Raw genomic sequence first — 72,089 nt, forward strand, 5'->3', positions numbered from 1 at the left:
GTTGTGAATACATACTGTGGCAAAAAGCTTCAAGAATGCAAAACATAAAAAAAAAAGCTTCATGAATGTAAAAGAACATCAAGAATGCAAAAGAACACCAAGAATCTAAAAGGGGTCAAAATAATCATGAATGCGGAAGTAGCAAATATAGTCATGAATACAAAAAGTATGACAAAATAATCTTGGATTCATGATATCATAATGACAACTTACTAATAATAAGTAATATTAAAACTTGAGACATCTAGAGATGTATAAATTATCACCAACTAATGGAAGTTTGTATATCCAAAGACTACCTAAGTGTAGTTCGACTTTGAAGCCAAAATAAAAACTAAATAAAATAAAAACCGTACTTTCTGAACCCTTCTTAAAGATAGGTTCAAGTAACCAGAAACAAAGACCTAATGGAAAATATCGTAGGCAATGAATGTTTTCTGAATCCCAAATTATTGTCCAAATAATTGGTAACATATAAACTACAAACTTTAATTATTAACTCCCTGTACACAGAATATGATCTATCTCGATTGTCATCATTTGTAAAAGACAATACTTGAGCCAACAAAAGCCCCGGCCCTGATGGTCTACCAGCTGAACTATTCAAGGAGGGGGCTACTTACTCCATCAACATCTCCACAACCTTATTCTCTCTATTTGGAACATGGAAGAAGTCCCCCATGAGTGGCTTGTCTCAGACATTGTCACCATCTACAAACGTAAAGGGGACGTTCCCTCTGTGACAATAGCAGAGGCATCATCTTGCTCAGCATTGCAAGTAAAATCCTGGCAAGAATAATGCTTGCAAGACTTTGCAAACACATTTCAGAAAATGTACTACCAGAGACGCAACGTCGCTTTCGTAAAGAACGCAGTACTTGTGACATGATATTCGTGGCCCGACAACTACAAGAGAAATGCCATGAGCAAAACCGTGATCTTCACATAGCCTTTATCGATCTAACAAAAGGCCTTCGACACGGTGAACAGAGACCTTTTATGGACTGCTCTCTCTAAATTTGGAGTACCTCCGTAATTCCTCAACATTCTAAGGAACTTACACAATGATATGCAAGCCTGTGTAAGTATGGGTGGTAGTAAATCACAACTTTTCAGGGTAGAAACTGGAGTAAAACAAGGATGTGTCCTGGCTCCAGTGATATTCAACATCTACCTCACTGCAGTCACCCTCCTGAGCTACCAACAAGTCAACGAAGAAGATCAATTGAAAGTGCAGTTTCGACTAGAAAAACTTATTCAACCTTAGGCGCCTCCAGTCTGTGACAAAAACAACAATGACACACCTAATGGAACTCCAATATGCAGATGATTGCGCTCTAGTGGCTCACTCACCAGATGCCCTCCAACGCAGCCTTACCATTGTCTCATCAATTTACCGAGTCATGGTGCTCAAAGTTAACATCAACAAAACTGAAATCCTATCCCAGCAAATAATTGCAGGAGATCCCCCAGTATTTCATCTGAATGAGGAAGCCATCAAACAAGCTGATAGCTTCATCTACCTTGGAAGCATCTTCACTAAAAAACACAATATTGATGAGGAAATAGTTGCCCGGATAAATCATGCCTCCGCATCTTACAGCCGACTCAGGTCCAGAGTCTTCCTAAATCACCACCTCAAGACAGAAACTAAAGTAGCTGTGTACAGAGCTGTCTGCATGTCCACCTTGCTATATGGAGCAGAATCCTGAACGGCTTACCGTCGACATGTAAAACAACTTGAGGCATTCCATGTTCGCTGTCTTCAGCGTATATTAGGCTCACATGGCAAGACAAAGTACCTCATTCTGAAATTCTCCACTGTTCAAACCTGCTGAGTATGGAATCCACATTGGCAGAAAAACAACTCAGGTGGATCGGCCACGTCATCCGTATGCCAGAAAATTGCCTTCCTCGCCAGGTCCTCTACAGTCAGCTCCCTGAAGCTCGGCGTAATCCAGGGGGTCAGAAAAAGAGGTACAAGGACAACATCAAAGCTACGCTCAAGAAGTGCAACATACAACCTGAGCAACTAGAAATGAACGCCTCTGACAGACCACTATGGCGCTCACTCTGTTAAGCTGGAGTCAATCAACTTGAAGACACCCGGAACCAGGCAAGACAACAGCGCAGGGAGAGAAGACAAAACCGTCGAGATCGGATACCCCCGGTCAACCCAGACCTGACTTGCCAGTTGTGTGGCAGTGTGTGGATCCAGAATTGGTCTTCACAGCCATGCAAGATGGCACCAACGACAACAGGGTCTAACTTCATCCCATCACAGCGAAGCAGAAGTCGTCTTCGATTCAAAGGACAGCAATAACGTAACATAACTTGAGCCAAAATTACAATTAACAAAAACAAACCAAGTCCCAAACCCTGTATCACAGACTAAACTCCAAGGTTATAAACTAATACTCAATCAATGTCCTCTTTCATGCAAATTAACTTTTAACATCCAAACTTCACCACAACATAATTGATGTTTGGAAACTAAATCTGCTGTCACCATCTAACATCTGACAATCAAATGCGATGTCATCAAACAACAACATAACTAGCAATGTTGTCTTGCATGGAGACTTCCATGCTCGTGCTAGGAAAAACCAGGTACAGGTAATCTTCTCAGCCTACTCTCTCTATGAACTGAACATGATCTTGTCCATACAAACACAATATTCCTGAACAAGGGCACGCTAAAAAACACAGGAATGCATCCAAAATCCAAACATTGGCACATTCTAAACTATATCATAACCAAGAAGAGACATACCAGGCTAATTAGTAAGAGTAATTCCAATCATGTGTGGTGTGCAGTGTTAAGAAAGTCAGAATAGTTAGATCCCTCTTTAAATTCAGGCCAAGTTTAAGAGATTGATGTGTGCTGGGCTGAAAAAGCAGAAGACGATATCCTTTTCTCACTCAAATTGCAGAGGGCCTCTCTGGAATACCCCAAAATTTTGTTAACAAAGATCTGCAAGGTGATACCAGGTACTTCAGAAGTAACAATTGGTTTCACTAAACCACTCCCACACAAATGCTTTAATGAGGACTCTGATACCATACACTAATTACTTGACCATTGGAAAACACACATTGCATATCTTGCGAACCTCCACTCATCTGCATTGTTTCGAAGACAGTGGCAGAAAAACTTAATAAATGCTAAAGTGGCAAAAAAAAAAAATAAAGACAGTGGCAGAAAAACTTAATAAATGCTAAAGTGGCAAAAAAAAAAAATAATCAGTTGAAAACATGGCAAAATCATTCAAGGATGGCATAATGCATTTTACATGCCAGTGGCAAAATGCTTTTTAAATGCAAGAATAGCAAAAATTCATTATTGTCCAAGTATGACAAAAAGCTGCAAGACCAATAAAGTGTTCAATAATAACTTTACGAATAAAAAAAGTGGCAAAAACCTTCAAGAGAGCATGTGTGGTAAAAAATTCAAGAATGCAAAACTGTAGTCAAAGATTTCATGAATTAAAGTCTGGCAAACATGATATTTTTTTCAAGTGTATTACAACAAATACTTGCAAAATATCAAAAACTTTAAAGACAGCCAGAAATGTAGTTCACACAAACAACCAGAATTTTGTAAATCCAAAGACTGACAGAGGCTAGCTCGACTTGCCAAAGCCAAAACCAAAAACCATACAGAACAAGTACTTTCTGAATCAATCTTAAAGAAAGGGTCGTGTCCTGGGAAAAAGACCCAATGGAAAACCAAATTCTTGAGCAAATAATGTTTGCTAAACCTTTAACTTCTTCCAAATATCAGGTAACACATCATAATCTACAAACTATATTTCATGAATCGTATTATAATGAAAATTACTTATCTCCATTTTCTCATCATTTACAGACAAGACATCAACAGAACCAGGATTATATTCAACTAAAAAAAAGTAGTCTAAACGTCAATATCACAAAATATTGATTTATTATCCACTTTTTTTAATCCGATATTATAGATCAAAGTCTATTAACACACTATTTCTGACGACCAAACTTCACTGTCGCATATGGATGATTAAACATCAAATAAACTGTCACCAACTACATCTGAATATAAAATAGAAAACCAAACAAAATTTGAATATAAACTATCACAAAAAGGAAAAGAATAGAACAGACAAGGTTGTCTTGCATTGGAATTCTAATATCCATGTTAGAAAAAACCAGACACATTCATTAGACTGCTGATAGCTTCTCACTACTGCCTCTATTAGATTAACACAATTTTGACATCACAAGCACAATATTCCTGCTAGAGTAAAAGCTCAAAACACATGAATGATTTAGATATTCAAGCACTGGTACATGTTAGATTACACCATAACCACATAGAAACACACTAATGATGTAAGCATAAACCAAATCACATGGGGAGTGGGGTGTTAGACAGACAGGTAGTTGACTAATGGGACTCCTCTTCAAACTCCAAATTTAACCTCAAATCTGCAAGAAGGCCGAGTTGAAGAATTTGAAATGTGCTGCACTAAAAACAAGAATCCTTTCTCATACAACCATTCTTCATGAACAAACGTTCCTGACGAAAACCCTGACACTATCTACAAAATGTTCTGCAAACTGATACTGATGCGGCATTATAAAAAAAAAATGGCTTCACTAAGTGATTTCATGCAAACTGATTTGAAGAGAACTTTGTACCCGTACAGCAGTTGTTCCGGCAATTGCTTGAACAACGGAAAGTAAATTACTCGTATAATGTATACCTCCACTACTATGTACTGGCCCAAATTGGATAAGGGGACCTGAGGACGAAGCGTATTTCAAATACGTATGCTACAGAACTGCAGTACAGTAGAAATGGCTAAGGAAATTCAAGCCTTTGCTAACCTTACTACTGTACTTATAAGCTTTATACTGTATACAGTAATATCACCACATCTATTCATCATTATCATTACTTGCTAAGCTATAACCCAAGTTGGAAAAGCAAGATGCTTTAAGCCCAGGAGCAACAGGGAAAATAGCCAAGTGAGGAAAGAAAACCAAGAAAAAAGGGATTTTGACGAAGGAAAAATCTATTTCTGGGAAGAGGCCTGTGACGCCCGGTGAGAAAGGTCCTTCCTTATACCTTTCCTAATATAAATCTTCCAAATATACTAGAGAAAGATAAAAGCATGGAATGCAGAGGTTACAACCCTCGCGCGAACACCTTGTAGGTGTCGTGTATTAAACAAAGGCGTGTGTAAACCACTATTCACAGGTTGTCTTCCATTTAGATAATCCCTTCATCAATGGGGAGGGCCGTGACAGGCCCTAGATAACATGGTTGAACTCCCCAACGACACCTACCACGCGCGCCCTCTAGGACATCCTTCTTTAATTGGACTTCAAGCAAGCATAGTTTTTTTGGGCACAGTGTTTTTTCGAAGAATTTCTCGTTATTTTAACATGACTGACATTGTTACTTCACCCTTACCAATGTTAAGTACCATAGTTTGTTTTGGCAGTTTTTGACAGTACCGGGCATTTGTTCTATTTCCATTATGGTGGTTTTTAGTTTTGGAAGCGATTGTCCTGCCGAGATATCGGCAGCCATTTTGGGTATATAAACTATAAAAACTTAACAAAACAGGAAGAGAAAAAAGATAGAATAGTGTGCCAAGTGTACCCTCAAGCAAGAGAATTCTAATACAAGAAAGTGGAAGACCATGGTACAGAGGCTATGGCGCTACCCAAGACAATGGTTTGCTTTTGGAGTGTCCTTCTCCTAGAAGCTGCTGCTTACTATAGCTAAAGTCTCTCTTCTACTCTTACCAAGAGGAAAATAAGCACTAAACAATTACAATGCAGTCATTAATTCCTTGGGTGAAGAAGAATTGTTTGGTAATCTCAGTGTTGTCAGGTGCTTGACGACAGATGAGAATTTGTAAAGAATAGGCCAGACTATTCAGTGTATGTGTTGGCAAAGGGAAAGTGAACTGTAACTAGAGAGAAGGATCCAATGTAGTACTGCCTAGCAAGTCAAAGGACCCCATAACTCTTAGCGCTAGAGAGAAGGATCCAATGTAGTACTGCCTAGCAAGTCAAAGGACCCCATATCTCTCTAGCGGTAGTATCTTAACGGGTGGCTGGTGTTCTACACAACCTAAGAAACACACAATTACTATAGTAACCAACAACTGATGGCATAACAAAGAACTGGGCTGAGAATTTTAACACTATACTGAACCATCTTTAGCACTGTCAGTGAGTGTGGTTTTGATACTATGCCCAACCTATCTCTCATTCATGACCTTAAAAAGCTACCAGATTTGCACAAGGGTCCGAGTGCAATAAAAAATATTAAAGATGGCAAAAAATGTGGTCATGACAGAATTTCAGGTTAAGTTTTCAAGGAGGGCTACATTCTTAAAACAACAGCTGTACAAGATTATTTGTACCCTTTAGAGGAGAGGAAATAGTTAAATCCTAGAAAGGCAACATTCTTATACATAAGAATAAAGCAGATAAGCTCCTGCAACAACAGCAAAGGTATTTTCCTTCTATCTGCAGCTGATAAAATACTAGCTAGTTCTTGTGTTTTGCTAAACATATATTTGAATCTCTGCTACCAAAGACAAAGTGTTGGTATAGGAAACAAAGAGGAACCATCGACATTATTCTCACAGACTCAAATAAAGGAGAATTGTCGATAGAAAAATACAGATTGATGCCTTGCCCTGGTTGACCTTAACAGGGACTTTGATAAAGTGCCCGTAAGTTCCCATGGAAGATACTTGCAAAACATGCAGTTTCTAACAAATGTTTCGAAACACACTAGCTATTTCATTCCAGCATGGAAACCAAAGTCTGTATTGACAGCTTGAAATTCTTATTGTTCCTTGGAAATAGGACTAAAACAGGGTGATGTTCTGGCCCGTCCAATTTAATCTGTTTATTGAATTTACTACAGGAAAAAAAAGATGGCACCCAAATAAAAACAGGTAATTCCACAGCCATAGAGAAACCTTTAACACTATAACCGCTAACTGATTGACCAACAATGTGCTGATGCTGCCTCCAATTAGGCACACATTCCACAGGAAATCAAACACCACATAGAGACAAATACACCAGGCACTTGACAGAAGTCTTAGTACAATGAATTGAAATAGATTATTTACTATTCTTCACTATTAATGATACAAAACTGTATAAGGTGCAATTTGCCAAATACCTTGGGGGTTATTATTTCATATACTACAGAGACTAATGATGATGTTCTGGAGACTATAAACAGGTCTTTAATAGGTCTACAACAAGTATATATGACTGACCACTAAAATACATATGTGTAAAGCAGTATGTATTCATATTCTCCTCTATGGTGCAGAGACCTGGACTAAATTGATGCCATCCGAAGCAAATGGTACATTTACATTTCCTGTTTGATAAAAATAAAATTACAAGCCTCACATGGACGGATCAGATACCACACACAAGAAATTCTGGAATGCAGAGAATGCACAATCATAGAAGCGATGCTTACCAAAAGCTAAATACACTGTTTTTGGTAACGTGATCAGTATGGCTAAAAATGATGCCAGAAAAAAATCTTAAATGGAATATTGAAAAAAGAAAAATTCCACCAAATAACCTGGAACTCTTGATATGGAGAATCGATATTAACAACAGATTCACTGCCCTGGTGCAGAGCTGTGTAGCACATCTTACTTTTAACGATCAGCAGCACCACGCACACCCATTAAACCAAAATCCTCTTGTAAGTGTTCAAAACATGGCAAGGTATGCAACAAGCTAAGGACTGGCCTGGTGAGCCGTAGCAATGAGCACTGACTGCGGGACCAATACTGTACCACCATGTCTGAGAACTCGTCATACTGTGTTCAGACTCTACCTGTAGGTCTTCGTTCATACTCTACTAACTAACATAGAATGTCGACATTAGTTACAATGCACTGTTATAGATTCGATTAGACAAGAAAACACTATCATGATCTGTTATTTCAGAAATCTATAGTCTACCGTCATGAGCAAGATTTTTTACGATCCAAAACTAGACCACCAAAAACAAATCATTTAAAAATTCAGTACCAACAGAAACCAATGCTTCTTGAAAAATCATTAGAATTTACCTTTCATCACAAGCTACACATTATCAAGATTTCCTGAGCACCAAAATTTACTAATACTTTGCAAGAACAATAAAATCACAAATTTTTTATCATTCACTCGTACGAAGGACTAATCTATTATCCTTAAAGTTTTAGAAATATTAACCAGAGTCTATCTATCAACAATGAAGACTTTTCCATATTACTTCAACCTTTAGAAAAGTAACATGAAATCAGGTTAGCTTCCAGACATCCAATTAAGCCTTTGTATTCGGAGGATAACATTACAAAGCCATTAAGACCCAGACTAAGACTTATTACAAGGTATTTTGTAATGGAATGACTTCCTAAAGTCTATAAAATGCTAATAGACAATTCTTTGCAAGACTTGGATGATTTGTTTCTATCAACAACAAACCCGTTTTTGTCTAATTTCTGACGAAGTTATGAATTTCGTAGGTTTCTCACACAGACCTCTAAAAGTGCCCATCAGGATATTTATCCCATTTTATGTCAATTACAATTGAATGATGCACAGTCTCAGACGAAAAGCTATTTAAGCCTCAAGCTGGTACCACCTTTTGAAAAAAACAGCATGTGTTCAACATGTATTTAGAAGTATTGCTTAATCTTAGACCAAAGGAATAACTTTTGACTTTTTATCTAACGTTACTTATTTCTACATTTTCAAGACATCTGGAAGGACATGAAAATATATAAACACTTGAACACAATAATTTTGTAAAATACAGTCATGTAAACTGCAGTAAAAATCAGCATGTGATACAGTCAATCAAATTCATAAAAAAATTTAAAGTTCTGATCTAGAAAAAATCGTTTTTAACATTAAATAACACTAAGACGAAAAATATTTAACGAAATGATAACTTTTCTCAAAAATCAATAGAAAAATCCGAATATTCTATGAGGTTTTTGTAAACAACAATAATTTCCTTAACAAGACAACCTGTATAAAATCCTAAGAAAAAGTGAAAGTAGAATGTCGAGAGAAGTTTGAACCCAGCAGAGTTCCTCCTGATTTACTCATAGAGGAATTTTACTTGGAAATTTAAATGACAATTACTCTTCAATGTTGCTACAAATATCAATCGAAATAAACTCTATAAATTTTTACGGAATGTTTCAAAAAACAATTACATGTAGACAAATATTGGCCAACATACATAACATCACATTATTGAGAGAAAGTAAGCAGATGGCTCGTCTCAGAAATAACCTTACCATCCCCCTTGAACTTCTGTTCATAGCAGTTTTCTCTTACATTTGAAAGGGACTAAACAGTCCTCAACAGTCACAGAAAAAATGGGTATACACCTGGAAGAGCACAAGGGAAGAGAGGAACTTTTCCCATCTCAGGAATCAGCTGTCAGCTTAGAAAACGGGTCTTTGAATCTGCTTCGAAGCTGATAACTGGCTGGTTACTCCCTGCCGAGAACACTCCCTTGGGTCATTGCAATGCTGACTCCAAGGAGCTCTCTTTATTTGTAAGTCTTTCGGAGTTTTTCTAACTACTACAATCTTTCGGAGTTTTTCTAACTACACATTTTATATATGTGAACTTCTGAGCTTCAACTTTGATCCGGAAGTAAAGGTCAATAATATATAGTGCTTTCAATGACATAGTCATAGTTTTTAAGGAAATTAATTGCTCAAGTTCTCAGTTTGTCCCAACTCACCAAGCAAGCTCCTTGAAAATAACAAAAGATAAAAGTACTCTTAAACGAAATACCAACATAAAACTTAAAACTAATCAAAATATAAAAATAAAAATAAAATTTCCTTACTCTTTTGAAAAAAAGGTGTAATAACACCATATGTTCTTCAAAGTTAAGATCAGAATGTTGGGAGTATGAAAGCTCTAAAAGCCTCAAATCTAAGGATCAAATGTGTGATGCTACTTAGGAGCATGTATAGTCTAAAGAGACTCTTTCTATGAAAAATTATGCCTATGAATAGCATGTAAAGACTTGCACAGGAGTAAAAGAAAATCTATTTAATACTGAATATCTAGAATAGTCTCTCATTTGTTCTATAGCTAGCAAGAGAGAACAAGATCATTACAATCTACTTCAAATATCTCATACCTTGATTGTAGGGTCCCACTTTATGACATACCTATGGAAACACTAAATATAATCCCCTTATGGAAACACTATAAATAATCCCATTATGGAAACACTAGACAGAATCCCATTATGGAAACACTAGACATAATCCCATTATGGAAACACTAGACATAATCCCATTATGGAAACACTAGACATAAACCCATTATAGAAACACTAGATTTAATCCCATTATGGAAACACTAGATATAATCCCATTATGGAAACACTAGATATAATCCCATTATGGAAACACTAGATATAGTCCCATTATGGATATACTAGACATAATCCCAATATAGAAACACTAGACATGATCCCACTATGGAAACACTCGACATAACTAATCCCACTATGAAAGCACTAGACATATTCCCACTATGGAAACATTAGACATATTCCCACTATGGAAACATTAGACATATTCCCACTATGGAAACATTAGACATATTCCCACTATGGAAACGCTAGATACAATCCCACTAGATCTGGAGATTTGATGAGAACTGAGCAGAACAAACTCAAAAGCTTATAAAATTATCTGATGAGAACTTGAGTTGAAATTCAGAAGTCCTTGTACAAAAAAATCAATATATGGTATTACAAAATATTCCCATAATTTGAATTAAAAAGTTTTTAACTCAATAAAAAGAAACTTGATTAGGTTTGATGGGAATTGTGTGAAGCACAACATTCACAGAAAAATATGTATATATATACCTTAACCTAAAATAAAACCTCCATATATCAAGACACTGTGGCGTTGGAAACTAGAATTTACGCTCCCTATAAATGAGAAATAACAAAAGGTAATTTCTCAAGCCGTTAAAACCTAACACCAAAACACTGCCTGAGATGATTTTATTCCTAAAATGAAATGCATCATATTTGGTATTACTTCGGATAGATACTTGAAATATCACTACTGGTAGCCTATCAAAAATATCCCTGCCTGACAATCTATTGGACTGGGGTTCCAGACCAGCTTAAGCTTGATAGTCTCTTGTAGTGTTTGCAAGATCACCATCCTTGTGAGCTAAGGAAGGGTATTTGAGGGAGCATATAGATCTACCTGCCGAGTCATCAGCAGCCATAGCCTGGCCTTCCTATTCCTAGCTTGGGTGGAGACGGGTATTGGGCGCTGATCACTCACTCACTCACTCACTCACTCACTCACTCTCTCTCTCTCTCTCTCTCTCTCTCTCTCTCTCTCTCTCTCTCTCTCTCTCTCTCTCTCTCTCTCTCACACACACACACAGTCCCCTGCCATTCAAATGGCTACTTAGATTACCTACTCCATAAGATATTGAAGATCATTAAAAAGCAATTACTTAATTAGTTTGGCAGCCTATAAGGTATAAGTAATGAGTTTTACTTTTAAAACAAAAGCCTGTAAAATATATAATACTTTTGCACAAAAAAAAAAAAAAAAATATAATAAGCTTCTAAGATTTTTAAAAAGCAAAATGTATCAATGTAATATTAACTAGAACATACTTATCTATCTTTGTAGATATCTAAGATATACTCATCTACTTTTGAAATTCCTTAAACTTGCTGATTTTGAATTTAGTTGCTAACCTGAGTAGTTAAAACTATCGTCAAAAATGAATTACACTAAAATAAGCATTTTAAGTCTAAGTTTGCTTATTAATTCATTTGTGATATCCTCTACAATTTAAGGCATCTATCTAATACCAACTTCAATTAAACAGTGGTCAAATACCGCTATTATGCAGCAGCACTCTCAATTTGTGCCTAAGTAATTCACATACTGTACTGAAACTCAATTGTAAGGGTAAAATCTTTGAGTTTTCACTATGATTATCAACATACCAAACACCCTTTAAATATGCGCTATTAGGAGGATTTCCTAATTTATACCCTGCTTACCAAACATGCCTTTGTCAGTAGACCATTTCAGTCAAGGTTGCTGCTCAAGGGTTCGTACCTTTTATAACCAAATTTACCAAACTTACTTAAAGAAACATTTTCAGTCTGGAACATACATCCACACGCCCACAGTGTCTTGAAATATGACGAGAAGCCACGATAATAATGCTCTTTATACTATTCTGAACAGTACACAAAGTTTAAGCAAGATGCAAAATTTTCATGGCAAACTTAAAACTAACCTACGTAAACTATCTTATGCTTGAAAATTATGGCAAATTTATCCACTAGTCCCTAAAATCTCTTGAATGTTTCCCATCAGGGATTGTAACTAAGATTTTCAGTCTGATGTGTCGCTTGTTTTAACTGAATTTTGACAAGCACAAATACATATGAAGTAGCTCAAAATTATTCGGGGCTTTGCCATAACTGATTATTTGCCGTGAATGCCCTAACTAAAAATACCTATCATTTCAAATCTAGTTCAACTATATGAAAACGTAAAACTATTTGCAATTATCATTCATTTTGCCAAAACTTAGCTAGGCAACTTAACTTTGGCCTGACTGGTTCTATGTCACACTATTATCCCTAACCTTCGCAAAGAAATGTTTGCAAAAAATTAAACCTAATCTCCATAACTATCACAAAACATATTATTATGTACGTAAACTGCAGGAAAACTACTGTCAATTATGTAAGTTATGTTACTGGTCTAAATAATTTGCTAGTGATAATTGCATATACATTGAATCTACATCAGATAGCTTTTGATTTTTGACAGCTTAAAACTAACACTGAATGAACTATATTACCTAATTCCACATATCACTTTCAAATGGTTATGTATCTTCAAATGGCCAATATACCTGACATCTAGCAGACTAATTTGGATAAAAGTACCTTGATACAGTTCTTAAGACTGGCTGATACTAGATCTTATGTTTATCAAGTCTATTGAAGCTTAATGAACTATTTTATCCCATAAGTTTATGGCTCTAATAAACTAATACTAGAAAGCTGCTTAAATCTTAATTCTATAGTAATCCTGCAAGCAATAACACAGGAGGATTCCGTATTATAGCCTAAAATGCACATTTGGACAGACATTTTAGAAAAAAAAAATTTGCTAGAGACAATGTTCGATTTTTATCTTGATGCAATCTTCTATTATGCGGAATCTTCCGAATTTTCTTGGGATCTTGAGATATAAATTGTAATTTTCTTGGGATCTTGAGATATAAGTTGTAATTTTCTTATCACCACTTTTTCCACTGCAGTTTTTTTCCTCAAACGATTCTCTGTGGAGTAAAGAAACAAGTTAATTGTGTCATGTATTACCAGATATTATGACAAAGATAAGTAGCCATAACCACTAACCAGACCTCAAGCACATGATTAGGATCCTCGTATAAAGAGGTAAAAGGTTTTGATTTTTTCATGTCTGTAGTGATTAATAAAGAATGATTTTCTTAAGTTATTTATATATAGTTTTTAATGTTATAAAAAATGTTGAACTGGAGAATGATGTAAAATTTGCCAATCGAAGGTTAGTTTCTTTAGTATTACATTATCATAAAAACATGATATACTAGTCTCTATGATCAAGTTATTATTATTATCATTATTATTATTATTATTATTATTATTGCATGAATCTGGTTATGAACTTTATCGGAATATTTAAAAATTTCTCACATTTAGTAAAATATTATCCCAGACCTAAATTACAGTTCTCTTGCTTGAGTGTACACTCAGCATGCTACACACTATTCCACCTTGTTTCTCTTCTTGTTTTTATGAAGTTTTTATAGTTTACATATGATGGATCTAATTTAATGTTGTTAATGATCTTAAAATATTTTATTTTAATTGTTATTTCTTCTCATGTAGTTTATTTCCTTAGTTTCCTTTCCTCACTGAGCTATTTTTTCCAGTTGGAGCCATTGGGCTTATAGCATCATGCTTTTCCAACTAGGGTTGTAGCGTAGCTAGTAATAATGATGATAATACTCCCCAACTTAGGTATCATTTTCAGATAACAAGCTGCTTACTTCCCTCACTTACTTTATCTCAGACTTTATATAATACATTAATTAACCCAGACTTATTGGTAAAATATCATAAGGACAGTCTTGCAAAGACTAAGGATTTCCCATTTCCTGGTTATTATATTTATCTCTACTTCAATATTATCATACATACATATACCAAGGCCCTTCCCCCAATTTTGGGGGGTAGCCGACATCAAACAAATGAAACAAAAAAGGGGACCTCTCCTCTCTACGTTCCTCCCAGACTGACAAGGGACTCAACCGAGTTCGGCTGGTACTGCTAAGGGGGCCACAGCCCACTCTCCACCGTTATCCACGACAGATGAAGCTTCATAAAGCTGAATCCCCTACTGCTGCTACCTCCGCGGTCTTCCAAGGCACTGGAGGAAGCAGCAGAGCCTACCGGAACTGCATCACAATCGCTCGCCATTCATTCCTATTTCTAGCACGCTCTCTTGCCTCTCTCACATCTATCCTCCTATCACCCAGAGCTTCCTTCACTCCATCCATCCACCCAAACCTTGGCCTTCCTCTTGTACTTCTCCTATCAACTCTTGCATTCATCACCTTCTTTAGCAGACAGCAATTTTCCATCCTCTCAACATGGCCAAACCACCTCAACACATTCATATCCACTCTAGCTGCTAACTCATTTCTTACACCCGTTCTCACCCTCACTACTTCGTTCCTAACCCTATCTACTCGAGATACACCAGCCATACTTCTTAGACATTTCATCTCAAACACATTCAATTTCTGTCTCTCCGTCACTTTCATTCCCCGATCCATACATCACAGTTGGTACAATCACTTTCTTATACAGAACTCTCTCTACATTCATGCCCAATCCTCTATTTTTTACTACTCCCTTAACTGGCCCCAACACTTTGCACCCTTCATTCACTCTCTGACATACATCTGCTTCCACTCCACCATTTGCTGCAACAACAGACCCCAAGTACTTAAACTCATCCACCTCCTCAAGTAACTCTCCATCCAACATGACATTCAACCTCCCACCACCCTCCCTTCTCGTACATCTCATAACCTTACTCTTACCCACATTAACTCTCAGCTTCCCTCTCTCACACACCCTTCCAAACTCTGTCACTAATCGGCCAAGCTTCTCTTCGGCGTCTGCAACCAGTACAGTATCATCCGCTAACAACAACTGATTTACCTCCCATTCATGGTCACTCTATTCTACCAATTTCAATCCTCGTCCAAGTACTCGAGCATTCACCTCTCTCACCACTCCAACATACAAGTTAAACAACCACGGCGACATCACACATCCCTGTCTCAGCCCCACTTTAACCGGAAACCAATCGCTCACTTCATTTCCTATCCTAACACATGCTTTACTACCAGATTCATAAATGCAACATACACCTCCTTACCTTTTGCTAAATATTTCTCGCATATCTGCCTAACTGTAAAAATCTGATTCATACAACCCCTACATCTTCTAAAACCACCCTGTACTTCTAAGATTGCATTCTCTGTTTTATCATTAATCCTATTAATCAGTATTCTACCATACACTTTTCCCACCACACTCAACAAACTAATACCCCTTGAATTACAACACTCATGCACATACACATCAATGTTATGAATATTAATAAATTCTACTTCCTTAAGTCATTCTATTCGTGCAATTACGAGTTACTCTACACACATGAATACAGAAATTTCTAGAATATTTGACAAACTACTGGCAATAATAACTGATAATAACTGACAACCTTACATTTCACATTGAATTTCAAGACCTCATTAATATACAATATTTCATTTCTATACCTGTACTTATGACTCCTTTTAAAGGGATTTTGACGAAGGAAAAATCTATTTCTGGGGAGAGACCTGTGACGGCCGGTGAAAAGGGTCCTTCTTTACACTTTTCTAATATAAATATGTTATTTTTATTAATAAAATAAATTTTTGAATATACTTACCCGATAATCATGTAGCTGTCAACTCCGTTGCCCGACAGAATTCTATGGAGGGATACGCCAGCTATCACAATACTAGAAGGGGGTGTATTTACCAGCGCCACCTGTGGCCAGGTACTCAAGTACTTCTTGTTGACACCTCCTCAATTATTCCTCGGTCCACTGGTTCTCTATGGGGAGGAAGGGAGGGTCGATTAAATCATGATTATCGGGTAAGTATATTCAAAAATTTATTTTATTAATAAAAATAACATTTTTCAATATTAAACTTACCCGATAATCATGTAGCTGATTCACACCCAGGGGGGTGGGTGAAAAACCAGTGTACAAGACTAAAGGATAGCTAAGTATCCCGTATTTCATATAATCAGTTATCCACAATAACAATGAAATAATAAGTACCTGGTAAGGAAGTCGACTTGAACCGTTACTCTGCCTTTAATAAGATCGTCTTCCTTACTGAGCGCAGCGTTCCTCTTGGGAGGCTGAATCAACTCAAAGGTGCTAAAGTATACAGGGCTGCAACCCATACTAAAGGACCTCATCACAACCTTTAACCTTGGCGCTTCTCAAGAAAGAATTGACCACCCGCCAAATCAACAAGGATGTGGAAGGCTTCTTAGCCGACCGTACAACCCATAAAAAGTATTCAAGAGAAAGGTTAAAAAGTTATGGGATTATGGGAATGTAGTGGCTGAGCCCTCGCCTACTACTGCATTCGTTGCTACGAATGGACCCAGGGTGTAGCAGTACTCGTAAAGAGACTGGACATCTTTGAGATAGAATGATGCGAACACTGACTTGCTTCTCCAATAGGTTGCATCCATAACACTCTGCAGAGAACGGTTCTGTTTGAAGGCCACTGAAGTAGCCACAGCTCTCACTTCATGTGTCCTTACCTTCAGCAAAGCAAGGTCTTCTTCCTTCAGATGAGAATTTGCTTCTCTAATCAGAAGCCTGATGTAGTAAGAAACTGAGTTCTTAGACATTGGTAGAGAAGGCTTCTTGATAGCACACCATAAGGCTTCTGATTGTCCTCGTAATGGTTTTGACCTTCTTAGATAGTACTTAAGAGCTCTAACTGGGCAAAGTACTCTCTCCAGTTTGTTCCCCACCATGTTGGACAGGCTTGGGATCTCGAACGACTTAGGCCAAGGACGGGAAGGAAGCTCGTTTTTAGCCAAAAAACCGAGCTGCAAGGAACATGTAGCCGTTTCAGATGTGAAACCTATGTTCCTGCTGAAGGCGTGGATCTCACTTACTCTTTTACCTGTTGCTAAGCACACGAGGAAAAGAGTTTTTAATGTGAGGTCCTTAAAAGAGGCTGATTGGAGCGGTTCAAATCCTGATGACATTAGGAACCTTAGGACCACGTCTAGATTCCAGCCTGGAGTGGACAACCGACGTTCCTTTGAGGTCTCAAAAGACCTAAGGAGGTCCTGTAGATCTTTGTTGGAGGAAAGATCCAAGCCTCTGTGGCGGAAAACCGCTGCCAACATACTTCTGTAACCCTTGATCGTAGGAGCTGATAGGGATCTTACGTTCCTTAGATGTAACAGGAAGTCAGCAATCTGGGTTACAGTGGTACTGGTTGAGGAAACTGCATTGGCCTTGCACCAGCTTCGGAAGACTTCCCATTAAGACTGATAGACTCTGAGAGTGGATGTCGTCCTTGCTCTGGCAATCGCTCTGGCTGCCTCCTTCGAAAAGCCCCTAGCTCTTGAGAGTCTTTCGATAGTCTGAAGGCAGTCAGACGAAGAGCGTGGAGGTTTGGGTGTACCTTCTTTACGTGAGGTTGACGCAGAAGGTCCACTCTAGGAGGAAGAGTCCTGGGAACGTCGACCAGCCATTGCAGTACCTCGGTGAACCATTCTCTCGCGGGCCAGAGGGGAGCAACCAACGTCAGCCGTGTCCCTTTGTGAGAGGCGAACTTCTGAAGTACCCTGTTGACAATCTTGAACGGCGGGAATGCATACAGGTCGAGATGGGACCAATCCAGCAGAAAGGCATCCACGTGAACTGCTGCTGGGTCTGGAATCGGAGAACAATACAAGAGAAGCCTCTTGGTCATCGAGGTAGCGAATAGATCTATGGTTGGCTGACCCCACAGGGCCCAAAGTCTGCTGCAAACATTCTTGTGAAGGGTCCACTCTGTGGGGAAGACCTGACCCTTCCGGCTGAGGCGATCTGCCATGACATTCATATCGCCCTGAATGAGCCTCGTTACCAGCGTGAGCTTTCGATCTTTTGACCAAATGAGGAGGTCCCTTGCGATCTCGAACAACTTCCTCGAATGAGTCCCTCCCTGCTTGGAGATGTAAGCCAAGGCTGTGGTGTAGTCGGAGTTCACCTCCACCACCTTGTTAAGCTGGAGGGACTTGAAGTTTATCAAGGCCAGATGAACTGCCAACAACTCCTTGCAATAGATGTGAAGTGTCCTTTGCTCCTGATTCCATGTTCCCGAGCATTCCTGTCCGTCCAGTGTCGCACCCCAGCCCGTGTCCTATGCGTCCGAGAAGAGACGGTGGTCGGGGGTCTGAACAGCCAATGGTAGACCTTCCTTGAGAAGAATGCTGTTCTTCCACCACGTTAGAGTAGACCTCATCTCTTCGGAAACAGGAAATGAGCCCGTCTCTAGCGTCATGTCCTTTATCCAGTGAGCAGCTAGATGATACTGAAGGGGGCGGAGGTGGAGTCTCCCTAACTCGATGAACAGGGCCAGCGATGAAAGTGTCCCTGTTAGACTCATCCACTGCCTGACTAAGCATCGGTTCCTTCTCAGCATGCTCTGGATGCATTCTAGGGCTTGGAAGATCCTTGGGGCCGACGGACAAGTCCGAAAAGCTCGACTCTGAAGATCCATACCCAAGGAGACAATGGTCTGGGATGGAACGAGCTGAGACTCCTCAAAATTGACCAGGAGGCCCAGTTCCTTGGTCAGATCCATAGTCCATTTGAAAATCTCCAGACAGCGACGACTTGTGGGAGCTCTTAAAAGCCAGTCGTCTGACGGAGCCGGACACAAGATCATGATACTGCTGCACAGTCTGTAAACTGTCAATCATGGGCAAGCGGGGAAGTACAGTGACAACCCGAATCTGTCTAGACTGTCTGGGTCGTACAGACAACTCCTTAACGGGTTGCTGAGGTTGCCGCACTGCGTCACAACAAGTCCCTTCTGTTGGTTGTTGAACGTCTTCCCCGTGACACATTGACTCCGTAAACAAAAAATCCTCTAACAAGGACTAAGCTTGGACTGCATGTCATGCAACACAGCTCAAGGTCTATGGGAGCAGGTGTGGTAACAGACGGGATTAGCGGCTGAAGTGGAACCATTACCTTCCCTGTAAGCATGTTATGCTTAAATAAAAGTCCATAAGAGGTTATGCAGCTAAAGGCTCCCTCCAAATGACAGAGTCCTCAAGGGAATATCAGAAGGAGGGAGAAAAGAACTTTCTCATCTACAGGGACCTTATCCTAGAAAAGCTAAGTTCTCTGAGTGAGGGTTCACTGGTGCAAAAGCAGCAGACTAGAAGGCAACGTTATGAAACTGCTTGACCGTCTAGTGAGTTGGCAACAACCCAAGATGTGTTGAGAAGCATGCGGTAAGGTATGCAGAGCATGATGTATGCAGAGTATGCTGTATGCAGAGCATGCTGTATGTAGAGCATGTTGTATGCAGAGCATGCTGAATGCAGAGCATGCTGTATGCAGAGCATGTTGTATGCAGAGCATGCTGAATGCAGAGCATGCTGTATGCTGAGCATGTAGTAAGCAGAGCCTGCTGTAAGGAAAGCAGAGCGTGTGCATGGCGTTTAACATTTCTCAGAAATTCCATGACCAGTGCTAGAGTGCTTTATGCATGCTTGCATGGGGTTTAAACCATGGTATGAAAATGGAGGTAAGGTATGCTGAACAGCAGAGTCAGAACGAGCTGGAACAACAATAGTTGCGGTTTCCTCTTCAAGACTCCGATGAGGGAACACCTGAGGCTCAGTCTGCAAAGGCTGAATAAAAGACAAGCAGAAGGAAGGCGCATGGGTGGAGGAGGCTGACTCCTAGCATGAGTGGTTGAACCCAAGGGTTGCGCTTGCTGAGCGGTTGGCGGAAGCGGAGTAGCAAGTTCCAGTTCCTGTGGTGTGAGCGGAGCGCGATGAGGAAGAGGCTGCGCAGAACAAGGTAAATGTCTCGCAAGCTGAGGCTCCTGAGGCGCAAGGCTAAGGTGTTGTGGTGCTTGCCTTGTGGAGGGTTGAGCTCGCTGCAGCGAGAGCTGAGGAGACTGACTCATGGATGGGAGAGGTTGTTGTACCTCAACCGAGTGTTGCATCACTGGTGGAGCAGCAAGTGGAGGCGGAGGAAGAGAGGTATAATCCTCCTGATCCCAATGTAAAGGTTGCCTTAAGGAAGGCGGAGGCTGAACACCACAGGGAACAGCAAACTCAGCACGTGGCTCAACATCGTACGCCTGGCAGGTGGAACTGTTGGCAGGTGGTACTGCGATCAGGCGGAGCGAGTGTAGGTGGAGGGAGTGTAGGCGGAGGCGGAGGAGCAACACTCTCAGCCCGACACTCACGCATCAAGTCCGAAAGCTGTGCTTGCATGGACTGTAGTAGAGTCCACAACATCGTACGCCTGGCAGATGGTACTGCGATCCGGCGGAGCGAGTGTAGGTGGAGGGAGTGTAGGCGGAGGCGGAGGAGCAACACTCTCAGCCCGACACTCACGCATCAAGTCCGAAAGCTGTGCTTGCATGGACTGTAGTAGAGTTCACAATATCGTACGCCTGGCAGGTGGTACTGTGATCAGGCGGAGCGATCATAGGCGGGGGGGGAGTGTAGGCGGAGGCGGAGGCGCAACACTCTCAGCCCGACACTCACGCATCAAGACCGAAAGTTGTGACTGTATGGACTGCAGTAGAGTTAACTTGGGGTCGGCAGACACTAAGTTCTGCTGAGGTAAAGCCTTAACAGCAGAGATCTGTTGTGGCAGAACCTTACTCCTCTTAGGCGGAGTGTAATCAACTGATGACTGAGGAGAGTCAGAGCTAACCCAATGACTGCATTCGGGTTGTGAACTTTAACTTCGTACGTCTGGCATAGGTCTGGACTTAACGTTTAAGAGGTCTTGAGACCTGAGACCAGCGTTACTCTGCCTTTATTTTCTCCCCTAATCTCTTCTGCAGACGAGCAAAATAAGGGCTCAATCGTCTGCGGGTGGGAGTGACGGTCTCGGTAAGACACGCCCACAACCACCGAGAATACTTCTGTGCGCCGATCAAGGCCTGCTGAACCCTTATGCCCTTCGACATTGCTTCTCCCCTGGGCTTGGGAGCTTGCAAGAGGTCCCGGACTGGGAGGACGACTGGCGCGCACAAAAGTACCCTCACGCACTAATCACTTATCACTTTGATTTCTGTTTGCACTTATTTCACTGAACTCGAAACTTTAAGTGGTTTGTACCTGAAATACGCAATTCTATCCTTTCTCAAAGTTAGTAATTGCGAAAACAGAATTACAATGTAACAGAAAAATCTAATGAAAGATAATTCAGTGGTTGGAAAGAGACTAAACACTAGATCACTCTAGAAACGTTTAGTTTCTTCCCCTAAAGAGACTAGGGAGAAGAGCAAAAACGATAACGACGTTACTCGTACGCCTGGCAGGCTTGAATGAAACGTTTATCCTCTTTCTCCCTCCGTCTCTATCTCTCTCTCTCTCTCTCTCTCTTGACTTAGAACCTGAGAGAAGAGCCCAATCATATATATCGTTAAAACATATTATTGTTAAAGGAAAAAAACTGAAAAGTTCCTTTATTAGGATCAAAACCATTAAGTTAAGAAAGAATGAACAAAACGCTAGACACGGTTACTCTTACTGCAACGTGAAACCGTGAACATTCTTTCTCTATCGTAACGATAGAGTGCAAGTTGAACGTTCTGAACGTCAACAACTGCAGAGACAAAACAAAACGTTAGTTCAACTTTGAAAACAGTACGAGACTGTCAAAGAAAATCTTTCAAACTCTGTGGCGGAAATAGCATAATATGTTAACAGGTAAAACCGAAATGACGGGCTCAAAGTTTATTAACTTCGGTAAAAGACCGCCTACTATTAGGAAGGTCGAATATAAACAAATATAAAAATTAATTTTAATGAGTTTATAATAAAAGGAAGTTAATCGAAGAGGCCTATAAGAGGCGGAGAGATATAAAATAAATCTATAACTTTTGTTAAGCAAAATTAAGAAAGAGAGTCTATACTCTCTTAGACACCAACACTTCCGTCTAAGGGAAGGGTCGGCCATTGAAAGGTGAACGAGAGTTCATACTCTCTCGTCACCATAATTAATCAAATTAATTCCAAAAGCTAACTAAGCTAATATAGAAGTTTCCAGTAAAGCGACAGCCGAAATCAAAGAGAAATACTTCACCAAAGTCGTGAAAATACTCCAAGAACATAAGCGTATCCCAGAACGTCTTGCCGGAAGCACGACAGAGGAATAATTGAGGAGGTGTCAACAAGAAGTACTTGAGTACCTGGCCACAGGTGGCGCTGGTAAATACACCCCCTTCTAGTATTGTGATAGCTGGCGTATCCCTCCATAGAATTCTGTCGGGCAACGGAGTTGACAGCTACATGATTATCGGGTAAGTTTAATATTGAAAACTTCCAAATATACTAGAGAAAGATAAAAGCATGGAATGCAGAGGTTACTACCCTCGCGCGATCACCTTGTGGATGTCGTGTATACAACAAGGGCGTGTGAAAACCACTATTCACAGGCTGTCTTCCATTTAGATAATCCCTTCATCAAAGGGGAGGGCCGTGACAGGCCATAGAGAACACAGTTGGACTACCCCACCGACACCTACTACTCTCGCCCTCCAGGTCATCCTTCTGTTTTGGACTTGCCCGCTAAGTCGTTATTGTTTTGTTCAGTGTGAAATGTAATTACCCTACTAAAACACTTTCCTTAAAGAATAATCTTTAACAGTTATTAATGAAAACTTACCTTATCAGTGCTGAGCATGGATCATCTCCTTAAGAATTCACAAAGCATCTTCCTTAGGAACTTTCATCACATTAGAACTTCAACATTTGTCTTGGAAAAAAAAGGCAATAATTTTCTGGAATGAAAAAGAAATTTAAGTCATTATAATCTAATATCCATCGGCTTAAAGAGATTCTAAAATCAGAACAATGGGGTTCACCAGGCTTCAAACATCTAAAATCTTAGCTCCTATTACTGTATTACAAGGCTCACAAGATAGGACAGACGATCTTAGTATTATTTTGTGATCAATGGCATTTCAATGTAGGTATAGTTGGATATAGGAATTTTCTTGGCACACCACACTCTGAGAAAGTGCACCGTGTCATTCCCTTACTGTAGTCAAGTAACAAACGAATAGTGTAGGGATTGGTGACATGAGTGGTTGGCGGGGCTACACACACACACACACACACACACACACACACACTCTCCTCTCAGTAATGTTGAGAAAACGGCCACCTCCTCAGAGCGAGGTTTACCAGGAATGCTAACTGTAACTAACTCAAATTGCAACCCTCCTCTTTTGCAGAAACTTAATATAATCATAAAATTGGGATTACAAGGCAGATACAGGTCCTTAACTTACAAACATTGGGATATAAGAAGACAAATCTAACTGAAATTCAGATATTGAGTCAAAAATTTATAATAAAGTACTGAAATAAAACAATATATAATTTATTGCAGTAAGAAAGACGGTATTTGCAATATGAAACAGGACCTTGTTGACTTTCCCGCAGAAAATTACTGTATAGGCATGTGAAATAGGTGAAGTCTACCCCAGGCCAAAATTTTACAAAATTCAATTTACATATAATTCAACTTACAAAAAGGCTTGGATCCTACTAAGCTTGTATGTTGAGGACTTTCTGTACTATTATAATTACTTTCAAATTTGTCATTTCTTTATTATTAAAAAGTAAGAAATAATTGACAACTCTGCAAGTAATTTGTATTTTTTTCTAACTGTACAAACCTGAGTCCTTTATATTAGAGAGATAACCAAGAAGCTGTAGTACATGGTTGTTAAAATTCATAACAAGGTGTAAAGAACTGATCAGTAGTTACCAGTTGGCAGCTGGGAAGCACTGCCCCCCCCCCCCAACTCCCGCTAAGTCTAATGTTGATGAACCTTACATAATCATAATCTCGTTCGCTACCTGAGGATGCAAAGACCACTTGGATCAAACTATTTGCATCCTCTTGATCAACTTGTCTGCTAGAATGTTCATTTTGCTTGGAATGAAGTGGGCCGACAAGGTGATAGCTATGTCCCCAGCCCATTCCAAAATTTCCACTGCTAACTGGCAGAGCTGCAATGAAACAGTACCTCCTCATTTGTTTCTGTAAGCCACCACTGTGGTGTTATCACTCATCAACACCATAAAGTCACCAGTCATGAAAGGTTAAAAGTCTCGCGAGACCAACAGGGCTGCCTTGAGCTGTAACATGATGTGGCACCAACAATCTTTGTCTCACTACTGTCCTAACAACAGATGTTGCAAGAGGAATGCTCTCCACCTTTCCTTTAATGCATCATGAACAGTCAAGTTCTGGAGAGGGTGAGAGAAGAGCTGAATCCATTAGGAGATTGGTCTTGCCTAACCACGACTCCACGTTTCTTTGCTCTTCCCCTATCGGAACCTGTTTCCCGGGAGAGTAACTGCCTTGAGACTGGTAGTTCTTCAGTTGCCACTGAATGGAACAAATCCGGAGATATCCTTTCGTGATGAGGCACTTCAAGGATGCAAGGAGGCTCTGCCACCGATGTGCCAGCAGCCGAGGTTGTTGAAGGAGAGAGAGGGGCACCTTCCTCAGGAAAGTCAGACGATCTTGTGATGAGATAACTCTCCTGAGGATCATGTTTATTTCCCTTCCTAGATATATCAGTCTTTGTCTGGGCAAGAGAACTGACTTCTCTTGATTTACAGAGTCAATCTTTATTTCCCTTCCTATATACATCAGTCTTTGTCTGGGAAAGACAACTGACTTCTCTCAATTTACAGAGTCAATCTTTATTACCCTCCCTATATATATCAGTCTTTGTCTGGGAAAGAGAACTGACTTCTCTCAATTTACAGAGTCAATCTTTATTACCCTCCCTATATAAGTCTTTGTCTGGGCAAGAGAACCAATCGTTTAGATAACGTAATAGACCGATTCTGTTGGCATGAGCCAAGGCCAATACCAGAGTGAACAGTCAGGTGAAAACTTGTGGTGCCACTCAAAGAACAAAACATGGCACCCTGAACTGATACACCTTGTTCGCTATGACGAACCAGAGGTACTTCCTTGAGGTGGGCTGTTCTAGGATCTGGAAGAACACATCCTTCAGGTCTATTGTCACCATAAAGTTTAATGATCTGATTACCTGTCTGACCATGACTGCTGTCCCCATTTTGAACAGAGTTTACACAACAAACTCATTTAACTCTCAAGAGGTCTTCAGCCTCCAGATGCCTTTATGACACGAAAGAGTCGACTGAAGAAGCCTGGGGACCCGTTGATGACTTCCTGGAAAGCGCCCTTATTTACTATGGTCTGAACTTCCACCGAAGGGGGAGGTCCTTCGTTGACCCCTGATGAAAGGAAAATAACATCGTCAATGGAGGAATCAGAGTAGGGGGAGAGCTGATGAACGGTACAAGTTATCTGAAGCGCGGTACATCCACCGCCCGTCATTCAGCTCCATGATGTAACCACCTCCAACTTCTGAGCTGTAGGCATTACCTCACCTGTGCTGCTGTGGGAGGATTGGCCACGCCCAGGTACCTGCGTCATCCTCACCTTTTTCCTCTTCGCTGACCGTTCCCTCGGCACTGTCTATTTGAAATGGGCACCTGCTGCTGTGTTCCCTGTCTGGAGGTGGACTGTACAGAGCGAGAATCGTCTTTCGACATCCCCTTATACGCTTGTTTTGCTATAGGTGACAGTTTTTGTTGGCCGGAGATGGGCAAGACCTGTGGCTACCTAAAAGATACAGCAAGGTGGAGAAAGGAGTCCCCTCAACTTTTCGGCCACTGTCTAAACAAATTCTGTTGGGAACATGGAGTGACCTTTGATGGAAATGTTTCTTAGTTGTAACACTCCATGCATACAATCTGTCTCTGGAATTTGGAGGCCACACCATCAAATCTCTTTAGGAGCCAGTTAGTTACTGGTTGGCACCTTGATGAGCGAGGAACTCCAATGCCATATCTCCGATGAGGACTATGTTCTTTAAAGTATCATGCTTGTTAGGGTGTGTGAGCTCTTCTGTGTTGGCGAGGAAACCAACAGTGCCCGACCAGTGGTCCATCCACCCAGGAAACTGCCTCAAAGGTCGCCATAGCCACGCACTTCACATTCTAAGCGTCAGAGACTGCAAAGACAATAGATTGGGAGGACAATTAATTTGCTGGTACACCATGTGCTAGAGCAGACACCACAGGGTCAAGTGGCAAGGGGGTGGGGATGGCTTCTTGGACTTTATAGTATTTCCTTTGATATGTATACGCCGGAGATATGATCTTCACGGACATCCCAGCCCTCAGCAAGTTTCTTCGTGCTGACACCTGGGCATCTAATTCGTCTAGAACTTACTCCCGAATCTAATGGAAAAGTAGGATGACATAAGCAAAGAATTCCAACTGGGAAAACACCTCAGTGAGGAAAGGAAATAAGTAAACAAATAGAAGTGTATGGCCAAGTGTACCCTCAAACATGAGAACTCTAAACCAAAACAGTGAAAGACCATGGTACAGAGACTATGACACTACCCAAGATTAGAGAATAATGGTTTGATTTTGGAGTGACCTCCTCCTAAATGAGCTACTTACCATAGCTAAAGTGTCTCTTTTATCCTTAACAAGAGGGCAGTAGCCATTGAACAATTATGGTGCATTAGTTAACCCATTGAGTGAAGAATTTTTTGTTTACCTTAACATTGTCAGGTGTATGACTAAAGAGGAGAATTTATAAAGAATAGGCCAGACTATTCGGTGTATATGTATAAGGCAAAATGGGGCCAGAACCAAAGAGGGATTCAATGTAATACTATCTGGCCAGTCCCTGTTCGAGCGTCATTAAACCTTCAGGCAACCTTTCAGAATTCTGATTACTCTCTTTATCTTCCATCCTCTCATGCATCCTCGACATCGGATCTGCTATCACATTTTCATTTCGCAGTACATATTCTAACCTAAAATCAAATTCACTCGAGGCCTCTATTGTCCTACCAACCCTTGCATTCACACACTCTTTCCTAATCATATACACTAGGGGCTGATGGTCAGTATGCACAATGAATTTTACACCATACAATAATAGTTTCAATGCTTTCACACAAAATCGCATTGCAGCCAATTCCGTCAATCGTCGAATACTTCCGCTCAGCTTTATTAGATGCTTTACTAACATACGCTATTACTCTCAATTCCTCTTCTCCATTTACTCTGCATTTGAACCAAACAACCACCCATACTAACCCCACTCACATTCGTACACAACTCAAGCATATTCGCATTTTCACTATAGTCTGGAAATGCCAAAGTGACGTCTTTTGTGGCCTCTTCCTTCAACCTTTTAAATGCTTCTATCATCTGATCATCCCATTTTAACTTCGTACTATTCCTTTTACCCGCCCATTCATTCAAAGGCTTCCCTATACCTGAACAATCTTTAACAAACTTGCAACCAAACTCAACCAAACCAAGAAAACCTTGCAACTCACGCACAGTCTGGGGACGTGGAAATTCTCGCACCTTATTCACAAACTTGTCACTCTTCCTTATACCAGATTCACCCACTAAATGGCCAAGAAATTTCACCTCCCTGGCCAACCACGTACACATCTCAAGCTTAATTTTCACACCAACTTCAATTAACCACCTCAACACTGCCTCAAGCAACTGCATATGTTCCTCAACAGTCTCGCTCACAATCAGAATATCATCTATAAAAACAGTCACCTTCTGTCGATCGAACCCAGCCAAAACAACATTCATCGCCCTTTGGAAGGCAGCAGGCGCATTAACAAGGCAAAAACTTAATCTTCTAAACTGATGGTGACAATTACTACTCAAAAATGCTGTAATGGGCCTGCTCCCCTCTGCCAGAGGCATCTGGTATTAGCCCTGCACCAAATCTAATTTAGTAAAAACTTTCATTCCATGCATCTTATAAACACAATCAGACACCACATTCATTGGAAAACGTTCTTTAACAGTCACTTCATTCACCTTCCTATACTGTAATCAATACACATGCGTAAACTTCCACCAGGCTTTCGTACAGGGACAATAGGGCTATTCCAGGCACTCTCACTCCTTTCTATTATACCCATGCACTCTAATTCCTGACACTGCTCCTCTATCTCCTTGGCAATAGGCGGAGAAAAATGCCTGGGACGCTGATATATGGGGGTATCATCACTGAGAACTATTTTAAATTCTGGCAGGTCTGAACCCCCACAATCATCGTCACCGAGACTCATAACTCTCCGCTTATCCCATAACATCTTAAGCAATCGTTCCCTTTCGACCTTGCTTACACTCTCATCTAACTTGATTCTTTCTTTCAACCTATCGTAATCCCAATCGTCATCGTTCTTTACCTTACCAGCCATTACCTGTCTCGCCTTAACATATCTTTCATCCTCTACATCGATCAGTGTTTACATACATCCCATGCAATCGCCCTCACGTATACCACGTACTCTCTTCCTCCTATCACTCGACAACAAACTTACATACCCTGAGGTTCCTGCATATTCATAACACCATCATATATATACGCACTTGTTTTCACCAAATTACCTGCTTCCATACCTTCCACTACAAATTCATATTTGTCACTATTGGAAATTCCCAGACTTCTCGGCCAGGCAACTTTTACACTAATAACCTCACCTTTCTTACCCGATAACTACACTTTCCTTTGCTATCAACGGCACTCCCCTCCACACCTTCGTACTCACTCTGACGTCTTCTTTTAAATAAAATTCCTCACAAATATTACCCTTACCCTTTATTTCTATCATATTCACACTTGGATGTAAAATCATACCACATTTTTTCAGAAATTTATACCCAAGCAGTACGTCATATTTCTCATTCGCTCCCTCGACCACGTAAAAATCATTATCCTCCATCATCAGCCCCCAATCATAACATTTTCCCGCAACTTGCCTTGCACAGGCATATGCAAATTACCAATGCATTTTACTTCACCCTTATATCCCTTAAATTCACAAACCTCTTTTACCTTATCATATACATTCCTAAACATTAAACTGACACCACACCCAGTATCAATCAAACCAACCAACTCTACACCATTAAAAATCATTTTCCCACTCATGCAATCATGTGCTCATTCCCCCATCACATCTTCATGCAATAAACGCTCACAAACATGCATCACATTCACTCCCCATACACACGAGGACTAACCCAGCTGAACCCTCTGATTAATTAGTTTCCCGAACATCCTGGCTGACTTAATCCCTTCTTCCTACAAACCCTTGCTACATGCCCATTCACCTAGCACGATGCTCCTGGCACATCCTCGCATAATGACCATCTCCTTACCACAATTACCGAAAATCACATTTGTACGATTACTCCTACATCCACTTGCTACATCCCCAGTCGTACCACACCGATAACACTTAACCACTTTCTCTTTCTTACAGTCGCTAATACGATGCCCTGTCTCTCCACACCCGAAACATGTCCTAATGCCGATCTACACTCGTTCTTTTTATGTCCTACCTTCCCACACCTATAACACTTCTCTTCACGGATACCACTACCTAACCTAACTTGCTGCGGACTAGCACTTCTATCTCTCCAAACTTGATTTTCCTGTCTAAACCCTTCATTTCTCGGCATGGATATTCCTACATTACTCGCCCTAACATTTCTATCTACTACACTCTCAGCTACCCTCATTGGCCCTCTCATAACAGCATCTCTAAAACTACCAAATTCTGGCACACTTTCCTCCAATCCAGTTCTTACACACAGTTTTACTTTCTTTCATACACCTATCCAACTCGTAATCCGCTACTATCTCTAAAATATCATCCCAAGTCAGTCTCTCTTTAGTCCACCTCATTTTCTCCTTGTTTCAAATTAATAAACTCACACACACACTCTAGTACTGTACCCAAAAACTTCTTCATTAGTTCCTTATTTTCATTTATTCCTTCATCCCCATACTTCTCTCTAGCTAGTTTCAAACCGACATACATACATCGAGATTGATTCACCCATTCATTCGTACTTCATCAAAATAATTTTTACGCTTATACCTAACACTACCCTTCATATGTTTTACCTGTTCAATTATTCTCTTTTTTACACTTTCATACTCAGCATCTCCTACACTCATTATCCCCCATACATCGTCAACAAATATCCTGACAAAAATTCTCCCGACTCCCTAGCCCAAACTCTCTTACTATCCCCATACTTAGCCTGACAAAACCTTTCATATTCCCTAAATAAGTCATAGACATCCCTACTGCTATGTTCATTAAACCTTTCACACCTAGGTACCTCTCTCTCATAAACAGTCTTACAAACTTCCTCTACTTCATTCTCACTAATATCTTCACTGGCTACTCCCTTCTTGTTGCCTTCTTCCTCATTTGAATACAATAAATCTAATTCTACACTCAAAGTCCTATCTTTAACAATTCCCTTCTTACCCTTTTTCTTACTTACTACCTTCACCCATTCATGATCATCCTCACTCACACCCTGACCTTTCTTCACATTATCTTTACCTTTCTTCTCATTCTTCCTATCAACCTTCGGTCCAATCTTACTATGGCTAGACCCTTTACTTTCAATATCACTATCATTACCTTCCCCATTATCACTTACCCTATCGTTCTCTTCCACCATTAACCCGTTACCCAAAGCAGAAGCCACTCCTCCGACTGCACCTTCATCCACGACAGTTTTCATCATCGCTATTACTTGCCCCATCATAGTTTCCATTCGCTTCTCCATTCGTTCCTCATTTTCTCGCATCCTCACCTCAACAATTCCCTGAAGTTCCCTTAGTTTCCTTTGCATCTCCTCATTCTCACAACTTAACTTAACCTCACATTCTCCAGTAACAACCTCACATTCTCCAGCAACAACCTCTCATTTTGCTCATTAAACAACCGCAATTCCTCCTTTAAAACCTGTAACTGTTCTTCCATTTCCTCCACTTCGATACCAATATTATTTCAAGTCTAATTACTAAACCTATTTTACCCTTGTCCAAGTCCAGTTTCAATCCCACCTCGACAGTCCCTGTTCGGGCGCCAAATTTATGTGGCAGGATTTTGTCAAAAACAAACCCCCACACCTTTGATCACTCTGACAGACAAATTATCCCACAACACAAACTTTCCCCTTACTTTTACGTCAACTGGACTATTGCACGAAGGGAACAGTAAAACAAAACACCCTTAAAACTATATTACTTACTTATTAAACAAAAACAAAAAGATCACACATCATAAATCTGACACAGACAAAAATACCAACAAAAAAATATACTGTATATATCGGTGCATGAGGGTATCGAGAACTCGCCAATAATCGGAAAACAATTTCCTCCTAATATAACCAACACCGACAGTCCACACACAGTACCAAAAGCACAATTAAGACTAAAATAAATTACTTCAACACTGAAACACCAATCATATTCAGTAACCCAGCAAAAAAAGGTAAAACAATGCCAAAACAAGAGAAAACTCTTAATTCACACTGGCAACAGTCCTTGTAGCCTAATGCCACTGGCCAACAATATCAGTCAATTCGACTACGCAATCTTATGCGGTGGTCGTCATCATCATCAGCATCATCAAGGGAAAAATCTATTTACAGCCGGGTCATCAACGCTCAAAATTCTATATACAGGATCCGCAGTCTAATCCTACATTCATTGTACGGTCCGGTTCGTCATCAGCAAGGTATTCATATCTATACGGCTAGCAAGCCACACCTTCAAGGCCAAAATTAAACTCCAAGGAGTCTAAAGGAGTAGTCTTAATATAATATATTACAGACCAGGTCAGTAACTATCAATCCACAAAAAAAATATCTCCAAAGGAGGAATTACGGCCTGCAATAAAAAAGAAAAACGCTTACGAACACTCCTAGCTAACTAAACTATCGCACTATAATCAAAGATGAATAATAAACTTTCTATCATTCATGATCGCGCCTAAAAAATATAAATGAAAACATTACTTACGCTAATACAAAAAAATGACTTCCAAACCGGCAGGTCGATGAACAAAAAACATACAACCAACTCTTGCTACAGTTAAATAGAAAATGCTTTCGCCCAAGACATTCATTACCGCCCTAACCTAGCTAAAAGTGTAAACAAACAACCTCAATTATACCAACAGTCTTTCCCACTACAAACAATCATTACACCAACTACCACTTGTTCGGCGGGGCACACCGCGGACAAAACACACATACATACCTGCACCCGCTCGGTATATATATCTCTCTCTTTCTCTCTATTTGGCAAAACTAAAGCAAATAAGATAAAATTAATCCTCCACAAAAGGACTCCAGCTTTGGGGATTCCTTTGAAAGCTTTAATCCCCTTGTTGCATTGGGGAGTAATTTATGTACATGAGAGTGATTTACCTTCATTGTACACTCCACTCATCACTTTGAAGATGGGATACAGTGAGGATTAATGTATTCTAAGTCGTTATTTAGGATCGTAATGAATATTTAATCTATTAATGTTTGTTTTTAAATAAAGGGCAATTACCGTGTATTTCCGCGTATAAGGCGACCTTCACATAAGACGAGGTACAAAATTTGAGCAAATTTTTATGAATTTATCTTATATCGGTAGTATAAGACGACTGCTCAATCATAAAACCATGATCTGTGTATAGCCTAGGCTAGCCTTTGCAACACCAGATATTTTATGAAATATTTTATGAAATATATTACTTACTGTATCCTTATAAATTAAAAATAAATGAAATAACAAAACAAATTCTTTATTGTTTTCCTAGAACACACGTCACCTAGCCTGCATATTTTTGTTTACACTCATCAGCTGCTCACGTACGAAATGCCCGTTCCTCCTCTTTCTTCTTCTTCTTTTATGTTCTTTGATGTTCTTTGCGAGTTTGTCATAAAAGCAGATAATAATGTCAAGGTGGAAAGTGTCATAAAATAATTTTAAAAATACGGGATCTCAAATGCCATGGATGGCAGTGAAGACGATTTATTGTACGAATGCGACGACGAAGCCAAAGTTGACTCACCGGAACCGGACTGGAATCATTACGATGATGGCGTATATGATAAATCTCGTGATATGTTCAAACAGCTTTTCGAAACAGACAGTGATAACTGTAAGGAGTTTTAGTGGTGTCGCAGGTTTGATGTTTAATATTGATTGGAAATAAAGTTTTACAAGTTTTAAATGCAATACTGTAATGTACCGTAATTTTCTTTGAGAAATAAAGATTGTACCGTTTGTAATCCAAATTTGTTATTTACAGCTAAAAATAATAATTTTCAAACAAATAAATAATATGATATCCTATATGTTATTGTAATTAACACTAGCATTAAAATTACTGAAAGGTTAGCGAGAGAAAAAGTTGCTAACAACGCAACCAATACTCGATGTTTACATTTTCTCAGCTGTGCTCGTATGGTTAAAAGGAATTATTCCTTGAATTTATTATTTATGCCCTTTTTGTAGATATGCCAATAATATATACGGTAAAAATTGTTTCATTACTTTCATTATACATCTATATATTAATGTAAATCATTTCAAGTGTGACGGTGGTTATCGCACCTCAACCTAGGCTAGCCTACTGATAAACCAGACATAGAATTCAAGGTGTAATTTTTATAACGGTAGTATAAGACGACCCCCCACTTTTAATGGTTTAATTTTGAAATATAGGGTCGTCTTATACGCGGAAATATACGGTATTTGTACACTTTGTTGCTGGTGTCCTGATTGTTAAGTTTTCACTACAAATTGAATCAATATGTTAACTTTCATTTCTATCTCTCGTTCATGAATAGCCGAGGCAAGGGACTGGAAAATATCATAGAGAATGACTATATACACATATGATCAGCAACTAAAGCCATGACCACCGTTAGAGCCCTTTCCGTCCAAGCTAGGACCAGGGATGCCCAGCCATGGTTGATGATGATTCAACTGGTAGACCTATAGGCTCCCTGCAAGCCTACATATCTATCTCACATGTATAGCGCCGGTAAGGTTGTACACTACCAGAAATTACTGAGTTTGAGCGGATCTCAAACGCCAGTCCAACAGGCTGACAGGCAGGAAAGTTTCCAATAAGCTACCACAACAATAATGATTGTGCACTTTCGTTCATTAGACTTGTTAATAAAATTACAATTCTCTGGATATTTTCTTACATCTCTACAACTTTGTGCATATGTAAGGGAATATATCTAAATGATTTGATTTGTAGAGAAAACAAATATGACTTCTTGTATGCTGTGGTCTCTGAAGAACATTCTCTAAAACCCTAAATAAAAAAAATTAAAAAATAGTGATTGACAAATCAAGAAACTTAAAAAAAAGGAGCAAATGGATATCGTGAACTTAAAAAGCTTAGATCAGGTTTCTGGAATACAAGAGAAAAGGCTTTATCAAGTCTATAAGAGGAACAGAAGATTTAACAGGGCTTTGCCAGGCACAGGAAAATACAAAAGTGATTTTGATGTTAAAACCATGATGCATCTTCTGCAAGTTAGTCCAACGTTCGTGGAAATTTGCCATTTGAAAAGTGAGCGGGTTTAACACTAATAAGTCCAGAGTTCATAGGTAAAGGATCATTGTATTTTGTACCCTTCATATTAATACCAAAACCAAAATGCTAGGAAAAAATTTCTTATTTGTGTAATGGCCAGAACACTAAACCCCAAAAATGTATTTTGAACACCACACCTAAATTAATTGTCAATCGTACAATAAATGACTTTTATGAATAGAAATATTTTCTTTTAGAATTTCAGGACTTGTGCTCTACATTGAATTTGGGTTGCAATTCATTATTTCAATGCTAACATTAAGGATTTGCATATTCAATGAATGAACACCACACATTGTTTGTCCAATCTGAAAATAATCTCCCAAGGAGCTGATATTAGATTAAGAATTTGTAATATTAGGACACTCACCATTGATAGATTTTGATGGCATCCACGATAAATTTTGCGGGTCGTAATATCGGTCCACATGTACTGTAGGTCCATTTGCCAAACTCTCCCTTGTGGCATCAAGTCTGCTCAGGTTGAGTCCCTCGTCAGGCTGGGAGGAACTTGGAGAGGAAGTTCCCTTTTCATCATTTGTTTGATGTTGGCTACCCCACAAAATTGAGGGAAGTGTCTTCGTATATGTATGATGTAAATTGTGATCAAACTTCCTACTATCAAAAAGTGTTTTTGTAGGTCTAAGTATTTTCTGTTCTTAGCTGCGATGTAACATAACATTTGTTTTAGATCTTCACTTGCTTGATGTTTTAAATTATCTCTGAGAGAACACAGACTCCAGCATATTTTTTTCCTTCTGGTAGGCCTACAGGCTGTTTCAAGAGTACAATCTACGCTTTTCTTAAGACACTTACGTGTTTTGATGTTAGAGGAAGATTATCAGTCCAGGTTTCCATATCTAGGCCCGAATGACTAAGACTCCACACAGTACTGTAATGTTTGAGTTTTGTTACACTATTTTCACTTGATGTAGCTTCCACAAACATTCTTCGGTGCTCCTTTTCCTGTTGTGGAATCCTTGACACAAGAATAGTTAGATGGTTTCAAATTATCGGAACATAGATATATGTCTACTGTAGGCTCCAGACTTTTAAATATACGGTCTCGAGACTACACGATAAGTTCCCACTAGACATTCGAAAGACTGAAGATGTTAAGGTTTCAACTGGCGACATTCTTGTTCTCTAAGTGCTTTGATAGTGTGGATTTGACAATAAACGAGCAATATGCAGTGTGAAATGTTGAATGCTTTCGAACGGACATGATAAAATGACTGTGAAGGGGTCTTGTAGAGCAGGGTTCCCCTGCTGTATAGGAACAGAGAAGAAGCCCTTAAAGTAAAGTAAGATCTTTGACTTTTCCTGGAGTATACCATTTTCTAGGTTCAATCAAATTACATTTTCAGTAGACACCATAAGGTAGTTTTCACTAGTCTGTGGCCTTTCAATTACTGTCTAAATTACTGTTAATGGTTAGCAGTTACTTTACTTATTTTCTTAACCTGCTTTATCAACAAGTTATAAAAATTTTGCACTGGAGAGGTGAAAATTCCTTGTCTAATATCAAATGCACTACTGTATTATTAACAGTCACATGGATCCAGTTTTATCAACTGCTTAGAATCACTATTTTAGATATACAGTATACAGTAATTGATATAATTCCAACGGATTATTAAAATCCAACGTAAACTTCACCGTTCCCATGTTAATCATTTTTTGGAGAACACTAAATTAATTAGCACTTGTCCGAGAAACACTGTAAATTACAACGAACAAAAATTGTTCTCCAATCTTAAGACCTGAATTAAGACAGGAATTTATTGAAAACTCGTCATCTAAGTTCGTTCCATTCTAACATGAGGACACTGCTCTAGAGACTTCTATCAACTCAATCTCTGATTTACATAGTTTTTCTCGATTTAACATTTACAGAGTCGAATTTCAAGACATCATGATATATATCCACGACTAGGATATTTTACTCTATCTTTCCATCCATTATTTTGAAATGCCTCAAATTGAATGTGTACTCTGAATCTCTTGTCTTCTGTTTACTTAGTAGAGGCCTTCGGCAATCATTTCCGGATAACACAATTCTCCTATACATCAGGCGGTTTTCATACATCCATCGTTTTCGAGGATTTATCACCTCACAACAGATCATAAGTTTTCAGCCATTTCCCTCCTGAAGACATCCTTTCAACTGACAGTGAGAATAAGTCACTTATGCCCAATGTACCCCAAGCAAGTAACTTTTTCATATTACCAATAGATTCCATATTTCAGTGTCGCATGGGGTGGAAAGTATGCAAATATCATGACTGCTCTTTTCCGAATTTCAAACGTTTCCTTCCGTGGTAACGATCCTGCAAATAAAAGTTATATATAGAAAGCCAATCTTAAATAGTGGATTATCAAACTTGAAACTCTTCTGAGCAGTAAAAAGAAAATGGGGAATAACAAATAAAACTATCAAGTAAAAGCAATGTAGAAAATGCTAGACTAATTGCTGTTGAGTAAATGCGAGCAGAGTAGCAGGGAATGTCATTTGTTAGGACTCGGTTCAGTTTCAAATTGAGTGAACACCAAATCGACTAACAATAGTTTTTTCTTTTTAATGAAAAACTAGTTTTTAAATATAGTGTTAAAACTAATATCAAATTTAACATTAAAACTTATATCAAATATAGTGTTGAAACTTGTATCAGTTATCTAGTTTTAACCAACTGTTCTTAATAAAATTATAACACTGTGTTCCATCATGCATACCACATTAAATTTCTTTAACAAAAGTTAATAAATAACTTGAAATAGAACCAAAATTCCAGGGAATATAGCAAACATGAATACACCGTTTATTAGCTTAATACTGTTTGATTTGATACTTTTAAGAAAACTATGGAAATTGAACTTTTATATAAAAAATACAAAAAAATTTGCTCGGTACATTAAACAATGGTCTGAAATTCATCATACTAAATTATTTAGCACTAAGAAGGAATTTGCATATTCAATTAATTAAATCACATTATCTTATATGAATATAATCTAGGGGGTTGCGATACAATTCAAATTTTCTTAAGATTACAACACTCACCATTGAATTTTGGATTGAATTATCGGAAGAATGGTCACATCGGCCCAACAGAAGTTCCTTTTGTCAAACTCGTACGGCCTGATCTTATTGAATGGCCAGGCAGTTTGTGGTCAAAATTCCTTCTACCAGAAGTTTTTATGTTCTAAAGATTTGAGATTCTTAATTGTGGTGTAGCAAAGCACTAGTTTCTTGAATTTTCACTTGCTTCATGTTTTCGATTTTCTGAGAACAAATACTCAACCATGAGTTTCTTCCTATCTATAGTGCAGGCTAAATTCCAAAGTATTCGGTAGAAGTTTACTAATTTATTAAATATGCTCTTCAAAACTTGTTCACGTTTGTGTTAGTTAGATTATCAGGTCAAATATCAACAGCAATTCTCGCAGTTCTTGAAACCTGCATGAGCCTACACCGGTTTCTCTTTCGACTCTCACAAACTGTTTTCCTGGTCCTGTCATACATGGAAACCGTGTGTCCTGGAGGACCTATAAGATTTGTTTGTCAGATATATTCTAAAGTATTTAGAATACCACACAATACATTCAGTTAATTGTCAAATCCACACTATCAAAGCACTTAGAAAACAAGTTTTCACTTGGTGTAGCTTCTTCAAAGATTCACGGATGGTCTGTCACCTGTCACACGTGGTACTTTATAGAGCTCACTCTATGTCACAGACATCATCTGTACTATTCTATGATTATGCTAGAACTTCTGGTTTGAAATAAATTGCATTTTCAGCAGTGCCGTGACTATCTGACGAATCTCTCCCTTTTTCATTTTAAATTGCCAGTAATGATCAGCCGTGACCTATTACGATCTCAATCTAATTTTTCAACAACAATTATTGAGATGTTTATAATCTTCCACAGGAAATGAAAATCTTTCACCGTTCTCATGTTAACAATTTCTTGGCGCAGATTTCTGAACATCAACACCTGTCCAAGGAAGTATTTAAGCTATACAATGAACTTAAGAAATTCTCTGATCTTAGTCCCAGAATTACACCGTAACGCATCAAAAACTCGTCACCCGAGTTCTCTTGGTTATAAGAGAAATGCTGCTATTGGGCCAAAAAGCCACACACTTTAGATGTAGGGGTGGAGAGGGATAGTCGTAGTAGGAGGCAGCAGAAGGGTGTAGGACAGCACCTCGTTGTTCCAGGGGATGTTGATGAAGGAGAGGTCTAATTGGTGAGGGACCTATGGTCGTGGTTCAATCACGCCCCAGTATTCAACTGTATACCGACACTCAAAGAGTGAGCGAGCTAGGTTTATTCCTGGCATTCCATGCATCTCTTTTCCACTGGTATATTCAGCAATAACTATGCCTTAGAAATGGTGCTAGAGGAGCATTTCACTGGGCGACACAGGTTCCTCGCCCAGAAAATAGATTTTTCCTTCGTCAAAATCCCTTATTTATGACCAGGTTTTTACAATCTTTATACCAACAGTTTTGCAATCTCTTGAACCAATTACGACTGGTTTCGTGAATGCCAGCTCACACCTTTTATACATCATTGATTGATAGTCTTTCTTTTCTGAATTTGGGAGTTTCATACTGCAGTTTTGAAATCTGCAAATAAAAAGATATATATATAAAAATCTTAACTAAACATGGGAAGATCTAATCTGACAAAATATTCAAGTAAAACTAACCGAGTAAAAGTTATGTAAAATATGCTAAACCTTTATTAAATGCTAGTAAAGCAGCATAGTATATTATTTGCGAAGTCTCAGTGCAAAGTTTTAAATTCTCTTACAACTAAGTAGACTAGCAGTTCGGTAATCTATGCAAAAGCCTTCTAGAATATAGTACTGTATTAAATATAAAATTTACTCTAGGATGATCTTGTTACAATTACTGTACACCTTGGCTAAATTTTATTCGAGTTGATACTTCTAACTCACAAAATATTTAGAGAAAACTGACTAAAATAAAAATAATGTAAAATAAAATGGCCAGACAAATAAAATGATATCATTAAAGTTTGAAGATCTTTTGCCTCTGATTAGCCTTCATTACTGATCTGGGAAATCTAAAGAAAAAACTGCATTTAAAAAAATGAAAAATAAAATGGGCAAACAAATAGTGACTTCATTAAAGCTTTGAATGTACTCGGCCACAAATTAGCCAACACTACCTTAAGCATTTAATAAGCTTTACGACAGCCACTTTCTTTAAAATCCGTATTTTTGTTTCGTATTTCCCAAATAACACGAGTAAGCTAATTTTAACTATATATCTTTCTCTATTTACAGATGAACATGCATATACACCGTATGTATCTGTAAATTTCATGATTGTACAAAAATGAGTGGAAAACACCACTTTACCATTCATTCAATATGACAAATTCCAATGATCAGGAAGAAATTGTAACTTCTGGGTAGGGTGAGATGGCTATGGAGTATTTGACCTCTTTGTCAATGGAGTATTTGACCTCTTTGTCACTGCCACAGACCTGAGAAAGAATAGGTTATTTTAATACTAAGGTAGATGAACCTAATCCTACTCCTTATAGAATAGATCAGACATAAAATAACAAATTTTGATGATAATTTGTATTTTTCCTAGCATACAAGCCAAGAGCTATTTATAGTAATACCCATGCTGCTTCCTCCGGTGCCTTGGATGACCGCGGAGGTAGCAGCAGTAGGGGAATCAGCGTTATGAAGCTTCATCTGTGGTGGATAATGGGGAAGGGTGAGCTGTGGCACCCTAGCAGTACCAGCCAAACTCGGTTGAGTCCCCTGTCAGGCTGGGAGGAACGTAGAGAAGAGAGGTCCCCTTTTTTGTTTTTTTGTTTGATATCGGCTACCCCCCAAAATTGGGGGAAATGCCTTGGTATATGTATGTATGTACCCCTATAAATAGAGAATGGTTTGTATTTGCGCCGGAAAATAATAATATTTGGAGGCAAATAATATCGACAACCCGTACCATGAATTTTCAGTGAAAGGATATAAAGTCAGTGCTGTTAGGAAAACATAGGAACACCACTATGCTTGATACGGCATCTCCTTGAATTGGCCTGTCTTGTATCTACAGTCTTAAGATCTAAGTCAATATATCTACAGTCTGAAGACCTAAGAGTCTATATATCTACCGCATTAAAGCCTGAGAGTCAATCGATCTACAGTCTTAAGACTAAGAGTCAATGCTACTAATAAAACATCAAACACAATTATGCTTAATACTGCATCTCCTAGAATTGATCTGTGTTGTATCTACAGTCTTAAAATGCAAGTCAGTGTATCTGCAGTCTTAAGACCTAAGAGTCAATGCTATTAGTAAAACATAAAACAATTATGCTTAATACTGCATCTCCTTGAATTATTCCAGGAATTATATGAATTTAATTACACTCTCATTAGGAAATTTAAGGATAATCTTTTTAAGTGTATTTTTGGGCATAGACTCCAAAATTTGAGTGCTTACCTTGGACATTTTTTAACTATTCGCAATTTTTGGATTTTTGGGTTCTCCCATTTTTTTTTGCTAAGCTAAAACCCTAGTTGGAAAAGCAGGATGATATAGGCCCAGGGGTCCCAACAGGGAAAATAGCCCAGTAAGGAAAGGAAAAGAGGAAAAATAAAATATTTCCTATATAAACCGTAAAAACTTTAACAAAACAAAAGAAAGAGGAATTAGATAGAATAGTGTGCCTAAGTGTACCCTCAAGCAAGAGAACTCTTGCTTGTATTGTCCGTGGCCATAGAAAGACAGAATCTATCAAATGTTTTTTATAGTGCAGATACTTGTTACAGCTTATAAGTATTGTTACCACAGCTGATATTTTTATTTTTGTCAATTACACATAATTTGTGAAATCATTATGGTTAAAAATAGAAAATTTTTCCACCTTAAAGCATCAGAGGTAAATTAAGTTAGTTCTCTTGGTGGTTCAGAAATGATAGACTTGACATGAGAACCGAATAAATATTTCCTTTAGTTATTTACCATAAAAAGTCAACACTTATTTATTAAATCATCCATTTATTTGATGCAGTTGAATGATGGACTTGCGCATTCAATTTTGCGAATGTACGGCGTATCGATTTTAGGGATATGATCAATGTATTCTTCAACTTGCTCTTGGAAAGAGAGAGAGAGAGATGGTAATATACATCATTTTACCAAAGAAAAGTGGTCCCATGTTAAAAATGCTTTTGAAAACAAGTGAAGTTCATCAAAGTATGTCATTCTCAGTGATATCAACCTAGTGACGATCATCATGGTGACGGCTATCACTCAGCCTGTTACAGCAACTTTCTAGCAATCAAATCAGGAGCCAAGATTGATAATTATAGTACAGCAGTTGCCCTACAAGCTGTTCTTAAAAGATCACCGGTATTGATTTTAGTTGCAATTGCTATTTCACTCTTTCTTTCTAATATCTATTATTTAAGATTAGACATATTGAGCGGTTAAACAATTGTGTCCCCTCTCTTCATACGTTGCAGTTTCTGTTGGGACCAAATCAACTACTGACTATCTTGGAGAGATGTATCTTCTGCAACAAGAAAGGAAGAATCAAAGTAAGACGGAGACTTAGTGCTCAATTCGAACACTTGATAACAGTTGTTACTAAATCATTTCAAAGAATGGTGAAGCGATATGTAGAGATATCCAATGACTCGGACTTCATGAGGAATTAAGTATCAGTAGACTTAATTGTCAGCGATCCAAACTATCATAAATCTTGCCATACATTTCTACAAAATGACCTTGAAATTCGAGCAGGGTCAGTGTTACGTGAAGAGGCCTTGCATTCACTAGGCTTGTGCACTTCATGAAGATAGAAGTTTTTAAGAAGGGCAAGAGTTAGACACTCACAAACCTAATAAAAAAGTATCTTATATTGCTTCAAAGAAGGAATCAAATATACAAGCTCAAAGGAACAATTCCTGTGTGAAAAACTGAAAAGGCACTTGGGGTCTAATAAAAGCCAAAAAGGGATAGTTATTTCTGCTAACAAAGACTACTCAAAATAAAACATCAAAGCTGCTGTCCTGATTCTAAGAAACAACATAAAATAAACTCAGATTAACCAGCCACTACAACAGTCGAGGTGTTGAATGAGGGTGAAATGCAACCACTGGAAGAATTAGTGTAGTGGGCAAAAAATAATAACATGAATGAACGCTGCGAAAGGCTTGATGCATTGTCATCTGCTGAAGACGATGTATACAAGGGAGGTTCGACCATGAATCCATTTCAAAAGGTTGAGTAAAGCAATTGTTATCTGATCAACTTATCTTCTGGAAAACCAGCATCAGAACCAGAAAGGTTTTGAATGACAAAAGGAGTTCCTTGATGAAGTGATAAAAGATCCAGCACGATTTGAGAAGCCCATAAAGAGAGGGAAATTTAGAAACTTTGCTAGAAATGTAGCAAAGTCTTCTGTCAACAAATGATAAGAAAGTGGTAAAGCTGAAATGTTCATGAGACATGTTTCACAGTCTTCTTTACTTATCCTGCCAAAAAACCTTGACTTAAGAAAAGTCCTCTCATATCCACTCTCTGTAGTTCCCCTTAGTCACTTCAATGTAGATGGAACAATGATTAAAACCAGCAAGTCCAAATTGGCTAAACATCTTGAGTCATTGGCAACAACAGATATTGAACCGTTGAATATGGCAAGTGATTTGAATATTCTTGATCAGAATGATTCAAAACTTTCCTTCTACTTACAGTGGAATTGCCAAAGCTCTCGTAGCTATGATTTGTAAAGCTACAAGCAACGAAGTGCACTTTGTGTAATGACTATACTCAAAGGCAAAATAAAAAATCCAGCGCATCAAATTTGGGGAGACACTGACACAGTTATCAGCATCACTAGTACTAGCCAAAAAAGTCTAAATCTTTTACAAAGTGCCTATCCTCACCACAGTTCAGAGATACTTTCCTTCCTTTCTTGTTCAATGAGTGGCAGTTAGATGATTATGCCGATGTACTAGGGACCAAGAAAGTAATTGTAGCTTATAGAAGTAAATGCAATGAATTTTCTGTAGACAGTAATAACTGTTTGACACGATAGGACTGTCTTTTATATGACTGAGATCACAGTGAAGCTGACACAAGGATGGTGTTTCACATCTTTCAGCTTTATGAGAGTTGTGACGCCTTTGCGAGTGAAAATGCGCTGTGATGATACAGATGTAATGATCACTCTCATTCATTATTACAGCAATGTGGACTTAATAACAGAAAATTTTTCCTAGAAATGAGACATGCTCACAGCAATAATTGAAGCTTTGTTAACATCAGAAGCAGGGTCGAGGAGCTTCGTGAAATAAATGGCACATTCTGCATTGCTTTGCTAGGGTAACGTTGCCATCACAAGATGTGATTACAATTACTGTTTATTAGGCAAACTGCTTTGAAACCCATTCAATCCCTTCCGGCACTAGCAGAGTTAGAAAGTTCCAAAGCTTCACTGGAACAATTTGTATGTGTAATTTATGGAAAAGGCAATTACATGTCAAAAAAGCCACCCCCCCCCAAAAAAAAAATAATTAAAACAATGTTAATGCCCAGAGATGATGTGCGGCTTCTGGGAAAAGTAAAATGTTTGGGACTACACCAGCACCCTCTTGCAAAGCAGCTCCTATCTGACAAAAGGAGTTCCTTGATGAAATGATAGAAGATCCAGACAATTTGAGAAGCCCATCAAGAGAAGGAAATTCAGAAACTTCACTAGCAATGCCGCAAAGTCTTCTGTCCACAAATGATAAAAAAGTGATAAGAGCTGATATGTTCACGAGACATGTTTCACAGTCTTCTTTACTTATCCTGCCAAAAAAACCTTGACTTAAGAAAGTCCTCTCATATCTACTGTCAGTAGTTCCCCTTATTCACTACAATGTAGACGGAACAATGATTAAAACCAAGGGAGTCCAAATTGGCTAAACATTTTGAGTCATTGGCAACAACAGATATTGAACCATTGAATACGGCAAGTGATTTGAGTACTCTTGATGGCATGTTCCTGATCAGAATGATTCAAAGCTTTCCTTCTACTTACAGTGGAATTTCCAAAGGTTTCGTAGCTATGATTTGTAAAGCCACAAGCAACGAAGTGCACTTTGTGTGTGATGACTATACAGGGTACTCAAAGAAAATCAAAGATCCAGCGCATCAAATTTGGGGAGACACTGACACAGTTATAAGTATCACTGGTACTTGCCAAAAAAGTCTAAATCTTTTACAAAGTGCCTACCCTCATCACAGTTCAGAGATACTTTCCTTCTTTTCTTGTTCAATGAGTGGCAGTTAGATGATTATGCCGATGTACTAGGGACAAAGAAAGTAATTGTAGCTTATAGAAGTAAATGCTATGAATTTTCTGTAGACAGTAATAACAGTTTGACAAGACAGGACTGTCTTTTATATGACTGAGATCACAGTGAAGCTGACACAAGGATGGTGTTTCACATCTTGGAGCTTTATGAGAGTTGTGATGCCTTTGCGAGTGAAAATGCACTGTGATGATACAGATGTAATGATCACTCTCATTCATTACTACAGCAATGTGGACCTGCAAACAGAAAAATTTTCCTAGAAATGAGACATGCTCACAGCAATAATTGATGCTTTGTTAACATCAGAAGCAGGGTCAAGGAGCTTAGTGAAATAAATGGCACATTCTACATTGCTTTTCCAGGATAACATTGCCATCACAGGATGTGATTAAAATTCCTGTTTCTTCAGCAAAGGGAAAACTAGACGACTGTCAATTGCTTTGATATAACTTCAATCCCTTCCGGCACTAGCAGAGTTAGAATGTTCTGCTAGCGCTCCAAAGCTCTACTCGAACAATTTGTATGTGTAATTTATGGAAAAGGCAATTACATGTCAAAAAAGCCACCCCCCCAAAAAAAAAAAATTAAAACAATGTTAATGCCCAGAGATGATGTGCGGCTTCTGGGAAAAGTAAAATGTTTGGGACTACACCAGCACCCTCTTGCAAAGCAGCTCCTATCTGACAAAAGGAGTTCCTTGATGAAATGATAGAAGATCCAGACAATTTGAGAAGCCCATCAAGAGAAGGAAATTCAGAAACTTCACTAGCAATGCCGCAAAGTCTTCTGTCCACAAATGATAAAAAAGTGATAAGAGCTGATATGTTCACGAGACATGTTTCACAGTCTTCTTTACTTATCCTGCCAAAAAAACCTTGACTTAAGAAAGTCCTCTCATATCTACTGTCAGTAGTTCCCCTTATTCACTACAATGTAGACGGAACAATGATTAAAACCAAGGGAGTCCAAATTGGCTAAACATTTTGAGTCATTGGCAACAACAGATATTGAACCATTGAATACGGCAAGTGATTTGAGTACTCTTGATGGCATGTTCCTGATCAGAATGATTCAAAGCTTTCCTTCTACTTACAGTGGAATTTCCAAAGGTTTCGTAGCTATGATTTGTAAAGCCACAAGCAACGAAGTGCACTTTGTGTGTGATGACTATACAGGGTACTCAAAGAAAATCAAAGATCCAGCGCATCAAATTTGGGGAGACACTGACACAGTTATCAGCATCACTGCTACAAGCCAAAAATGTCTAAATCTTTTACAAAGTGCCTATCCTCATCACAGTTCAAAGATACTTTCCTTCCTTTCTTGTTCAATGAGTGGCAGTCAGATGATTATGCCAACATAATTAGGAACAAGAAAGTAATTGTAGCTTATAAAAGAAAATGCTATGAAATTTCTGTAGACAGTAATAACAGTTTGACACGACAGGACTGTCTTTTATACGACTGAGATCACAGTGAAGCTGACACAAGGATGGTGTTTCACATCTTTCAGATATATGAGAGTTGTGTCGCCTTTGCGAGTGAAAATGCGCTGTGGTGATAGAGATGTAATGATCACTCTCATTCATTATTACAGCAATGTGGACTTACTAACAGAAATTTTTTTCTAGAAATGAGACATGCTCACAGCAATAATTGACACTTTGTTAACATCAGAAGCAGGGTCGAGGAGCTTAGTGAAATAAATGACACATTCTGCATTGCTTTGCCAGGATACCATTGCCATCACAGGATGTGATTAAAATTCCTCTTTCTTCGGCAAAGGGAAAACTAGACCACTCTCAATTGCTTTGATATAACTTCAATCCTCGGCACTAGCAGAGTTAGAAAGTTCCAAAGCTTCACTGGAACAATTTGTATGTGTAATTTATGGAAAAGGAAATTACTGTAAATGTCAAAAAAAAAGTCTCCCCCCCCAAATAATTAAAACAAAATTAATGCCCAGAGATGATGTGCGGCCTCTGGGAAAAGTAAAATGTTTGGGACTAAACCAACACCTCCTTGCAAAGCAGCTCCTATCTGACACATTGAACAAGTCAAGTTATTTGCAAAGATGTGGAAAATGGAAAATAAATTTAACCTTGTCAAGTCATCACCCTTAAACCATGGATGGAAAAAGCTCAGTGGTAAGACAGTGCCAAATTGGTTTGAAGGATCTCTACTAACAGATTCTCTGGACTGATTGATTACGAGTTATCTGGCATCCTGACCTGGATTCTCTGGAAGTAGACCAATACGACAATGACAATGGCAATGAGGAATCAGACAAGATTCAGATAACAGTGATAATGACTATGATTACTTCAACTTCATCCAATCTCTTATCGTTAATTTACTCATAAACTTTCCAAGAGGAAAATGTAACTATTGCATTTACTCAAAAACCATCAAGGATATCATATTTTTCTTTGCATGTTTGGAATTATTGTACCTTTTTACTCTTAAAAAGTATTTAGTTTTATGATTAATGAATAAAGGAAAATAATTACTATAAAAGTTTGAAGGACGAAAACACCAAAAATTGTAAATATCTCAAAATTATCCAATTTTTTACTTGTAAGCCCTCAATTTATGGACTACACCCAAACCTAAGGCTAAAAAACTGTCCTTAAATTTCCTAATGCGAGTGTAATTAAATTCATATATCCTGTCTTATATCTACAGTCTTCAGACCCAAGAGTCACTTGCCAAAATATCTATCTTTGCGTTAACTCTTAACTCGTTTTAGGCGTAGGCTAACCAGGACGTCTGATATATAGAAATGCCTAGCAAGTATTACATAATTCCTTATGAGAAGTTTCATATTCCAAAAATATATGCTTCGCAGACTTTGCAATGCTCAGTAACTGATCAATCGTTACCACAAGGTGATCAAAACATTTCAGAGTGGTGAGTGCAGTATTCTTGCATGGACACTAAAGGCAAGGGAAGAATTTACACGTAAACCTGGCTTCTTGTGGGAGTGACAAATTGTATTTGCGACAAGTATTCCTTCTATTCATCAATACTTTACAGCCTCTTGGTGCTCACAGACAACAGCCAGAAAATAATAAAAAAGAGAGAGAGATAGCTCTACCACACACATCGATTCCAAAGCATATTACTCTCAATATACCAAGACCAAAACATATAAATCTGTTTCAGTTGTAGCTAATCTTAGCCACCACCACATAATACTGTACCAGAAATTACTTAATAGTGTTTTAAACCAAAGACTTCTAAATTCTAACTGTGCAATGTGTCAATAATATTCACCTCCAAATACTAGTCGAGATCTTATAAGCCAAATGTATGATGAGACTTATTGTAAATAAAATATCAATTATCTCATTAGAATATTTTATGTTATTAGCCCTTTTACCCCCAGGCTATTTGGAAATTTCCAACCCTTAACCCCCAGGGGTTAATTTTTTTCAAGCACATTTTGCAGTATATATTTTTTAAATTGCTCTAACAGCCTTAATTTTTGTCATAGAGTGGTCAGGTTGGTCTCATTCTCTTGGAAAATGCCTGAAGTTTCTCAAAAAAAATTATCAAAAATATGCAAAAAAAAAAAAAAATTAAAAAAGCATTTTTTTGCAAGAACGTAACGGTACGTCCATGGGGGTAAGGGGATGAGTTTTGTGAAACGTACCAGTACGTCCTTTGGGGGTAAAAGGGTTAAAGGAAAATATTTTTTCATAAAATCAGCAGAGCATGATATGGCTATGATTTTCACAACATACATACATACACATTTCTTTTATCTATTTATACTTAATGTATCTATCTATCTATCTATATATATATATATATATATATATATATATATATATATATATATATATATATATATATATATATATAAAATGCACATGCAGCTATGGGGTAAGTAGACACTGCTTAGAACTTTTATGAATGACCACATACAACGCAAGGTGCAGTAATAGCAAGAACACTTACGGGACGGGACATATTGTATTATCTGACTTACCATAGAATTTCTGATGGATTCATCATTACAAGATGTTTGGTTTTAATATTCCAAACCCTTTCTGCCCTGGATAAATGCCGAGGTGTTGATTGCAGTAAGATTAAAAAGGCAGAGGATATCACCACACACCTGAAAGTTTTCAATACTTGATTATCTGTTACAGATCTGTTTTGTTAACAAATAAGATTCGGCACGAATGGGTATGTAGAATATATTACTCAGTGAGGCGAACTTAAAAAATCATAATACAATGGAAGGAGAAATTGATTTATAAGATCTGTATGAAGTTTCTTTCAGAGGAATTTTTATCATTTTATCATATAATTATACAGTATATATAAACATATTAATCCTAATACTATCTCAAGTTTCTTCTTATTATTATTATTATCATTATTATTATTATTATTATTATCATCATCATCATTATTATAACTAGCTAAGCTACAACCCTACTTGGAAAAGCAGGATACCATTAGCCCTAGGGCTCTAACAGTGAAAAATAGCCAAGTGAAGAAAGGAAATAAGGAAATAAATATACTACTGCTATATGAAAAGTAATAAACAATTAAAATAAAATATTTCAAAAACAGTAACATCATTAAAACAACTTTTATATAAAAAATATAAAATGAGACATATGTCAGCTTGTTCAACATAAAAAAAATTTGCTGCAAGTTTGAACTTTTGAAGTTTTACTGATTCAACTATTCAATTAGGAAGATCATTCCACAACATTGTCACAAGTGGAATAAAACTTCTAGAATACTGTGTAGTATTGAGCCTCATGGTGGAGAAGGCCTGGATATTAGAATTACCATATAATGTCAATAAATATGCTCTATGTTAAGTAAACCCTTCAGTTAGTGATACCTTTGAAGTGTCCTCATAATTACCTAAAAACTGATGCTCAAAATTCACAAACTTACCAAGCCATCAATTTGGTATAGAATGTGGAGTCCTCTTGTACATCCTGACTCCGATGTATCGAAGCATTCGTAACTGATCCAGCGTCCACAAGGCTCGCGGAGTCTTCTTGTAAATCCTGGCTCCAATGTATCGAAGCATTCGTAACTGATCCAGCGTCCACAAGACTCGCGGGGTCTTCTTGTAAATCCTGACTCCGATGTATCGAAGCATTCGTAGCTGATCCGGCGTCCACAAGACTCGCGGGGTCTTCTTGTAAATCCTGCCTCTGATGTATCGAAGCATTCGTAACTGATCCGGCGTCCACAAGACTCGCGGAGTCTTCTTGTAAATCCTGGCTCCGATGTATCGAAGCATTCGTAACTGATCCGGCGTCCACAAGGCTCGCGGAGTCTTCTTGTAAATCCTGGCTCCGATGTATCGAAGCATTCGTAACTGATCCGGCGTCCACAAGGCTCGCGGAGTCTTCTTGTAAATCCTGGCTCCGATGTATCGAAGCATTCGTAACTGACCCGGCGTCCACAAGACTGGCGGAGTCTTCTTGTAAATCCTGGCTCCGATGTATCAAAGCATTCGTAGCTGATCCAGCGTCCACAAGACTCGTCCACAAGACTGGCGGAGTCTTCTTGTAAATCCTGGCTCCGATGTATCGAAGCATTCGTAGCTGATCCAGCGTCCACAAGACTCGTGGAGTCTTCTTGTAATCCTGACTCCGATGTATCGAAGCATTCGTAGCTGATCCAGCGTCCACAAGACTCGCGGGGTCTTCTTGTAATCCTGACTCCGATGTATCGAAGCATTCGTAACTGATCCAGCGTCCACAAGACTCGCGGGGTCTTCTTGTAAATCCTGACTCCGATGTATCGAAGCATTCGTAACTGATCCAGCGTCCACAAGACTCGCGGGGTCTTCTTGTAAATCCTGACTCCGATGTATCGAAGCATTCGTAACTGATCCAGCGTCCACAAGGCTTGTGGGGTCTTTTTGTAAATCCTGGCTATGTATTGAAGCATCTTTAACTGATTCAGCGTCCTGGTTGGCAATTTAGTGTGCAGCAAATCTCTTTAGTCATTCCAATACAAAATTGATTCGATACAACCCAAGTTGCTAAGTAACGTTTTGATTATTATAACTGGATTCGTTGAACTTAAGAGAGATTTTTCAATATATTTACGATATAATGATGAGGCTATATTTGAATACATGAAAAATTTACTTTCTGGAAAAAGCAAATAGCAGTGTGCTTTGAGGTATCTTGTACTTTACAACTTGATTTACTCAGTAATCTTACTATTCCATTACCATGATCACTATACTTGATCATCTCTGGTTTCAGATATGAAGCAGAGTTTTTCTTCAGGGAGAATTAATATTTCAAAAGGTAGTTAACGTTATTTTGTAACAGCATTTTAATTGAAAAAAAAAAAAATAAACCAACTTTAAAGGGATTTGATATCTCGAGAGGTAGTTAACTTTACTTTTTAACTACCATTGGGTTCTTCTGTAACTACTGCTTTGCTTTTAGCTCATCTTTGAAATAGAGTTGGTTTAGTTAACTGTTGCTGTGTAATTTATTTTACAAAAAAGTTGCTTTTTAAATATGAAAAATTTAGAGATAATTTGTATTTTTCCAAACAAATAACAGAAGCTTTGATGGTATGCGAACAAACTAAGTTTATTGGCCCGAATACCGTATCTGAATTTAGCGGTCTGAAAGAGATTGTAATAGGCAACATTATCAATTTTAAGGTTCTATCGACCTAACTTTACTTCACTTTTTCTAGAATTAACTTGAGTTGTATTGAATCAACTTCAATAATGTACTGAAATGACTGATAACGTCCGTATTAGGTCTTGAAGTGATGCCTCGTCTGTAGAGAAATAAATTTACATTAATTTCTTATAAGATTAATTATCACACAAATGTTCCTTTAATGAATTTAGCCTCTTATACAAGAAAGTTTAAAGTATTATTATTATTATTATTATTATTATTATTATTATTATCATCATCATCATCATTACTGTATAGGATCTTTTGAAAACATAGCACATCTTTAGCAAATCTATCAGTAAATGAAAAGTAGAATACTGTACTTGAAAAATCTTATTTTCATTAGTAAAATAAATTTTTGAATATACTTACCCGATAATCATGTAGCTGTCAACTCCGTTGCCCGACAGAATTCTACGGAAGGGATACGCCAGCGATCGCTATACAAGAGGGGGGTGTACTCACAAGCGCCACCTGTGGCCAGGTACTGCAGTACTTCTTGTTGACACCACTTCAATTTTTCCTCGGTCCACTGGTTCTATGGGGAGGAAGGGTGGGTCAATTAAATCATGATTATCGGGTAAGTATATTCAAAAATTTATTTTACTAATGAAAATAAAATTTTTCAATATTAAACTTACCCGATAATCATGTAGCTGATTCACACCCAGGGAGGTGGGTGAAAACCAGTGTACATGTATATCAAGAAGCTAAGTATCCCGTATTTCATATTATCAGTTATTCAAAATAACAATGAAATTACAAGTACCTGGTAAGGAAGTCGACTTGAGCCATTACTCTGCCTTAAATAAGTTCGTCTTCCTTACTGAGCGCAGCGTTCCTCTTAAGAGGCTGAACAACTCTAAGGTGCTGAAGTATCAAGGGCTGCAACCCATACCAAAGGACCTCATCACAACCTTTAACCTCGGCGCTTCTCAAGAAAGAATTGACCACCCGCCAAATCAACAAGGATGTGGAAGGCTTCTTAGCCGACCGTACAACCCATAAAAAGTATTCAAGAGAAAGGTTAAAAGGTTATGGGATTATGGGAATGTAGTGGCTGAGCCCTCGCCTACTACTGCATTCGTTGCTACGAATGGTCCCAGGGTGTAGCAGTACTCGTAAAGAGACTGGACATCTTTGAGATAGAATGATGCGAACACTGACTTGCTTCTCCAATAGGTTGCATCCATAACACTCTGCAGAGAATGGCTCTGTTTGAAGGCCACTGAAGTAGCCACAGCTCTCACTTCATGTGTCCTTACCTTCAGCAAAGCAAGGTCTTCTTCCTTCAGATGAGAATGTGCTTCTCTAATCAGAAGCCTGAATAGTAAGAAACTGAGTTCTTAGAACTTGGAAAAGAAGGTTTCTTGATAGCACACCATAAGGCTTCTGATTGTCCTCGTAAAGGTTAAGACCTTTTTAGATAGTACCTAAGAGCTCTAACTGGGCAAAGTACTCTCTCCAGTTCATTCCCCACCAAGTTGGACAGGCTTGGGATCTCGAACGACTTAGGCCAAGGACGTGAAGGAAGCTCGTTTAGCAAAAACCGAGCTGCAAGGAACATGTAGCCGTTTCAGATGTGAAAACAATGATCCTGCTGAAGGTGTGGATCTCACTTACTCTTTTAGCTGTTGTCAAGCACACGAGGAAAAGAGTTTTTAATGTGAGGTCCTAAAAAGAGGCTGATTGGAGAGGTTCAAATCTTGATGACATAAGGAACCTTAGGACCACGTCTAGATTCCAGCCTGGAGTGGACAACCGACGTTCCTTTGAGGTCTCAAAAGACCTAGGGAGGTCCTGTAGATCTTTGTTGGTGGAAAGATCCAAGCCTCTGTGGCGGAAAACCGCTGCCAACATATTTCTGTAACCCTTGATCGTAGGAGCTGAAAGGGATCTTACTTTCCTTAGATATAACAGGAAGTCAGCAATCTGGGTTACAGTGGTACTGGTTGAGGAAACTGCATTGGTCTTGTACCAGCTACGGAAGACTTCCCCTTGAGACTGATAGATTCTGAGAGTGAATGTTCTCCTTGCTTTGGCAATCGCTCTGGCTGCCTCCTTCGAAAAGCCCCTAGCTCTTGAGAGTCTTTCGAAAGTCTGAAGGCAGTCAGACGAAGAGCGTGGAGGTTTGGGTGTACCTTCTTTACGTGAGGTAGACGTAGAAGGTTCACTCCTAGAGGAAGAGTCCTGGGAATGTCGACCAGCCATTGCAGTACCTCTAAGAACCATTCTCTCGCGGGCCAGAGCGGAGCCAACCAACGTCAGCCGTGTCCCTTTGCGAGAGGAGAACTTCTGAAGTACCCTGTTGACAATCTTGAACGGCGGGAATGCATACAGGTCGAGATGGAACCAATCCAGCAGAAAAGCATCCACGTGAACTGCTGCTGGTTCTGGAATCGGAGAACAATACAACAGGAGTCTCTAGGTTATCGAGGTAGCGAACAGATCTATGGTTGGCTGACCCCACAGGGCCCAAAGTCTGCTGCAAACATTCTTGTGAAGGGTCCACTCTGTGGGGATGACCTGACCCTTCCGGCTGAGGTGATCTGCCATGACATTCATACCGCCCTGAATGAACCTCGTTACCAGCGTGAGCTTTCGATCTTTAGACCAGATGAGGAGGTCCCTTGCGATCTAGAACAACTTCACGAAAGAGTCCCTCCCTGCTTGAAGATGTAAGCCAGGGCTGTGGTGTTGTCAGAGTCCACCTCCACCACTTTGTTAAGCTGGAGGGACTTGAAGTTTATCAAGGCCAGAAGAACCGCCAACAACTCCTTGCAATTGATGTGAAGTGTCCTTTGTTCCTGATTCCATGTTCCCGAGCATTCCTGTCCGTCCAAAGTCGCACCCCAGCCCGTGTCTGATGCGTCCGAGAGGAGAAGGCGGTCGGGTTTCTGAACAGCCAAAGATAGACTTCCTTGAGAAGAAAGCTGTTCTTACACCACGCGAGAGAAGACCTCCTCTCTTCGGAAACAGGAACTGAGACCGTCTCTAGCGTCATGTCCTTTATCCAGTGAGCAGCTAGATGATACTGAAGGGGGGGAGGTGGAGTCTCCCTAACACGATGAACAGGGCCAGCGATGAAAGTGTCCCTGTTAGACTCATCCACTACCTGACTGAGCATCGGTTCCTTCTCAGCATGCTCTGGATGCATTCTAGGGCTTGGAAGATCCTTGGGGCCGACGGAAAAGCCCGAAAAGCTCGACTCTGAAGATCCATAACCAGGGAGACAATGGTCTGGGATGGGACGAGCTGAGACTCCTCAAAATTGACCAGGAGGCCCAGTTCCTTGGTCAGATCCATAGTCCATCTGAGAATCTCCAGACAGCGACGACTTGTGGGAGCTCTTAAAAGCCAGTCGTCTGACGGAGCCGGACACAAGATCATGGTACTGCTGCACAGTCTGTGAACTGTCAACCATGGGGAAGCGAGGAAGTACAGTGACAACCCGAAGCTGTCTAGACTGTCTGGGTCGTACAGACAACTCCTTATCGGGTTGCTGAGGTTGCCGCACTGTGTCACAACAAGTCACTTCTGCTGGTTGTTGAACGTCTTCCCAGTGACACACTGACTCCGTAAACAAAAAAATCCTCTAACAAGGACTAAGCTTGGACTGCATGTCTTGCAACACAGCTCAAGGTCTATGGGAGCAGGTGTGGTAACAGACGGGGTTAGCGACTGAAGTGGAACCATTACCTTCCCTGGGAGCATGTTATGCTTAAATAAAAGTCCATAGGAGGCTACGCAGCTAAAGGCTCCTCTCCAAATGACAGAGTCCTCAAGGGAATATCAGAAGGAGGGAGAAAAGCACTTTCTCATCTACAGGGACCATATCCGAGAAAAGCTAAGTTCTCTCAGTGAGGGTTTCACTGGTGCAAAAGCAGCAGACTAGAAGGCAACGTTATGAAACTGCTTGACAGTCTAGTGAGTTGGCAACAACCAAAGATGTGTGACCGAGAAGCATTCGGTAAGGTATGCAGAGCATGTTGTATGCAGAGCATGCTGTATGCAGAGCATGCTGTATGCAGAGCATGCTGTATGTAGAGCATGCTGTAAGGTAAGCAGAGCGTGTTGCATGGCGTGTAACATTTCTCAGAAATTCCATGACCAGTGCTAGAGTGAGTAATATCGCATTACCGTCCATTGAAAGTGCACGTGCCGAGGGAATTGATTTAGACTGTTTTGTTGATGAATTTGATAGCCGGCATGATAATCGTAGAATTAAGCTACACTAAATGTACTATAATCTACTTCACCTCAGGAAAGGGAAACTCGCCCTGTTGGCAACACTGCATTACTTCATGCATGCTTGCATGGGGTTTAATATCAACAAAATATTACCTTACATTCATAACTCATGATTCATTTGTTTAGAAGATATTTTTGCCATATTTTGCGATTTGTTAAAAATATATTGCAAGGAATACATATATATTTTTATATAAGTAATACAAATAACCTCCATTATCATAATGTTTGTGTAGGCATACATGTATATGATTACAAATGCAAGTTATGAAAGTAATGAGGTGTTATTATTGTCATTTGTTATTCCCAAGTTGAATGGGAAGAAGCTCAAGTTGAGGAAAAAATGGCAGATGCATGCGTTGAGGTGGCTGACTCATAGCATGAGGTTGCTGCCTCAAGAGTTGCGCTTGCTGTAAGGATTGCGGATGCGCAGTAGCAGGTTCCTGAGGAACGAGTTAAGGTTCCTGAGGTGTGAGCTGCGAGAGTTGAGACTCTTGCCTTGAGGAGGGTTTAGGTCGCTGCAGCGAGTGCTGAGGTGGCTGCCTCATTGATGGAAGAGGTTGTCGTACCTCAAGAGATTGTTGCCTCGCTGGTGGAACCGCAAGCGGAAGCGGAGGAAGTAAGGCATAAGACTCCTGCTCCCATTGCTGAGGTTGCCTTAAGGAAGGTTAAGGTTGCTGCACAACGCTGGTAACTGGCAACTCAGAACGCGGTAAGGTAGCCTGAGGAACCTCAACTTCGTACGCCTGGCAGACTGGACTGCGGTGGGGCGGAGCTCTCGCAGGAGGAGGCGGAGGTTGCTGCACACCACTGGTAACTGGCAACTCAGAACGCGGTAAGGTAGCCTGAGGAACCTCAACTTCGTACGCCTGGCAGACTGGACTGCGGAGAGGCGGAGCGTTCGCAGGAGGAGGTGTAACCTTCTCAGCCTGAAACTCACGCATTAAGACCGCAAGCTGCGACTGCATGGACTGCAGCAAAGTCGTCTTGGGATCAACAGACGATAAGGTCTGTTGAGGCAAAGCCTTAATAGAAGATGAGGTCTGTTGAGGCATCGCCTTACCTCTCTTAGGAGGTGTGCAGTCACCTGATGACTGAGGAGAGTCAGAGCTAACCTAATGACTGCATCCGGGTTGTTGAACTCTAACTTCGTACGTCTGGCATAGGTCTGGACTTTACGTTTAAGAGGTCTTGAGACCTGAGACCAGCGTTTTCTCCCCGAAATTTCTTCTGCAGACGAGCAAAATAAGGGCTCAATCGTCTGCGGGTGGGAGTGACGGTCTCTGTAAGACACGCCCGCAACCACCGAGGATACTTCTGTGCGCCGATCAAGGCCTGCCGAACCCTTTTGCCCTTCGACATTGCTTCTCCCCTGGGCTTGGGAGCTTGCAAGAGGTCCCGGACTGGGAGGACGACTGGCACGCACAGAAGTACCCTCACGCACAACACTGACACACTTTGCGCTAATCACTTATCACTTTTGATTTTCTGTTTGCACTTATTTCACTGAACTCGAAACTTTAAGTGGTTTGTACCTGAAACACGCAATTCTATCCTTTCTCAAAAGTTAGTAATTGCGAAAACAGAATTACAATGTAACAGAAAAATCTAATGAAAGATAAATAATTCAGTGGCTGGAAAGAGACTAAACACTAGATCAAATAAACTACGTTTAAAATCTCTCACCGCATAAAGCTTGAGAACAAGAAAAAAAACTCTAGAAACGTTTACCTTCTTCCCCTAAAGAGACTAGGGAGAAGAGCAAAAACGATAACAACGTTACTCGCTTGAACGAAACGTTTATCCTCCTCTTTCTCCCTCCGTTTCTATCTCTCTCTCTCTCTTGACTTAGAACCTGAGAGAAGAGCCCAATCATATATATCGTTAAAACATATTATTGTTAAAGGAAAATCTTTCCCAAAATGAAAAGTTCCTTTATTAGAATTAAAACCATTAAGTTAAGAAAGAATGAACAAAACGCTAGACACGGTTACTCTTACTGCAACGTGACACCGTGAAAATTCTCTCTCTATCGTAACGATAGAGCGCAAGTTGAACGTTCTGAACGTCAACAACTGCAGAGACAAAACAAAACGTTAGTTCAACTTTGAAAACAGTACGAGACTATCAGAGAAATTCTTTCAAAAACATTAAAATAGCATAATATGTTAACAGGTAAAACCGAAATGACGGGCTCAATGTTAATTAACTTCGGTACCAAGAAAAGACCGCCTACTATTAGGAAAGGTCGAATATAAACAAATATAAAAATTAATTTTAATAAGTTTATAATAAAAGGAAGTTAATCGAAGAGGCCTATAAAAGGCGGAGAGATATAAAATAAATCTATAACTTTTGTTAAGCAAAATTAAGAAAGAGAGTCTATACTCTCTTAGACACCAACACTTCCGTCTAAGGGAAGGGTCGGCCATTTAAAGGTGAAAGAGAGTTCATACTCTCTTCGTCACCATAATTAATCAAATTAATTCCAAAAGTTAGCTAAGCTAATAATAAAACTTCCTGAATAGCGAAAGCTGAAATCTTAGAGCAATACTTCACCAAAAACCGTGAACAAGACTCCAAAATTATAAGCGTATCCATGAACGTCTTGCCAGAAGCACGACAGAGGAAAAATTGAAGTGGTGTCAACAAGAAGTACTGCAGTACCTGGCCACAGGTGGCGCTTGTGAGTACACCCCCCTCTTGTATAGCGATCGCTGGCGTATCCCTTCCGTAGAATTCTGTCGGGCAACGGAGTTGACAGCTACATGATTATCGGGTAAGTTTAATATTGAAAATTAAGGGAATTATGTCACGAGATAACTAACTTTTAACAACACATATCCCTTTTCAAAGATAAAAGTCAACAAATAGCATTAATCAATTAAAATTACAAATACTTCTAAAACAAAGCATAAATCGTACAAATTTATGTAACTAACGAATAAAACACCGAACTTTACCTTCAAAAACCATAAAGTCAAAATCACGAGACAATACTTTAAGTGATTTAAGGAAAAAAAACAGCCCAATTTTTTACTAGTGACACTACAACTTCACATTGAAATCAATTTCATTCAGTAAAAGTACCAACTCTAGGGGCACTCCGTAGAGCGCAGACCTCCACCTCAGCAGCTCAATTCTTGACCTTGAATTTGACCTTTGACCTAAAATGTCTTAATTGGTGTGGATTTTAATACACTCAAATATGAACCAAGTTTGAAGTCTCTGTGACAACGATGTCCAATCTTATGGCTGATTACGTGAATTAGACATTCTGCTTGAGTCACCTTGACCTTCCAAACTTTAATAATTTCCAGCTTTTTACATAGCAGTTAATCCATGCAGGTTTCATTACTCTACCAATAAAATTGTGGCTGGGAAACTGTTCACAAACACACACACAAACAGGGGGGTAAAACATACCCAACTTTGTTCGCGGAGGTAAAAACTAACTCCATTAATTTCTTCCCCAAGTCTCCTTTATAAAAAAGTCAACTTTATAAAAATGAGAAATGCAGCCCGAGAAAGAGAGCAACTTGTGCAAACTTCCTTCTCCAAATGTTTTCAATTCCACACCACTGGCTAGTCAATGGCAACGTGTTTGCTTAGCATTCGCATAGAAGCAGACAGATCCCAGCCTCGGACCGTGAGTTTAAGCTGTTTACTTGTGAGGCCACTGGTGTGTTTGAGCTGACGTTTTGATGAACATCTATTCGGATGAAACCGATATTAAAACCAGACACCTATAACCTCTTAACACCGACATAGTAGGTCAGCTCTTGCCCTCATCCCACAGGGATGCCGTGGCTGATAAAATCAAATAAGTCACAAACCTAGATAAAGTTTCTTTACTTAAGCTTTAACACTAGATATGAATATGAATATACCTTCTTCTCCCGGTTGTATTTTCAATCAAAATCATACAGATTTTAAGGTGAAATTCTTTTAATTTTCATCTTGGCACCAGCCTTCCACTCTAGCCATTGGAACAAATAAACATGTTATGATCATTATGATCATTATCATTATTATTATATTTTCATTATTATTATTATAATATCATTATTATTATTATTACAAGCTAAGGTACAAACCTAGTTCAAAAAGCAAGTTGCTATAAGGGCAAGAGCTCCAACAGGCAAAAATGGCCCAGTGAGGAAAGGAAACAAGGAAATAAACAACTACAAGAGAATAATAATCAACTAAAATAAAATAGTTCAAGAACAATAACAACTTTAAATTAGATCCTTCACATATACAGTAAACTATAAAAACTTAAAAAAAAAAAAACTGAGGATGAGAAATAAGATAGAACAGCATGCCCAAGTGTACCCCCCAGCTAGAGAACTCTAATCCAAGACAGTGGAAGGCCATGGTACAGAGGCTATGACACTACCCAAGACAACTTGTTTTATCGACAGACGTTAACTTCTTAAGTACATACATACATACATACATATACCAAAGGCACTTCCCCCAATTTTGGGGGGTAGCCGACATCAACAAGAAACAAAACAAAAAAGGGGACCTCTACTCTCTACGTTCCTCCAGCCTAACCAGGGACTCAGCCGAGTTCAGCTGGTACTGCTAGGGTGCCAAAGCCCAACCTCCCACATTTCCACCACAGATGAAGCTTCATACTGCTGAGTCCCCTACTGCTGCTACCTCCGCGGTCATCTAAGGCACCGGAGGAAGCAGCAGGGCCTACCGGAACTGCGTCACAATCGCTCGCCATTCATTCCTATTTCTGGCACGCTCTCTTGCCTCTCTCACATCTATCCTCCTATCACCCAGAGCTTTCTTCACACCATCCATCCACCCAAACCTTGGCCTTCCTCTTGTACTTCTCCCATCAACTCTTGCATTCATCACCTTCTTTAGCAGACAGCCATTTTCCATTCTTTAGCAGACAGCCATTTTCCATTCTCTCAACATGGCCAAACCACCTCAACACATTCATATCCACTCTAGCCGCTAACTCATTTCTTACACCCGTTCTCACCCTCACCACTTCGTTCCTAACCCTATCTACTCGAGATACACCAGCCTTACTCCTTAAACACTTCATCTCAAACACATTCAATTTCTGTCTCTCCATCACTTTCATTCCCCACAACTCCGATCCATACATCACAGTTGGTACAATCACCTTCTCATATAGAACTCTCTTTACATTCATGCCCAACCCTCTATTTTTTACTTCTTAAGTAGGATCCGTAAACGTGTAACGAGAAGAAACCTCAACGAAATCCTACGATAGCAAAGGGAACCAGAGGGATACTCAGTAGAGAGCATACCTCCACCACAACAGCTTATTTCTCAAGGTAAGGGTTAATTTGGCCGACCTTTTGTTTGACCTAGGACTTTCAAATCTAAATCACTAACACTTTTCAACAACAATTAATTCTTGAAAGTTTCACAACTCTGAGTACAATTGTGGCCAGGAAGTTTCTCACAAACAGACAAACATTGGGCAAAAATATAACCTCTCCTACTTGTCGGCAGAGGCAATTACAATAAACAGACAAAGTTTGACTATGATAAGCCTTGGGATAAACCACATCCTAGGTAGTAGGTTGGCCAGGGCACCAGCCACCTGTTGAGGTACTACACTTAAGTGACTCCTATCAATCGGTTTTAAAGGACTAATCTTCCACAAACAGTAAAAGAAGGGCGGCATCCTTTTTTCCTTCCAACCCGCAGTGTGATCTAAGTTCAACGAATGCGTGGATCCAATGTCAGCACTAAGAGAGGAAGGTGAAGGAATACCTTCAAGTTCTCCTTCTATCGACAGTATGCAATGAAGCTTCATTCCTAAAATACAATGTCATCGTCATCACTACTAAACACAGCGAGGGGATAAACAGCGACAGAAACAAAAAGTGTGCATCGGAAGGTTACACAGAAACTGTCAGTTGACTAAATTTCTCGGGAAATCTGCAAAACCTTTCATCTTCCTTAAATTCCCTTGCACACAATTGCTAACCATAAACTAAATGGAAAAAAATTAAAACAGCCAGTTGACGGCACCAGGAGTAAAGTACAGAAGGTCCTCAGCTTAATTGGTTTCAAGACGCTGTAAGTCGAATTGTTTGCAAGTTAAATTTCGTTACATTTTCGGCCTAGGGTTGGCCTAACCTGAATACCAAGCCTATAATTTCCAGCTACAAAGGTCAACAAATAGTCAGGTTTCATATGAAATAGATATCAGGTTATTAGAAATGTTTAGCTACTGTATTAAATTATATAATATTGTTTTATTACAGTATTTCTTTATATTATCTTTTGGGGTACAGTAGAACCTCGGTTTACGAATTTAATTCGTTCCTAATGCGAACTCTTAGACCGAAAAATTCGTATCGCGAAACGAATTTCCCCATAAGAATGTTATAAAATCGAAATAATTAGTTCAACCCATCTACAAAAACCAATTTTCACAAATTTTTCCTTACACATACAGTACTCTACTGTACTCTACACAAAACTATTAAAATATTGCAGTCATTTAATGATGAAAATATGGATATGCATGCACAGTAAACCTGAACTTTACCTTAGAGGAGTGTCGCTGCTGGCTTGATGGAGACGAGAGGAGGGGAAGGAGGAGGAGGGGGTTACTGCTTGGAGGGAGAATCTCCCTCCATGAGAACTTCAGGAACGTTGACTGGAGTTCTCTCGCGAGAATAGCGTTCACTATCACTGGTTTTGCGTTTGCGAGACTCTTGGTCGTCGTCTTTCACAGTTCTTTTCTCCCCCTTCACAAGATATTTTTCAATAGACACCTGCTTTTGTCTGTTCTTTAAAATTTTATAGAAGTGACCCACCCCATTATCGACTAATAAATTTATTGCACGGTCTGTTTCAGCCTTATTCGGGACATTTTCCTCAAGAAAACTTTTCACGTCTTCCCACTTCTTTAAAAAATCTTTTATCTCACTCGAAGACAGTGATTTTGCAGTGCCTCCCTCCTCCTCAGATGAGATTTCCTCTATTACCTCTCTTTGCTGCTGCTCGTGCAGGTCCTTCAGCTCCTCGGTGGTCAGCTGCTCCTTATGCTCCTGCAGGAGGTCGTCGATGTCATCCGTGTCCACCTCCAGCCCCATTGCCTTGCCCAAGGACACAATATCCTCGTCAACTGCTTCCTCCTGGTTGGGTTCGAACCCCTCAAAATCCCGTTCTGCAACGGCGTCGGGCCACAGTTTCTTCCAGGCGGAATTGAGGGTTCTCCTGGTGACTCCTTGCCAGGCTTTATCAATTAAAGTCAGGCAGTTGTAGATGGAGTAGTGATCCTTCCAAAACTCTCTGAGGGTAAGGTTGGTGCCCTCTGTTACTTCAAAGCAGCGCTGGAACATAGCTTTGGTATAAAGTTTTTTAAAATTTGAGATCACTTGCTGATCCATGGGCTGGAGTATTGGAGTGGTGTTGGGGGGTAGGAACTTCACCTTAATGAACTTATATTCCTCCGCTATGTCCTCTTCAATGGCTGGAGGATGGGCAGGAGCATTGTCCATTAACAGCAAGGCTTTGAGTGGGAGGTCCTTCTCCAGGAGGTATCTCTTGACTTCGGGACCAAAAACCTCGTTCATCCACTCAACGAAGAAGATCCTTGTCACCCAAGCCTTCGTATTAGAACGCCACATGACGTGCAACTTTTTCTTCTGCACATTGTTCTTCTTGAAGGCTCGTGGATTCTCCGAGTGATACACCAGGAGAGGTTTAATTTTGCAATCCCCACTGGCGTTGGAACAGAACAGCAGGGTTAGACGGTCTTTCATGGGCTTATGGCCAGGAAGGGCCTTTTCTTCTGCCGTGATATAGGTCCTCCTGGGCATTTTCTTCCAAAAGAGGCCTGTCTCATCGCAATTAAACACCTGTTGGGAAACGTAGTCCTCGGAGTCCACGAGACTTTTGAACTCTTTCACAAAAGACTCTGCTGCCTTCGTATCGGCGCTGGCCCCCTCGCCATGCCGAACAACACTATGGATACCCGTTCTCTTCTTGAATTTTTCAAACCAACCACGGCTTGCCTTAAAACTTTGTTTTTCTGCTGATGTGCCTGGCTCACTTCTCACCAAGTCCTCGTAAATGGTTCTTGCCTTCTCGCAAATCATGTTCTCATTTACTGAATCTCCTGCGAGCTGCTTTTCATTTAACCACACCATTAATAAATTTTCTACGTCATCAAGAATAGGTGGCCGTTGTTTTGACAACGACGATACACCTTTAGCTACTTTAGCGGCCTTTATTTCTTCTTTTTTCTTTAATATTGTGCATATCGTCGACTGCGAGCGATTGAAAAAACTAGCAATGTCTTTCACACGCATGCCTTGGTCATGCTTCTCGATGATCTCCTTCTTCATCTCGATCGTTATCATCAGCTTCTTCTTACTGCTTTCCTTCTTCGACATCTTAGGAGCCATTGTCTATCACAATAATACACAGTACAGTACTGTAATCACAAATGAATGAAAATAAAACAAATCACAAACCACGTGTAAAAATCACAAAGAAATCGTCCACGAATTCACTAAGTATGTATGCTATCGAGACGGCGGATACTGAGATAATGAACGAGTGAAGGGGGTAATAAAGGGGATTAGGGGGTGGTAGGTATGCGTGGGAGGAGTCACGTGACTCCATTGTGAGATGCTGTCGTTAAGTTATTTCCATGAAAAATGCGATCAGGAAGCGCGGCGTTAACACTTTTCCACAAAAAACGGCGCGTGGGAGGGAAATTTAAATTCGTTAACCGATACAATATTCGTTAACCGAGACGAATTTTTCAGAGAAAGTCACTTCGTTAACCGAAAAATTCGTAAGCGGAGTCGTTCGTAAACCGAGGTTCTACTGTAGTTTGTAGCGCTACGGCCAAGAGTCCTAATTTGCTTATTATCGCTCCGACTGTTATCTAGTATAGAATAAAAACGTTTGGAAATGGTCTACGAATCTTAAACATGTTGTGTAAGGGGGGTCCGGGGGGGGGAGGGGGCAGCCCCTGGGTAAGGACATGGCTTTTAGCATAGGTTAGGTGGGTCGTACTCGTAGCTAAGGAACCTGTTGTGTAAGGGGGGGGGGTCCAAGCCCCCTTGGATAAGGATACGGCTTTTAGCATAGGTTAGGTGGGTTTTTTAAGTTAGCTTCTGCCAAAATCGTTTTTAGAACGTCGGCCACAGTTCAGAATATTCCCGTTTTCTACGGGATCTGGCCGTCACCCTACAAAGGCTCCATCTTTTTTTATTTTCTGTTGGATTTGTGTTTGCATCTCTGGATATTTGTAAGTCGCATGTTCCTAAGTTGAGGACAACACCTTGTTATAAATCTTAACTACTGAAGTTCCACCCAAGCTGAAAGTTGATTACTATCCCTTTCACCCCCAAAGGACGTACCGCTACGTTCTTGCAAAACACTGTTAATTACATGTTTTTACATATTTTTGATAATTTTATGAGAAACTTCAGGCATTTTCCAAAAGAATGAGACCAACCTGACCTCTCTGGGACAAAAATTAAGCCTGTTAGAGCAATTTAAAAAAAAAATATATAGCAAAATGTGCTTGAAATTTAACCTTATGGTGGGGGTAAAAGGGCTATTAAAGGACGAGGGTTTGCATTCGTGCAGGAGCAAAGGAATGCTTGTATTTATGGACATGTTGATACTAGAATTTTAATTTGCAAGCGAGCTCCCAGAAAAAATGAAACTCGTAAACCGTGGTACCATTGTAATTGGAAACTATGGAAAAATGTCCCTGAACTGCATGAAATTTATGAATTTGTGCCCTATGGCCAAGTGATGAAGGCAGAAGGTCATTTCGCGCCTATGTATTACTGCAGGGAAACAGCCGCAGCTACAGTTCTCTTGCTTGAGGGTACACTCGGGTACACTTCTATCTTATTTCTCTTCCTCTTGTTTTGCTAAAGTATGTTATTTTTATTAGTAAAATAAATTTTTGAATATACTTACCCGATAATCATGTAGCTGTCAACTCCGTTGCCCGACAGAATTCTATGGAGGGATACGCCAGCTATCACAATACTAGAAGGGGGTGTATTTACCAGCGCCACCTGTGGCCAGGTACTCAAGTACTTCTTGTTGACACCTCCTCAATTATTCCTCGGTCCACTGGTTCTCTATGGGGAGGAAGGGAGGGTCGATTAAATCATGATTATCGGGTAAGTATATTCAAAAATTTATTTTACTAATAAAAATAACATTTTTCAATATTAAACTTACCCGATAATCATGTAGCTGATTCACACCCAGGGGGGTGGGTAAAAAACCAGTGTACAAGACTAAAGGATAGCTAAGTATCCCGTATTTCATATAATCAGTTATCCACAATAACAATGAAATAATAAGTACCTGGTAAGGAAGTCGACTTGAACCGTTACTCTGCCTTTAATAAGATCGTCTTCCTTACTGAGCGCAGCGTTCCTCTTGGGAGGCTGAATCAACTCAAAGGTGCTAAAGTATACAGGGCTGCAACCCATACTAAAGGACCTCATCACAACCTTTAACCTCGGCGCTTCTCAAGAAAGAATTGACCACCCGCCAAATCAACAAGGATGTGGAAGGCTTCTTAGCCGACCGTACAACCCATAAAAAGTATTCAAGAGAAAGGTTAAAAAGTTATGGGATTATGGGAATGTAGTGGCTGAGCCCTCGCCTACTACTGCATTCGTTGCTACGAATGGTCCCAGGGTGTAGCAGTACTCGTAAAGAGACTGGACATCTTTGAGATAGAATGATGAGAACACTGACTTGTTTCTCCAATAGGTTGCATCCATAACACTCTGCAGAGAACGGTTCTGTTTGAAGGCCACTGAAGTAGCCACAGCTCTCACTTCATGTGTCCTTACCTTCAGCAAAGCAAGGTCTTCTTCCTTCAGATGAGAATTTGCTTCTCTAATCAGAAGCCTGATGTAGTAAGAAACTGCGTTCTTAGACATTGGTAGAGAAGGCTTCTTGATAGCACACCATAAGGCTTCTGATTGTCCTCGTAATGATTTTGACCTTCTTAGATAGTACTTAAGAGCTCTAACTGGGCAAAGTACTCTCTCCAGTTCGTTCCCCACCATGTTGGACAGGCTTGGGATCTCGAACGACTTAGGCCAAGGACGGGAAGGAAGCTCGTTTTTAGCCAAAAAACCGAGCTGCAAGGAACATGTAGCCGTTTCAGATGTGAAACCTATGTTCCTGCTGAAGGCGTGGATCTCACTTACTCTTTTAGCTGTTGCTAAGCACACGAGGAAAAGAGTTTTTAATGTGAGGTCCTTAAAAGAGGCTGATTGGAGCGGTTCAAATCTTGATGACATTAGGAACCTTAGGACCACGTCTAGATTCCAGCCTGGAGTGGACAACCGACGTTCCTTTGAGGTCTCAAAAGACCTAAGGAGGTCCTGTAGATCTTTGTTGGAGGAAAGATCCAAGCCTCTGTGGCGGAAAACCGCTGCCAACATACTTCTGTAACCCTTGATCGTAGGAGCTGATAGGGATCTTACGTTCCTTAGATGTAACAGGAAGTCAGCAATCTGGGTTACAGTGGTACTGGTTGAGGAAACTGCATTGGCCTTGCACCAGCTTCGGAAGACTTCCCATTTAGACTGATAGACTCTGAGAGTGGATGTCGTCCTTGCTCTGGCAATCGCTCTGGCTGCCTCCTTCGAAAAGCCTCTAGCTCTTGAGAGTCTTTCGATAGTCTGAAGGCAGTCAGACGAAGAGCGTGGAGGTTTGGGTGTACCTTCTTTACGTGAGGTTGACGCAGAAGGTCCACTCTTAGAGGAAGAGTCCTGGGAACGTCGACCAGCCATTGCAGTACCTCGGTGAACCATTCTCTCGCGGGCCAGAGGGGAGCAACCAACGTCAGCCGTGTCCCTTTGTGAGAGGCGAACTTCTGAAGTACCCTGTTGACAATCTTGAACGGCGGGAATGCATACAGGTCGAGATGGGACCAATCCAGCAGAAAGGCATCCACGTGAACTGCTGCTGGGTCTGGAATCGGAGAACAATACAAGAGGAGCCTCTTGGTCATCGAGGTAGCGAATAGATCTATGGTTGGCTGACCCCACAGGGCCCAAAGTCTGCTGCAAACATTCTAGTGAAGGGTCCACTCTGTGGGGATGACCTGACCCTTCCGGCTGAGGCGATCTGCCATGACATTCATATCGCCCTGAATGAGCCTCGTTACCAGCGTGAGCTTTCGATCTTTTGACCAAATGAGGAGGTCCCTTGCGATCTCGAACAACTTCCTCGAATGAGTCCCTCCCTGCTTGGAGATGTAAGCCAAGGCTGTGGTGTTGTCGGAGTTCACCTCCACCACCTTGTTTAGCTGGAGGGACTTGAAGTTTATCAAGGCCAGATGAACTGCCAACAACTCCTTGCAATTGATGAGAAGTGATCTTTGCTCCTGATTCCATGTTCCCGAGCATTCCTGTCCGTCCAGTGTCGCACCCCAGCCCGTGTCCGATGCGTCCGAGAAGAGACGGTGGTCGGGGGTCTGAACAGCCAAAGGTAGACCTTCCTTGAGAAGAATGCTGTTCTTCCACCACGTTAGAGTAGACCTCATCTCTTCGGAAACAGGAACTGAGACCGTCTCTAGCGTCATGTCCTTTATCCAGTGAGCAGCTAGATGATACTGAAGGGGGCGGAGGTGGAGTCTCCTTAACTCGATGAACAGGGCCAGCGATGAAAGTGTCCCTGTTAGACTCATCCACTGCCTGACTGAGCATCGGTTCCTTCTCAGCATGCTCTGGATGCATTCTAGGGCTTGGAAGATCCTTGGGGTCGACGGAAAAGTCCGAAAAGCTCGACTCTGAAGATCCATACCCAAGGAGACAATGGTCTGGGATGGAACGAGCTGAGACTCCTCAAAATTGACCAGGAGGCCTAGTTCCTTGGTCAGATCCATAGTCCCTTTGAAAATCTCCAGACAGCGACGACTTGTGGGAGCTCTTAAAAGCCAGTCGTCTGACGGAGCCGGACACAAGATCATGATACTGCTGCACAGTCTGTGAACTGTCAATCATGGGCAAGCGAGGAAGTACAGTGACAACCCGAATCTGTCTAGACTGTCTGGGTCGTACAGACAACTCCTTAACGGGTTGCTGAGGTTGCCGCACTGCGTCACAACAAGTCACTTCTGTTGGTTGTTGAACGTCTTCCCCGTGACACATTGACTCCGTAAACAAAAAATCCTCTAACAAGGACTAAGCTTGGACTGCATGTCATGCAACACAGCTCAAGGTCTATGGGAGAAGGTGTGGTAACAGACGGGATTAGCGACTGAAGTGGAACCATAACCTTCCCTGTAAGCATGTTATGCTTAAATAAAAGTCCATAAGAGGTTATGCAGCTAAAGGTTCCCTCCAAATGACAGAGTCCTCAAGGGAATATCAGAAGGAGGGAGAAAAGAACTTTCTCATCTACAGGGACCTTATCCTAGAAAAGCTAAGTTCTCTGAGTGAGGGTTCACTGGTGCAAAAGCAGCAGACTAGAAGGCAACGTTATGAAACTGCTTGACAGTCTAGTGAGTTGGCAACAACCCAAGATGTGTGACTGAGAAGCATGCGGTAAGGTATGCAGAGCATGATGTATGCAGAGTATGCTGAATGCAGAGCATGCTGTATGTAGAGCATGTTGTATGCAGAGCATGCTGAATGCAGAGCATGCTGTATGCAGAGCATGTTGTATGCAGAGCATGCTGAATGCAGAGCATGCTGTATGCTGAGCATGTAGTAAGCAGAGCCTGCTGTAAGGAAAGCAGAGCGTGTGCATGGCGTTTAACATTTCTCAGAAATTCCATGACCAGTGCTAGAGTGCTTTATGCATGTTTGCATGGGGATTAAAAATCAACATAATGTTTACCTTACATTCATAACTCATGATTCATATTTTTGCCATGGTTTGAAAATGGAGGTAAGGTATGCTGAACAGCAGAGTCATAACGAGCTGGAACAACAATAGTTGTGGTTTCCTCTTCAAGACTCTGTTGAGGGAACACCTGAGGCTCAGTCTGCAAAGGCTGAATAAAAGACAAGCAGAAGGAAGGCGCATGGGTGGAGGAGGCTGACTCCTAGCATGAGTGGTTGAACCCAAGGGTTGCGCTTGCTGAGCGGTTGGCGGAAGCGGAGTAGCAAGTTCCAGTTCCTGTGGTGTGAGCGGAGCGCGATGAGGAAGAGGCTGCGCAGAACAAGGTAAATGTCTCGCAAGCTGAGGCTCCTGAGGCGCAAGGCTAAGGTGTTGTGGTGCTTGCCTTGTGGAGGGATGAGCTCGCTGCAGCGAGAGCTGAGGAGACTGACTCAAGGATGGGAGAGGTTGTTGTACCTCAACCGAGTGTTGCATCACTGGTGGAACAGCAAGTGGAGGCGGAGGAAGAGAGGTATAATCCTCCTGATCCCATTGTGAAGGTTGCCTTAAGGAAGGCGGAGGCTGAACACCACTGGGAACAGCAAACTCAGCACGTGGCTCAACATCGTACGCCTGGCAGGTGATACTGCGATCAGGCGGAGCGAGCGTAGTCGGAGAGAGTGTAGGCGGAGGCGGAGGAGCAACACTCTCAGCCCGACACTCACGCATCAAGTCCGAAAGCTGTGCTTGCATGGACTGTAGTAGAGTCCACAACATCGTACGCCTGGCAGGTGGAGCTGCGATCAGGCGGAGCGAGTGTAGGCGGAGGGAGTGTAGGCGGAGGGAGTGTAGGCGGAGGCGGAGGAGCAACACTCTCAGCCCGACACTCACGCATCAAGTCCGAAAGCTGTGCTTGCATGGACTGTAGTAGAGTCCACCACATCGTACGCCTGGCAGGTGGTACTGCGATCAGGCGGAGCGAGTGTAGGCGGAGGGAGTGTAGGCGGAGGCGGAGGAGCAACACTCTCAGCCCGACACTCACGCATCAAGTCCGAAAGCTGTGCTTGCATGGACTGTGGTAGAGTCCACAACATCGTACGCCTGGCAGGTGGTACTGCGATTGGAGCGAGCATAGGCGGAGGGAGTGTAGGCGGAGGCGGATGCGCAACACTCTCAGCCCGACACTCACGCATCAAGTCCGAAAGCAGTGCTTGCATGGACTGTAGTAGAGTCCACTTGGGGTCGGCAGAAACTACAGTAGGCTGAGGTAAAGCCTTAACAGTCGAGCTCTGTTGTGGCAGAACCTCACTCCTCTTAGGCGGAGTGCATTCAACTGATGATTGAGGAGAGTCAGAGCTAACCCAATGACTGTGAACTCTAACTTCGTACGTCTGGCATAGGTCTGGACTTACGTTTAAAAGGTCTTGAGACCTGAGACCAGCGTTTTCTCCCCTAAATTTCTTCTGCAGACGAGCAAAATAAGGGCTCAATCGTCTGCGGGTGGGAGTGACGGTCTCGGTAAGACACGCCCACAACCACCGAGGATACTTCTGTGCGCCGATCAAGGCCTGCTGAACCCTTCTGCCCTTCGACATTGCTTCTCCCCTGGGCTTGGGAGCTTGCAAGAGGTCCCGGACTGGGAGGACGACTGGCGCGCACAAAAGTACCCTCACGCACATTAATCACTTATCACTTTGATTTCTGTTTGCACTTATTTCACTGAACTCGAAACTTTAAGTGGTTTGTACCTGAAACACGCAATTCTATCCTTTTTCAAAAGTTAGTAATTGCGAAAACAGAATTACAATGTAACAGAAAAATCTAATGAAAGATAATTCAGTGGCTGGAAAGAGACTAAACACTAGATCACTCTAGAAACGTTTAGTTTCATCCCCTAAAGAGACTAGGGAGAAGAGCA

At 40.2% G+C, this 72,089-nt stretch overlaps 1 protein-coding gene across 1 annotated transcript; it reads right to left on the reverse strand.

The window, feature by feature from the left end:
* Nucleotides 1-3,195: 3,195 nt before the first annotated feature.
* Nucleotides 3,196-52,168, reverse strand: LOC137638369 (clumping factor A-like). Its single transcript, XM_068370400.1, has 7 exons — nt 50,304-52,168; nt 49,375-49,503; nt 40,411-40,538; nt 38,075-39,649; nt 35,384-37,343; nt 23,136-23,250; nt 3,196-13,413 (listed from the first exon to the last, which is right to left on the reverse strand). The coding sequence occupies exons 1-3, from the start codon at nt 50,957-50,959 to the stop codon at nt 40,478-40,480; spliced, it is 846 nt and encodes a 281-aa protein (XP_068226501.1). The 5' UTR covers nt 50,960-52,168; the 3' UTR covers nt 3,196-13,413; nt 23,136-23,250; nt 35,384-37,343; nt 38,075-39,649; nt 40,411-40,477.
* Nucleotides 52,169-72,089: the final 19,921 nt, after the last annotated feature.

The sequence above is a fragment of the Palaemon carinicauda genome, chromosome 3, assembly GCF_036898095.1.
Source record: "Palaemon carinicauda isolate YSFRI2023 chromosome 3, ASM3689809v2, whole genome shotgun sequence".
Taxonomy (NCBI): Eukaryota; Metazoa; Arthropoda; class Malacostraca; order Decapoda; family Palaemonidae; genus Palaemon; species Palaemon carinicauda.

Bases quoted from the DNA above. Each gene is read 5' to 3' on its own strand.
- LOC137638369 (XM_068370400.1), bottom strand. From the start codon at position 50,959: ATGCTTCGATACATCGGAGCCAGGATTTACAAGAAGACTCCGCCAGTC. The intron at 49,504-50,303 runs GTAAGTTTGTGA...GAAAACTTTCAG, and splicing joins TATACCAAATTGATGGCTTG to GTGTGTGGTGATATCCTCTG. The intron at 40,539-49,374 runs GTAAGTCAGATA...ATTCTTTCTCAG, and splicing joins AATCCATCAGAAATTCTATG to GTCTGTGGCAGTGACAAAGA.